General features: G+C 39.5%; 6 protein-coding genes and 2 long non-coding RNA genes across 8 annotated transcripts; 3 read left to right on the top strand and 5 right to left on the bottom strand.

Annotated features, from left to right (window-relative positions):
* Nucleotides 1–28309: 28309 nt before the first annotated feature.
* LOC131308347 (uncharacterized) lies at nt 28310–30637 on the top strand. Its single transcript, XR_009194407.1, has 3 exons — nt 28310–28974; nt 29885–30000; nt 30424–30637. It is a non-coding gene; the product is annotated as an uncharacterized LOC131308347 (long non-coding RNA).
* Nucleotides 30638–32687: 2050 nt separating this feature from the next.
* Nucleotides 32688–37776, top strand: LOC131308346 (GPN-loop GTPase 3-like). Its single transcript, XM_058335263.1, has 10 exons — nt 32688–32830; nt 34011–34091; nt 34298–34406; nt 34512–34593; nt 34753–34838; nt 35355–35462; nt 35581–35713; nt 35802–35895; nt 36581–36636; nt 37310–37776. Exons 2-10 carry the CDS (start codon nt 34047–34049, stop codon nt 37401–37403), a joined length of 807 nt encoding a protein of 268 aa, XP_058191246.1. The 5' UTR covers nt 32688–32830; nt 34011–34046; the 3' UTR covers nt 37404–37776.
* A 599-nt stretch (nt 37777–38375) lies between these two features.
* Nucleotides 38376–39353, bottom strand: LOC131306950 (large ribosomal subunit protein uL18-like). Its single transcript, XM_058333381.1, has 3 exons — nt 39327–39353; nt 38992–39215; nt 38376–38805 (listed from the first exon to the last, which is right to left on the bottom strand). Exons 1-3 carry the CDS (start codon nt 39351–39353, stop codon nt 38682–38684), a joined length of 375 nt encoding a protein of 124 aa, XP_058189364.1. The 3' UTR covers nt 38376–38681.
* Nucleotides 39083–43208, bottom strand: LOC131306949 (uncharacterized). Its single transcript, XM_058333380.1, has 3 exons — nt 43057–43208; nt 39641–39847; nt 39083–39506 (listed from the first exon to the last, which is right to left on the bottom strand). Exons 1-3 carry the CDS (start codon nt 43206–43208, stop codon nt 39497–39499), a joined length of 369 nt encoding a protein of 122 aa, XP_058189363.1. The 3' UTR covers nt 39083–39496.
* On the bottom strand, nt 40167–41706 carry LOC131308464 (uncharacterized). Its single transcript, XR_009194440.1, has 2 exons — nt 41088–41706; nt 40167–40427 (listed from the first exon to the last, which is right to left on the bottom strand). It is a non-coding gene; the product is annotated as an uncharacterized LOC131308464 (long non-coding RNA).
* A 6534-nt stretch (nt 43209–49742) lies between the features above and the next one.
* On the top strand, nt 49743–52893 carry LOC131306948 (protein FAR1-RELATED SEQUENCE 5-like). Its single transcript, XM_058333379.1, has 5 exons — nt 49743–49756; nt 50093–50176; nt 50270–52471; nt 52570–52661; nt 52781–52893. The coding sequence occupies exons 1-5, from the start codon at nt 49743–49745 to the stop codon at nt 52891–52893; spliced, it is 2505 nt and encodes an 834-aa protein (XP_058189362.1).
* Nucleotides 52894–53708: 815 nt separating this feature from the next.
* On the bottom strand, nt 53709–54390 carry LOC131308612 (uncharacterized). The gene is made up of 2 exons (XM_058335570.1): nt 54167–54390; nt 53709–54090 (listed from the first exon to the last, which is right to left on the bottom strand). The coding sequence occupies exons 1-2, from the start codon at nt 54305–54307 to the stop codon at nt 53770–53772; spliced, it is 462 nt and encodes a 153-aa protein (XP_058191553.1). The 5' UTR covers nt 54308–54390; the 3' UTR covers nt 53709–53769.
* A 7304-nt stretch (nt 54391–61694) lies between these two features.
* Nucleotides 61695–62280, bottom strand: LOC131306947 (uncharacterized). Its single transcript, XM_058333377.1, has 2 exons — nt 62056–62280; nt 61695–62000 (listed from the first exon to the last, which is right to left on the bottom strand). The coding sequence occupies exons 1-2, from the start codon at nt 62278–62280 to the stop codon at nt 61695–61697; spliced, it is 531 nt and encodes a 176-aa protein (XP_058189360.1).
* Between the last annotated feature and the right edge of the window lie 8458 nt (nt 62281–70738).

The following is a 70738-nucleotide window of genomic DNA, read 5'->3' as shown; positions in this document are numbered from 1 at the left end:
TAAAAAGTTTCTTGGGATTTGCTGGCTATTACAAAAGGTTCATTCAAAATTTCTCCATCTTGGGTAAACCATTGATGCAACTCTGCCTGGTTTGTGCTTAGAGCCTTATCTTTATTTCTCAGCCGGTCCCAAGCCCGGATAAAAGAGGAGGGTTGTGCATTAGGTAGCTGACAGCCAGCACGTAAAAAACCTGTCAAATCTTTATGACATGAATCTAAATATGATAACGAGATATGCTAGGGTGTTCCCTTTAAGGGACACATTATGCCTGCCTTCGGGTGCTTCGAAAAATGAGCAAGGGGCGCCACATCGGCGCTCAGGTGTGGTGATAAGTGAGCAAGGGTTCCCATGCGTGCCTGGACAAGCACAGGTAAAAAAGCTAGCCCAAGATTAAAGGATTCATTTAGCAACTTGGAATATAGGGACATTAACGGGTAAGACTAGGAAGCTAGTTGACACCATGATTAGGAGGAGGATTAGTATAGCTTGCCTTCAAGAGACTAAGTGGGTAGGGGAGAAAGCTAGGGAGATAGATGACACAGGTTGTAAGCTTTACTACACGGGTAAGGAAGACATAGAAATGAGGTAGGTATCGTAGTAGATAAACACCTGAAAGATTTGGTAGCTACAGTCACGAGGAAAGGAGATCGGATTATTTTAGTTAAGCTTGTGATTGGAGGGAGCATAGTTAATATTATTAATACTTATGCACCCCAAGTAGGCTTGAATGATCTTACTAAAGAGCAATTATGGGAGCAGATGGATGACGTGGTTCAAAGATACCTTTTGAGGAGAAGCTATTTATAGGAGGCGATTTCAATGGTCATGTGGGAGTGCATAAGCAAGGGTATGAGAATGTGCATGGTGGTTTTGGATTTTATGACCTTAACAAAGGTGGTCGGAGGATTTTAGATTTTGCAGTAGCTTTTGACCTTATAGTGGGGAATACTCTCTGTAGGAAGCGAGAAGAGCATTTAATTACCTTCAAGAGCGGAGCCAATAAGAGCCAAATCGACTATTTTCTTGCTAGAGGTGCAGACCGTTTGACATGTAAGGATTGTAAGGTTATTCCCGGAGAGTGTCTAGTGGCACAACATAGACTTTTGGTGTTAGATATTGTCTCAAGGGAAATATTAGAAGGAGAAAGGAAACTAGATGCCCACAGACTAAATGGTGGGGCCTAAGAGGGGAAAAACTAGAGGTATTCAAGGAAAGAATGTCTCAAGAAGTACGGTGTGGAGTGGAAGGCGATAGTGATAATATGTGGAATACCATAGCTGACAGTAGTAGAAGACTATCGAAAAAAGTTCTTGGGGAGTCAAAGGGAAAAGGTCCAATTTCTAAGGAGACATGGTGTTGGAATGACGAGGTTCATACTATGGTAAAAGCCAAGAAGGAGTGCTTTAAAAAGTGGCAAAAGGACCGGAATGAGAAAAATTTTCAGGGTTATAAGCAAGCTAGCAAAGAAGCTAAGAAAGCCGTTAGGGATGCTAAGTTGAAAGCCTATGAGAATTTCTACGCTAGACTCAATAGTAAAGATGGAGAAAAGATTATTTATAAACTTGCCAAGTTGCGAGAAAGCACAGCTAAAGACGTTTCTGAAGTTAAGTGTATAAAAGGTATTGATTCGGTGGTGTTGGTGAAAGATGAGGCTATCAAGGATAGATGGAAGTCGTATTTTGAGAAGTTGTTAAATGAGAAACATGAAGGAGGCTTTGGTGGGGAGGAAGAGTATGTACCTGGCGAGAGCATAGAATATAAATTTTATTTGAGAATATAAAAGTTCGAAGTGGTTAAAGCTTTGAAAAGGATGAAATTGGGTAAGGCCTTAGGGCCAGATGGTCTCCCTATCGAAGTGTGGAAAAGTCTAGGTGACCTGGGGGTGACTTGGTTGACGAAGTTGTTTAACAAGATTATTATGACTAGGAAGATGCCCGACGAATGGAGAAGGAGCACTCTAGTACCTATCTATAAGAATAAATAGGCTATTCAAAGCTGCAACAATTATAGAGGTCTTAAATTGATGAGTCATACGATGAAGTTGTGGGAAAGAGTTATTGAGCATCGCTTGAGGATGGTAACTACGGTGTCAGAGAAACAGTTTGGGTTCATGCCTGGAATATCAACCATGGAAGCTATCTACCTATTAAGGAGAATGGTAGAAAAACAAAGAGCAAAGAAGAAGGATCTCCATATGGTTTTCATAGACTTAGAAAAGGCTTATGATATGGTGCCTAGAGACATCATATGGTGGGTTCTGGAGAGAAAAGGAGTGACCAAAGGGTATATTGAGGTGATTAGAGACATGTATGAAGGTGCTGCCACTACCATTCGATCACCAGTAGGGAAAACGAGTGAATTTCCAATCACTGTAGAATTGCATCAAGGGTCAGCATTGAGCCCATACCTCTTTGCCTTAGTTATGGATGAATTGACTAGACAATTTCAGGAAGATATCCTATGGTGTATGATGTTTGCAGATGGCATTGTCCTCGTAGATGAGACCGCTAGAGGTGTTAATACGAAACTAGAAATTTGGATGGAAGCATTAGAATCAAAGGGTTTTCGGATAAGTAAGAGTAAAATTGAGTATATGGTGTGCAAATTTAGTGGTACTAACAGTGCGCACAAAGAAGAGTGATGATCCAAGATCAGGAGATACCTAAGAGTGACCATTTTAGGTATTTAGGCTCCATTATTAATAGAGATGGAGAGATTGCCGATGATGTGACCCATAGGATCCAAGTGGGGTGGCTCAAGTGGAGGAGCGCTACTGGTGTACTATGTGACAAGAGGGTACCTATAAAATTGAAGGGAAAATTCTATGGAACTGTCATCAAACCAGTGATGCTTTACGGGACAAAATGTTGGCCTATTAAGAAACAACAGGTGAACAAGATGAGTATAGCGAAAATGAGAATGTTGAGGTGGATGTGTGATAAGACTAGACGAGACAAGATTGGAAATGAAATGGTTCGTGGGATGGTAGGTGTAACACCCATAGAAGAGAAGTTGAGGGAAAATAGGCTAAGGTGGTTTGGGCATGTCTACCGTAGACCAGGAGATGCAATAGTTAAGAGAGCAAATATGATAGCTTTAGGTAGCAATGCTATGGGGATAGGTAGACCTAAATTGACATTAAATGCTGTAGTGCGCAACGATATGAACATAGTAGGTTTGTGTGAACAAGTGACCCTTGACAGAGCTCAATGGAGAAAAAGGATTTATGTAGCCTAGCTACCCCAAGTGATTGAGACATAAGGCTCGGTTTGGTTTGGTTTGGGTAAACCATTGACGCAACTGACCCAAAAGGGGGTTAAGTTCGAGTGGAACGAAGCATGTGAGAAATCGTTCCAAGAACTTAAGAAAGGATTAACCAGTGCCCTTATATTAATCATTCCCGAACGAGATATGGGGTATATAGTGTACTGCGACGCATCCAAAGATGGATTGGGAGCTGTACTCATGCAAAATGGAAAGGTCGTCGCTTACAAATCCCGACAATTAAGGCCGCATGAAAGGAACTATCCAACTAACGATTTGGAACTAGCAGCAGTAGTGTTCGGCCTAAAATTTTGGTGGCATTATTTATACAGAGAGCAGTTCGAGGTATTCACTGACCACAAAAGTTTGAAATACTTGTTTACTTAAAATGAGCTAAACATGAGGCAAAGGAGATGGATGGAATACTTGAAGGATTACAATTTCACGATGCCCTATCATCCAGAAAATGCAAACGTGGTCGCTGATGCCCTGAGTTGCAAGAACTGAGGACAAGTGGGTAGTTTAGCTTTAAGAGAATGGAAGATGATGGAAGACATTAGCGGATTCAAGCTATAGCCAATCGTAGAAGGTACCGACGCTTGTCTATTTGCCTTGGTCGCAACCCCTGCCTTACATCGAGAAATTCTTCTAGAATAAACCTTTGACCATGAATGTGACTTCATCAGATATCAACTATCAACTGGAAAAGCAGCAGCCAAGTGGGCAATCCACGTTGATAAGAGCCTTTGCTTCCAAGACAGAATTTTTGTACTAGACATCGGTACCCTTCGGGAAGCTGTACTTAAGGAGTTTCACCATTCCATTTCGCCGTTCCCTGAGGGAGCACCAAGATGTACCAAGACCTCTGCAGACAATAGTGGTGGGGTGGAATCAAGAAGGACATGACCAAATACGTTTCGACATGCCTCACTTGCTAATAAGTAAAAGCGAAACATCAGAAGCCCGGTGGGACCCTACAACCATTGCCTGTACCCGGATGGAAGTGGGAACACATCACCATGGATTTTGTGACAGGACTGCCTAGGTCTCCACAATTGAACACCGTCATTTAGGTGATAGTCAACCGTTTGACTAAATCTGCCCACTTTTTACCAATGCGGATGACGGATTAAATGGACACTCTCAACCAACTCTACATTCGAGAAATCATGCGGTTACACGGTGTACCCGTATTCATTGTATGTGATCAAGATTCATGATTCACGTCGACCTTTTGGGATAGCCTACAAAAAGCATTAGGAACCGATCTTCGTCTCAGCACCGCATTTCACCCACAAATGGACGGACAATCCGAAAGAACGATCCAAATCTTAGAAGATATGCTTTGTGCCTTTGTTCTGGACTTTAAAGGAAGGGAACGTCATCTGCCTCTAGTTAAGTTTGCCAACAACAACAACTATCAATCCAGCATAGAGATGGCACCATACGAAGCCTTGTATGGGCAACCCTGTCGATCGCCGATTTGTTGGACTGAATTGGGAGAAGCAAGCCTACTAGGACCAGAGTTAGTCTGAGAGACAACAGAAAAGATCAAGACCATTTGCCAATGGCTCCTGGCCGCGCAGAGCCAACAAAAGAGCTACGCTGACAAAAGGACCAGATCGCTGACCTTTCAAACTAGAGAACATGTGTTCTTAAAGATCAAACCACGAAGAGGAGTTATTTGATTTGGAAAGAAAAGGAAACTGTCACCACGCTACATTGGACCTTTTAAAATCCTGGAGAAGATTGGAGAAGTGGCATACCGCCTGGCATTGCCGCCATAACTGGATCAAGTTCACAATGTGTTCCATATGTCTATACTCCGAAAATACATGTCGCATCCTTCCCACATCATCAGCTGGGAAAACGTCGAACTTAACGAAAACATCACTTTCGAAGAACAACCAGTAGAAATTCACGATTATAGTGAGAAGTGCATCCGAGGCAAAATCATTCAATTCGTTCGCGTCCTTGACGACATGGAGAAATTGAGGAATCAACTTAGGAACGAGTAGATACTATGTGTGCCAACTACCCGTGTTTGTTTCCACTAGAAGAAACACCCTAATTTCGAGGACAAAATTTTGTTAAGGGGGGTAGGTTGTAACGACCCGAAATTTTGGCCCTAATTTTTTGTTTCTAATAAAAATTCGTATTGTTTTTCTAAATTTTATTAGTTAGTTAAATTAACTAGATTAATTATAATAATTATTAGATTGATTACTATGTTTATATGTGTGTGTGTATTTATACCTTGGTGTGCCATATGCACTGTAACATTTTTCCACTACTCTCATTCTTTCACAATGGTTTCTGCTCTCTCTCTCTCCCTTACTTGTTCCCCACACCAAGCCAAACCCTCCCCCTTACCCTCCTCCTTGCACCCCACACTTCCTCCTCCCACACCCTCTTATAAATACTACTTTCTCACCACCGAATTTTAGAATAAAGCACACCCACTCACCCCTGGAAATCAGTAGAGGAAAACAAGAAAGAAAATAGTCAAAACTCCCATAGAAGTTTAGAGGGAAAAAGAAGTGGGTTTCTTGCTTACACCTCGTGCCGTCCCCAATTCGGCTCACACATCCTACACCACGTTCTCCAGCATCCTAGGATCGTTTCCCAATTGTTTGAAATCAGCCCGATGCCCCCCATTCTCGTAGTCGTCTTCGATAGCCGAAACCTAACGAATCGTCCACCATTTTTTTTTCCCGACCGGATTCGAGGTATTGTAATCCCTTTCCTACCTTCTTCTAAGTATATTAATGTCGTAAGATGTTAATTTTGATGTTTAGAAGTGAAAAGAATTGAACCCGTGCGTCGATTTTTCAAAAACCCCCGCGTGAAATCATTCCCCTGTAAATGCACTGTTCATAGCTGACATTTTTTTTTTGTAAAAAAGATGTAAAAATTACAGTTTTTTCCCTTATCTATTTAAGTGTAGTGTTTAGGCCCAAAACGGAAATTTCCAGTCATTACTAAATTATGATTAAGCCCCTGAATTTACTAAAGTCTATGCCTTAGCAACAAAAACATTTTGTTTTGTTTAATTTGTTTTTTTTTGTATTTTAAATATATTTTATTAAATGTCTTATTTGTATAAAAAACGCTCGATAGTGATAATAGTTTTACTTTTATTTCTGCAACTTAAATTTTAAATGGGAATTGTAACCAAAAAAAAAAATGATAATGTCATTATAATGTAAAGTATTATTTGACCCTTATCTATTATATTAGTATTATAAGAAAGTATTTTACAAAGATACTAATACAAGCCTATACCTATTTTTTGTAATAAATTTCTTTTATCAACATTAACTTCTTGGCCATAAAAGATTAAGGACAACGGCCCATTCGTAAAAAGTTACGTGATTTCTACGCTTATTGTTTATTTAAATTATCATTGTGATTATTTGTATATTGCTCCAACCCTTGATTTATATGCTAGATTGGACCCTAGAGACATGAGGTGGTATGTGAATAGAATTCACCTAGACGGTGCTAGGTAATGGATAAATTGGAAAGTTTTATGATGTTAGAAATTGCCTACAATCAGATTTTGATTTGAGATGGGTTCCAACAAAGCCCCAGTCTCCAAACTGGATGGAGTCTAGTTGTGATTGAGGTAGACGAACCCTAGTATCTCCAGGCATGATAAGTTTTTCCTTTGTTGTAGTTATTAGGATGCACGCTTGGTATATAACTTAGGTGTATCCGTGACAGCAAAAGGAAATGATCTCATAGGACCGGGCATGGCTAGCAGTTAGAAAGGAAGGATTGTGATTAAGATAGGCGAACCCTAGTTATGATCCAGACATGATAAGCTTTCCCTTTGTTTATAGTTATTGGGATGCATGCTTGTATATAACTTAGGTGTATCTGCGACAGCAAAAGAAAGTGATCTCATGGGATCGAGCATAGCTAGCGGTTGGGGAGGAAGGATCTCCCGGTTGAGATCTTAGATCACATGTCAGGCTAATGGATAGTAATAAATGTTATGTGTGAAATTTCTGTTTAATTCTTCCACATCGATATTATTTTGTTTGCTTGCTAGCTATAACTAAGAGGGGTAGTTGGGTTGGATTATTCTACTAGGTGATTTATCACTCACGGATACTATAACGCTCCAAATTTTGAAAACGTTAAATAGACATTTTTATTGAAAACCGAAATAGAGTCTCGCTCATTATTACAGCATAATTCCTCCAAGGGTACATTTATTTAAACAAGGGAGGGGAAAACTAGGATTTCTAACTACTGCTCCGCTTGCTCCTACATCCTAGCCAGTTCCGAAAGTCTCCAAGGTGTACAGCTCACCATGTTCATCTACAAAGTCTGACACATTATACCAGCGTCGCCCCCAGTATAATATGTCAGGGTCACCAAAGGTAACACCATGAGCTACGAAAGCTTAGCAGAATAATCCTATATCCGCTAACCCATAACTTACACACATTAGGTCATAGAAACAGTACACTAACTCATGATTTGCGTATTTAATTAACAATTACACATCCACATTCACTATTCCACTAACGTTGGTGTCTGTGATATATGAGTTTCTCCTTCGCGACTCATCGTAGACCGTGTCACTATTTTCACTTCTTATTCTTGTCCAAATCAACATTTTTAAAATTATTTTTACACACCCAACCTTGGTTCCGCCGCTCTGAGTTCCTGAGTATCCTCACAATGGTTCCGTCGTTCCGGGTTCCCATTGGCACACAAAACATTGAATTTGGCATTGGCTCCTCTCCACGGATAACCAATCCACAATTCTAACCCTCGGTTCTGCCATTCCGGGTTCCCGAGTATACGACAATGGTTCCGCCGCTCTGGGTCCCATTGGGTTTTCGAAAATCATTTAAACAATTGCGTTGGCTCCTCTCCGTGGATAACCAAACCACAATTCATCCCTCGGTTCCGCCGTTCCGGGTTCCCGAGTGTACCACAATGGTTCCGCCGCTCTGGGTTCCCATGCGTTTTCGAAAAATCATTCCTTTACACACACACGCCACACAATGGGCAAGTCCGGCCACATTGTGGTTTCAAAACCACACCTTGTCATTATCACACCCTAGGTGTCATGTTTCTAACTTTCTCAATTTTCGTGTCTCGTTTCATGCATAGGCTCCGCGGTAGGACTTTTCACGTAAGTACACATAAATCATTCATTGTAATCTTGAAACTAAACTAGCTAGATCATCCAATTTTATATTACTTTATCATGCTCACGTTCACGGAATCACATTCAAACAATTACCACACACTTAAAGCATAATATCACATGGACGGACACCTTTGGAGTGGAAAACCACTTATGCTTTATCACACATCAAACAACTAATCACGTACACATGTTCATAGCCATCCTAAGATCAAAATACGAATACTTTTAATCAAGTTTATACTTTCAAAATCCGTTCTTTCTTCCTCTTAGGGAAGTTCAAAACAACATATGTTTTTCCGGAAAATAAAATTGATATATTCAACATAATCATATTTCTTTTCAAGCCTTTAGTAAAACACTTTTCAAGTTCTCATGCATTTCAACATACCAACAATATGCACATTACTATTATACTTAGAATTAGGGAGTAAGGACAATCTACATATAAGTAAACTTTATACTAGAGAAAGTGGTTAGAGATATTCTACGTTCTTCTTGGCGGTAGGGTGGCTACCAAAAAGTAAGTCGACTATCAGACGGAGTGACTTCCTACGGTAAGCTTTCGGTAGTTTCGAAAGAGAAAAGTTTCTCTCGAAACTAGTTCTTGGCTAAACTACTAAACCATTTGGATCGAGAGGGTGGTCGAGTGGTGGTTTAGTGGCAGCCTTGGATGAGTTTCTTGAAGAACTCAAGAACAAAAGGAGAACAATGAAGAACAAAGTAAGAACACAAGGATTTCTACAGAGAGAAGTTGAAGGGTTGGAAGGTGTGAGTTGAATGGCATGAGAAGGGCTCCTATTTATAGCAAAAATCTTGGCTCTCCCTCTCCCCTCCTTGGCCGGCCTCCTCTTTCTCTCTCTCTCTCTCTCCCTCTCATTGTGTTGTCCAATCACACTTTTAAGCATGCTAAATCTCTCCCTCATTTGTCAATCAAATCCTTAGGCATAAGGCTATAAAACCAAGTAGGATCTTAAGGCTTTTTAGGTAAAATCCTAGGTAATCATACCCTAGCTAATCAAGTCTTACAAGTCTAAAGATGTGGTTGATTAGGCTAAAGAATAGTCTTCCATGTTTAGTCAATCCTAGGCTAGGTTGTAAGTAGATTTTCTAGGATGATTAAAGGCTAGATTGTGTGCTTAAAGTAGTCTAGGATTGGGTTGTCATGTGGTATCTAGGCTTAAGGCTAAATGGTAGCTTGTGTAAGTGTACAAACACATGCACACACTTCACCCTCTCTCTCTCTCTCTCTCTCACTCTTGGCCCTTCTCTCTCTCTCTCTCTCTCTCTCTCTCTCTCTCTCTCTCTCTCTCTCTCTCTCTCTCTCTCTCTCGGCATCTCTCTCTCTCTCTCGGCCTCCCCCCTCCCCCCATCTCTCTATATGTGTATGTATGTACATCTATATATATGTATATAAGTATACTTGAGTAGTCCTAAGTAGCCTTATAAGTCTAGGAAAGAGAAATGATTAAAGTTAAGGCTATCAAGTGCTAGATAATACCCAATGGTCTAAACGTCTTCTAGAAAGCATATGTATGTTTCTATATGTATAGCTAAGTATACTTAGGTGCTCAATAGTCTTATTAGGCCTAGGAGGAAAGAGTAATAATTAAATGTGGCTTCCAATGACAAGAACATTGTCCATTGGGTAATATTCTTCCTATAAAGTGCATATATGTATATATAGACATATATAGCTAAATATACTTAGGCCTAAGTAGTCCTATTGGGTCTTAGGAAAGGTAATGATTAAAGGTAAGGCTTCCAATGACAAGACAATATCCAATGGTTAAAACTTTCCTAGAAAGTTTATATATGTCTATAGTCATGATTATGGTAGTCTTATTATGTATATATACTTATATATGTATCTAAGGAAAAATCTAGGAAAGTAGCTTTGGTGGGTAATTAGGTTTAAGACTATAATCCTTAGGCTTGCATGCATGAACACCTACAAAAATCTAGGAAAGTTATCCTTGATGAGTAATTAGGTTCAAGTCTAATATTTCTAGGCTTGCATGCATGACAAGTCTAGGTCATGATGAAAGGTCCTAATGATTTGTCTTGTCAAATCTATGTACTCATTGGATTATGGCAAGTCTTATTTCTATTACTCAAAGGATAAAAATTACCTTATGAACTTTTATTCAAGAGGTAATGATGAGAAGTAAGGTCTTGAAATGACTAGTCATGGAAGTATAATGATTTCCTAGTCTAAGGTTGAAAAGGTTCAGCTAGGGTGTAGAAGGTTTCATAAGGTTCAAGGGTGGATGAAAAGGTTCATCTTGGGTTCAGAATGGTTCATGTGGTTTGGAAGAAATATCTCTTTGAAAGTGACCTTTCAATGGAGAGAAAGAATAATGCACTTTCTAGGAAAGTGATTTGATTAAGAAAGCATAATGATGGGCTTGATTGTCATGAGTGGGGAAAATGACAAGTTAATGGAAAGTAAAATGATTAAAGGATTGGCTTTGGCTTTTGAAAATGACTTGTCAATGCAAAAAGAATGAATAAGGCTTCAAAGTAGCCTTTCTAGGAAATACTAGAGTTTAAAGAGGTTTGGAAGGTTCAAAAATGGTTAGGGAGGTTTAACTAGGCTTAGAATCCAATTGGTTTGGCTAACTAATTGGTTGAAATCAAATTATCCTAGGAAAGGTAGGATTCCTAGCCAAGAAAATGAATTTATGAATTAATTCTAGAAACAAATAAATATGTAAGAGTATAAATAAGTCCTTTTGTCCTTATGGAATGACTAGTTAATTTTTATACAAAGAAAACTTAATTTATAAGTCTAGAATTTAATTATAACAGATTATTAGAAATTAAAAATGAATTTTTAAAAGCAAATTCAAGTAATTAAAATAAAATTTAAATATTTAACGAAATTTTTATTTACCAAAAATCAGGGTTGTTACAGATACGTCAATATCTTAGTAAATCAGTTGCTTCGGCGATCAATTTGCCAGATGGTACAGGATTCGATGGTGGAGCAGTTGGACACAGGAGGAATACAAGGGGCAGAGTTCGAGTTTGCTAGGAATATGTATCAAGACTAGAGTCACTCTAGAGTTATTTCAATAAAATTTTATTATTTAATGCTTCCGAAATCTATTTGAAAAAAATCGAGGCATTACATTCATTGTCTTTTCCATTTCATCAAAATGAATCCTTCATAGTTTAGAATGCTATTTGGTTAACAAATTTGATTCTAGGTCCTGTAGAATAGGTTGGATTAATGTCTTTTGTCTATGGAAATGTATTTGTACTAGTGGTTTAATGGGTTTTTTCATTGCTTAACTTGGATTTGTCAGTTTGATGTTGCACATTTTTATTTTTAAATGATACAAAGGGTGTTAAATCACTTACTAGAACCGATGAAAATACATTTTGATTGAAAATTAATTAGGATCTATTTTTCGTATATCTTTAGATTGGGTTAAACTATTTTGCATAGTACCTTTAGGTATGGGCATTTTGCTAGCTTCAATTTGATATTTGATGGAGTTAAATTGGATTCGTCGAGTAGGACTTGGTAATTGATGTCAATATTGTGTATATGCCTTTGCGTGCTCTTGAACGTGCATTCATTATTGCTTGAAGGCCTTCACGCGATCCTATTATTTTTCGCATAGTTGGATTCGTTGGACAGGAAAATATAAATTACATGTGAATCAAAATTTTATTTGCGTGTGCTAATCGTTTGAACCGTGCTTTCAAGCACAGGCATGCACTAGTATACAAATATAATTTATCACACCTCTAAATTCTCAAATTTTAGAACATTTTTTAAATTTAATTTCTTCAAAAAACCCTTTAGACCTTTTCCCTCTCACTCTTACACTTGTTCCACGAATTTTTTAACTTCCCTATTTTTTCTATCCACTTCCTTCATTTATGTTTTTAAAAAAAGTAATGTTTTTTTTTTGTTGGTAAAGGGGGGGATGTAATTAAACAGAAGTCATTGTTACATGAGTTATTAAATAGCTTTGTACATATTCGATGCATCGGAATTAAAATAAAGATGAATGTGATCTATATTATCACATTAATTACACTAAGTTCCCATGCACTTGTATAGAAATTTAATTTACTCCTTCACTTCAATTATTTGTGACCATCAATACCCATTTGCCCATTTCAATCTCTGCAAATTCAGTTGTGCCCTAAAAAATTGTCAAGTACATATGGAATAATTTCTATGAGGTTAGTTTTTGCCAATTGTTGTTTATGATCCAAGCAAATTAATTATTCATACTTACTGATCATTTGAATCCTAAAGGGTACAAAAAGTTGGGGCCCTCCAGTCATAGTTCTGGGGTCCATGAAGCTCCCCAAATTGCGAGCCGTCTACGACACAATCAACACAATCACGAACCCGACGTTGAGGCTTTAGGGGCATGACTTCACTCTCATGGAGGCCCCTAATGGCATCGTGATTTCCCAACATCAAAGGTACCATTGAGGTCAACCAGGAGTTTGGTTTTTCATGTTTGCTCCGGAATGTATGTACAGTCATTGGTGGTGGCATTATACTCAACAATTGCAGAATGCTCAAAGAGGATGGGCCATAGAGAGAAGGCGTGCGAGGCAATATCTTCACAAAACAATATGGCTACGACTACTAACCTACTACCTCTACTAGAATTGCTGAATGTTATTAGTGGCCTTCTGCTCAGGGCCAGCCCAAGGTATTTGGGTGCCCAAGGCCTATTCTAAGAATGATGTCCTAAATGCTTGATAATTTTTATGGGAAAAAAAAAAGTTAGAGAAAGCCAAAACTATATTATTAAATCCCCTTGACTAATACATATACATATATATATATATTTCAAAATTTGAAATTTCCCTTCAAAACAACTTTAATTCTAATACTTGCTACCCACGTGTTGCTTGCATGTGCAACCACTCTGTGAGCAAGTGGAACAGGAAGAGTAGAGGGCTTTATAGGTGTGGTGGCTGAGTTCAGTTAAAGGGCTAGAGGGTGAGGCCTTCAAATCAACACCAGGGGGCCCACATGTTGATCGTTGACTCATGTGGGTTCTGAATGAAACATCTTTTCGTCAAGCACCTTTTGTTGAGAGGACTGCCGAGCATGTGATGCTCGGCTAGCAAAACCAAAACAGAGGCCAAGGATCCATGGACTCGCCGATGACTGAACGCTCGGCATATCTCCTCTGTACCCTCATTTCCGAGCTGAACGCGTTCGTCTAACAGCAAAAGTCAACTTGAACTTAAATGATTCCGTCCTGCTTGGCTAACATGAGGAAGTTAGAGGATGTTGGACTAAACAATCTCTCGAGAGGCTCGGCGAGCAATCGCCGAGGGCGGTTGTCGAGCACGCTGTGTCCACTGATACAAGGACCGGTGATCCTGGAGCTTTATTGCGTCAATCAGGCTCAGTGTATATCAAAGTTGGTTCAGCGGTTATTGGCACTAGGTTTCTTCTCTTCAACTGCTCAGCGAGATCTTGCCGAGCTAAGGCTACATGATGCATGGTATATCCTAGTGAGAATCTGCCGAGGACTATTGCCCAAATGTATGTGCTGGTGCCAAGCTAACCCCTTGCCCCTTGACTTGTAAAGGAAGACAGGTAGAGATGGGCAAGTGGGAGGGCTAGGAGTCGTGCTAGCTAAGAATTAACAGGTGGTTGGAAAATGGCGTGACACCACCCACCTTGGCAAATGAACGGAGGGCAGAACTCCCTGAAAACTTGGCAGAGGACATCATGCTGGCTCCATCCACCGAGCGCGTGGCGTATATGCATGGGCTGGACTCCAAGTTATCTTTTCCTATAAAAGGAGTATTCCACCTTCAGAATAAGGTAATTGATTCTCTCTCTAAAACCCTAAATACCTCCTAAAAAGCTTCTCTTACCTCTTTCTAATTTGACCGTCGGAGTGCCTATCCCGGACTCCTCACAATCCGGGTTTTGCACTAACACGGGTGCTAAGTGTGTCGGTCTCAATCACGCTCAAGTTACACCAACCTAGCCACCATTCAAGAGGGTTCAACTTGAGAAAGCACAGCACCACAATTAGCGACTCTGATGAGGCCCAAAATCGGTAGTCGTTGAAGTTTACCAAACGGCCATCAAATTCAATTATTTATTAACCGGACTACAACTAAAGATTTGCATAGTATAGTGAGGAAGTCCGAGTCGATCCACAGGGAGTTCGAATATAGCTTGTTTGGATTAGATGTAAGGGTTTGCAGCGTTTAGACGGCCAACTTTTAGTTTTCCTTTGAAAGGTGAGAAATACCCTTATGAAAAAGACTAGAAAATGAGTTTGAACTAAGAATTAAAAGCGGTAAGGCATAGAAGCTCCTAACACCCGTAACTTAAGCCAATTAACTTTTCTCAACGAAAACACGGTTGAATCACACGGCATAGGTTATCAACCGGAAGATTTAGTAATGAAAATGGATAGACTTGAAATAGAGTTTGAATAACAAGCAAGTTCTAAGGTACTCTCAACAAACACGAGGCGTGACATCGCTCCGGAACCATGTGAGCAAGCACATGATCACCGGAGATTAACAACGCCAAGTTTTGCTACATAAAAGGCGAACTACTCGTATTCAAACTAAATATCAAGATTCATGGACTAGAAGAGTAGTTTGGAAAGCAAGCAAGTTCTTTGGTTCTTTTGGCAAACACGAGCCGAGACATAGCTCACGGAACCATATGTGCAAGTATATAATCACCGGAGGTTAACATCGACAAGTTTTGTTACATAAAAAGCAAACCACGCACATTTACAAACCAAACCTCAAGTCTTAAGTTGAGAAGAGCACAATTAACCTAAATCACACGACGTTATTCACCCCATGGCCAAGCCTTATCGACTACTCACACATAGCAGGAAGATGAAGCATGTTAGAAAAATAAGACATAAGATTTAATCGACAAATTCAAAAACAAACTTGATATCATAAAAGATCTAAAGCATACGAACAACTTTAATAAACGAGAAATTAATATAAGACGAATACTTACTTGAGTTCTAAGAAAATTAACTAAGAAAGCTTGAGAGCATCAACAATGGAGAACCTAGAGCAAAAACTAACCTAAGCTAACTACTCTTTTCTAGGAGAGAGAAGAGGGATATTTATACAAAAACCAACTTCCTCTCTCAAAATATCTTAAAAGGTTACTACAAGTAGCAAGTTTCCAAATATGAACGGTTGAAAAACTGTGAAAAGCTGTCAGTAAGCAATCTGTATCCATACAACCAAAACGGTTGTATGGATACCAAGATGTTAAGCCTGTGTTGGGAATTCTCCGTAGAGGAGCTGTATGGATACAACCAAAGCAGTGTATGGATACACTAGAAGCTGTTCAAAAGATAAGGCCACTGTATCGATACAACCAAAACGGTTGTATGGATACAGCCTTGTTAACTGCAGAATTGGCCTCTAGCTTCAAAACTTGGCATCCGACGCTTCCGAACTTCACCCGATGCTTCGTATCTTGCTCATTAGAGAACGGTGGCACTTCGCCACTTGGTCTTGGAAGCTCGGACTCCCTCGAGGCATGTCCATGGTGTTCAAACGCGCCTTATTTATACGAATTACCTGAAATACACAAAAACCTACCTTACGTGCAATATTGCATAAAAACGACAACATATATGTACAAACACAACATACTAGAGGACTTAAGCACCAAGAATATGCATTATTGGGTGCTTATCAGACTCTGCTGGGGAACACTAGCTCAGATATTTTTGTGGTTATCCCTTTCTCCTCACCCCTTTTCTTAGGATGACAGGCACAGACAGACGACTCCTTGGACTCGCACACTTTGGTTCTAGCACCCACGTTCGCCAGACTTCTCCCACCACTCAATAGGTGTGAGATGATTTGGGGCTCGTTGGCACTCCGACCAGAGGGGCTGATGGGTCCGTTGTGGTAGGATCAATCGTCACCAGAACCAGCAACCTCAATGCTGGAACAGCTTTGTTCCATATCGATGGGGCCAACCGCACGGCTGGGAGCCTAGCCTCAACCCCTACTCCACCCTCTCCTCTGCTGAACCTCCTAGTGAGTATGGCGGAGGAGCTACTACCATTGAGGACACAGTTGCAAGCATCCTATGAGCGCTAGGGGGCTCTTTTTGTCTCCAGGTCTAGGGACCGGCGTTGGCGGAAGAATGCGATCCACCAGGCCCAGATAGCTGACATAGCTAGGCCTCAGCATTTACAAGGCTCGACTTATTATGCCACCTCGATGGCTGATAGTGCTAGGGCCTCAGCCTTTACAAGGCTCTTTCGGGTTTCGTGGCTTGTACTTTTATGTTCTGTTGCTCCTTTTCCATTAGGTGCCTTGGCTTCATTCTGGTTTGTTACAAAGATGACATAGGTGCCGTTACTGTGTGGATATGCATTAGGCATGTAGAACAAATGTAGAGCACCATGTAATCACAGAAAGCATGGACCCTTTAGATCTGTAACGCCCCGAATTTAAGGAACGTTAAATAGATAATTTTTATTAAAAATCTAAATAGAGTCTAGCTCATTATTACATCATAACCCCCTTATGAGTACTTTTATTACATAAAGGGAGGGGAAACTAAGGTTCTTAACTACAGCTCCGCCTGCTCCTCCATCCTAGCTAGCTCTTCGGCTCCGAAAGCCTCCAAGGTGTACAGCTCACCCTGGTCATCTACAAAGTCTGACACATTACACCAGCGTTGCCACTAGTATAATATGTTAGGGTCACCAAATGTAACATCATGAGTTATGAGAGCTTAGCAGAATAATCTCATACCCGCTAACCCATAAATTACAAACAATAGGTCATAAAAATAATATGTCACTCAGAAATTTCAAATAGCACATGCATATTCAATAAAGCACTTAACAATGACACATCCACATTCGCTATTCAACTAACGTTGGTGTCTGTGATATCTGTGTTTCTCCTACGCGACTCATCATAGACCAATCTCATTTTCATTTACCAAATCAACATTTCGAAAATTGTTTTTACGTCTCATTTTCATTTACCAAATCAACATTTCAAAACTTATTTTTACACACCCAACCTCGGTTCCGCTGCTCCGGGTTCCCAAGTATCCTCACAATGGTTCCGCCGTTTCGGATTCCCATTGGCACACATACACATAAACATATTATTTTCTAAACATTTCCAAAATTATTTTTTACACACCCAATCTCGGTTCCGCCGCTCCTGGTTCTCAAGTATCTTCACAATGGTTCCGCCGTTCCGGGTTCCCATTGGCACACACACACACAAAAATATTATTTTCAAAACATTTCCAAAATCATTTTTTACACACCTAATCTCGGTTCTGCCCCTCCGGGTTCCCGAGTATCCTTGTAGACACCCCAATCTGGTTTCCCAATTGATTTACTTTCTTTTTCGGTTTCTTGTTTCCCCGATGATGAATCAGGTTAAAAACAGTATTGAGAGTGAAATGGCTTGAGCTTGGAGTGAGAAAATCCATCTTGAACCCTAAAACCCTACGTCAAAGCCCTAACCACAGGGGTTGACCATCGCACGACCCATTGGGTCCCTCGCGCGACTTCTCACTTGCCAGGTGTTGGTCAAGGTCAAAGCTTGACTCTTGACCATCGCGTGGGTGGGTAAAACCAACGCGCGATGAACCCAGTCCCTCGCGTGATGGTCAACTCCTGTTGTTTTCACCTTTTTCCAGCTAGATTTTGTGATGATTAGGGGGCTACTGACCTGGGAACCCCGTTTTCGTCGACTGAACAGCGTTTGCAGGTGCATGGGTTGCACCACCCTCACAACCACTCCTCTCACCTTGTTGGCCACTTCCTCCACCAAGGAGGGCTGGTCAGCCTTTTTGGCTAGCCACTAGGCCAAGTCCTTCACCCACCTCACACCTTCTCTAGTCCTATAAATACCTCTCTTTGGTCACCTTGCAAAGGGTTACAAAAGAAAAATCAAAGAAAGAAAGCTAATACCATTTTCAAGCACTCCTCATACTTCATAACTACAATCACTTCCATACACTCATCTTCCAAGCCACACCACCTAGTTCAATCCATTTCCGTAACACTCAAGCAAAGGTATAACTCCTTTACTGTTTAGTGTTTTGATCCCTGAGGGGGGCTGGCAAAGCCAAGGCTGATAATCAATATCAGTCCTGGTTCTAAAGTCAGCAAGGTTACAAGAGCCGTGTAACAAGCAAACCCACGCGCGATGGACTCACTATATCGCGCGACTATTTGAGTCAGCACGTGACGGTCCTCGTGGGGATGGGATGCTAGTTATTTTTTGTTTCATAGTATTTTAAATCACTATGGAGCATGGTAAAAACCAGATCCACTGTCTTGCATGCTAAAATTTGTAGTTTAACTCATAACTCTTAGTAATTTTGCTTTGGAATGCCCTTGGGTTGCTCTTGAACATGTCTCAAAGCTCAGGCATGCAAAGCAATTCCTGGAAGTCCAGTCATGACACTCGCGCGATGAAGTGACTCCATCGTGCAATGGTCCGTCTGTTTTCAGTGGTTGCCCTTGCATGGGCAGCTTGGTCCATGACCATTGTTTAATACCTCCACTGTTTAGGGGTTTGTACTTGTTTTCTATCCATTCCGTTTGTAATAATTATTTCCTTTCAGTATATATAATCTACTTGGTTTGAATCCTGGGTATGCACTGGTCCTTCCAAAGCCTAAAAGGAGATGAAATTCAACCTGTTGGAGGGATATAACCATCGCGCGATGGTATGAGTTAGTCGCGCGACAGTTGACATGCATGCAAGTTGGCTGCTGCCTGTGCCTAATTCATGTCAACGCACTGTTTTGATGCCCGGTAACAGTGTTAGGTTTTATCTCGTTTATCTTTCAAGCATGACATCCATTCATATTGTCTTTGCTCACATGTTGCAAGATGTTACAGTTTTGAATCCCCGATTAACTGTTTCCCCGTCCTAATTGGCTAAAAATTGATTAGTAAAAGAAGAATCGCAAACTTTTTCACAAAATGTTTAAGTAGAGACTGATCTCCGGATTGGGCGAGAGGGGTGCCTTAAAATCCTTCCCCTCTCGTAACCTGGCTCCCGAACCCAGATATGGTTATGACGAACTGGTTCCACTTTTTCAAATCAAATTAGCGCGGCAGGTGCTTCGAAATACGGTTCCTTGGGTGTCGGACCTTCAAAACCCGAGTGGCGACTCTGTATTTTGCGAGCGCTTGTCGTCCAGCTGAAAGCACTCCCTCGATTCCAGGCGCTCACGTTTGGAAATCCAGAAATTTCCAAAGGGCATGCTGCCCACAATCCTCACAATGGTTCTGCAGTTCCGGGTTCCCATTGGCGCACACACAAAAAAAAAATTATTTTCAAAACATTTCCAAAATCATTTTTACACACTCAACCTCGGTTCCGCCCGCTTCGGATTTCCGAGTATCCTCACAATGGTTCCGCCGTTCCGAATTTTCATTGGCACACAATTTGCATTGGCTCCTCTCCGCGGATAACCAACCTACACACCCAACCTCGGTTTAGCCGTTCCGAATTCCCGAGTATCCTCACAATGGTTCCGCCGCTTCAGGTTTCCATTGGCACACACATAAACACACCACACAATGGGCTACCACGTCCGGCCACATTGTGGTTTCAAAACACGTCTTTTCATTAACCACACCCTAGGTGTTATGTTTCTAATTTTCTCAATTTTTGTGTCTCATTTTCATGCAATGACTCCGCGGCAAGACTTTTCACGTAAGTAATCATAAATCATTCATTGTAATCTTGAAACTAAACTAGCAAGATCATCCAACTCTATATTACTTTATCATGCTCATGTTCACGGAATCATATTCAAACAATTACCACACACTTAAAGCATAGTGTCACATGGACAGACACCTTTGGAGTGGAAACCACTTATGCTTTATAACACATCATAACAAGAAATCCTAGTAAACATGTATACATGCTCATAACCATCCAAAGATCAAAATACGAATACTTTCAATCAAACTGTTATTTCTTATGTTTCAAAGTTCGTTCTTTCTTTCTTTTTGGGAAGTTCAAAACAACATATGTTTTTCCAGTAATTCAAATCGAGATATTCGACATGGTCATATTTCCTTTCGAAATTTTCGTAAAGTAAGTTACTAGCTTTTACTTTCTTTCATGCATTTCAAACATACAAACAATATACACGTTTCTACTTATACTTAGAGATAGTGAGTAAGGATAATTTACATGATCATATTTCATTTCAAAATTTTAGTAAAATAAGTTTGCTAACTATTTTTAGTACCTTAACTTAACATGCATTTTCAAACACAAAATATAAATAAAATTTTCTTTTTATATTTAGAGATAGTGAGTACGGATAATCTACCGTTCTTCTTGGCAGTAGGTACAGCTACGAAAAAAGTAAGTTCGTCGGCTATCGAACGAAGTGACTTCCTACGGTAAGCTTACGGTAGTTTTGAAAGAGAAAAGATAAGACTTTCTTTTTCTCTCGAAACTAATTCTTGACTAAACTACTAAACTTTTTGGATCGAGAGGGCGGTCGAGTGGCGGCCATGGATGAGTTTCTTGAAGAACTCAAGAATACCAAGAGCAAGAAAGAACAAAGAACAAACACAAGGATTTCTAGAGAGAGAAGTTGGAAGGTTTGAAGTTGTGAGTTGAATGGCAAGAGGGGGTTCTATTTATAGCAAAAACTTGGCTCGCTCTCTCTCTCTCTCTCCTCTCATGGCCGGCCCCCTCTCTCTCTCTCTCTCTCTCTTTTCCTCACATTTGTTTGCTCCATTGTGTTGTCAAATCTTGTCTTCAAGCATGCCAAAGCATTGTCAATCCATCCTAGGTGTAAGACTATGTGATCATGGAGGTTTCCTAAGGCTTTTAAGTAAATCCTAGGTGATTATAACCTAGGTTGCAAGTCTTACAAGTCTAAAGATCATGATGGCTAAGCTAAAAGTGTAGTCTTCCATGTTTAGTCAATCCTAAGGCTAGATTGTATGTATAATCTAGGATGATTAAAGTCTAGGTTTTAGGGTTTAAGTGGTCTAAAGATGGGTTGTAAGGTAGTACTAGGTTTGAGTGTAAGGTTGGCCTAAAGAGGTAGCTTGTTGGAGCGTACAAACACATGCACACACTCACTCTCTCTCTCTCTCTCTCTCTCTCTCTCTCTCTCTCTCTCTCTCTCTCTCTCTCTCTCTCTCTCTCTCTCTCTCCGCCCCCCCTCTCTTTCTCCCTCTCTCTCTCGCTCGATTACTTATGAGTTTACACTTATATATATATAACTATGTATACTTAGGACTAAGTAGGCTTACTAAGTATAGAAAAAGGTAATGATGAAAGGTAAGGCTTTCAAGTGGCAATGCATTGACCAATGGGTAATACTTTCCTAGAAAGTCTATGTGTGTGTGTGTGTGTGTGTGTGTGTGTGTGTCTATATATATATAGGTATGATTAAGGTAGGCTATTATGTATATATACCTAGAAGAATCTAGGAAAGACTACTTATAAGTCAATAATAGGTTCAAGGCTATTACTTTTAGGCTTGCATGCATGAACACCTACAAAAATCTATGAAATTTATTCTTATGGGGTAATTAGGTTCAAGTCTATTTTTTCTAGGGTTGCATGCATGACAAGTTTAGGAATACTACTTATGGAAGCAAAATGATGGGATTTGGTTTTGACTTGTTTAGTCAAATTTAGATACTCATTGGATTATGGCAAGTCTTTACTTCTATTACTCAAAGGATAAAAATTACCCTACGAACTATTATTCAATGGGTAGAGAGGTAATGATGAGAAAAGATATACTTGGAAGAAGTAATGATGAGAAATAAAGTCTTGAAATGACTAGTTATGAAAGTGCAATGATTTTCTAGTTTAGGATTGGAAAGGTTTAACTAAGGTGTAGAAAGGTTCACCAAGGGATTAGGAGGGTTCATAAGGGTCATAAGGTTAAAAAATAGTTAGGAGGTTTAACTAAGCTTAGAATCCAATTGATTTGGCTAACTAATTGGTTGGAATAAAATTATCCTAGGAAAGGTAAGATTCCTAGCCAAGAAGATGAATTTATGAATTAATTATAGACACAAATAAATATGCAAGAGTATAAATGAGTCATTTTGTCCTTAGGGAATGACTAGTTAATTTTATACGAAGAAAACTTAATTTATAAGTCTAGAATTTAATTATAACGGATTATTATAAATTAAAAAGGAATTTTAAAAGCAAATCCAAGTAATTAAAATAAAATTTAAATATTTAACAAAATTTTTATTTACCAAAAATCAGGGTCGTTACAGGGTCACTATCGAAAACATGCACATGGAGAGTTAATACCGGCCTGCAAATGCGAACAAAATTTTTGTTTTGGGCTTTTGGAATATTTTCTCAAAATAAAGGTGTCGTATACATTAAAATGTGCCTGCAAAATTATATCTCAAAAAAAAAATCCACAAAAATAAGATAACCTACATAAATTCGACAAAGTCCAAATTTCAAGAAAAGAAGATGAAAGAGCTGAAAAACCATAATCCAAATAAAAATGCTTTTAAATTTGGCAATGATGTGTTCAATGCTAGTAATTTTGCTTTTTAAAGTGTAGTTTATTCTTGTTATGTTTTGTTCGCGACAAAAATAGAGCCTACTGTATTACTTTTCGATTAAAATAAATGAGAATGTTAAGTTTCAGGAGTATTTAAATATTCATCCTCAGATCTCATCCCACGTAAGTATTCATCCCGGTCATTTTAAACTGTTATGTTTTCATCCTTTTCACTTGTGAAATACCTTGCCTACCCTTATTTGGTGATACATATAAATATGCATAAATATTGTTGCGTAATTAGGTGGCATGTAATTAGAACCTAAAATCATGGGTTTTGACCATATGTCATCCCTTTCTTATTTCAAGGGAAAGGAATAAAGGAGACTTTGAATTTTCAAATATTTAAATCATTAAAGGATATGTTCCTAAAATCAAGGGTTTAACTTATTTCCGTACCTTACAACGATTTCATGGCTTCTGTGGCCAAAAAAAAAAAAAAAAAACGATTTCATAGCAAATTTGCAATCATGTTTTATTCATGAAAACATATAAATAAATTACTAAAAAAAGCATGAAAACATGATTACATTAATAATTAAAAAAAACATGAATACACCATGTTTTTAATTGACCACAAAAAAACATGAATAAATTAATCGATCATGTTTTTTCATGAATACACTATAAAAAAACATGAATACACCTTGTTCTATTCATGAAAATAGATAAATAAACATGAAAAAACATGAATATACCATGAAAAAAACATGAATACAAATGACTTCTTCACCGGTGGCCGAAAAACGTATTTATTCATATCGGAATATGTGAAAAACTATGAAAAAAAATGACCAGTTACTACCCAATCAAAATCGGTGGAACATCGCCCACTGCTCATCCCCGTCCAAGTTGCACCTCCTGACAGGCGTAGCAAACACACACCCCTCCGACACCACGGAGCGAACGCACACCCCTACAATGCCATCAAACGGCATTTCGTCGCCGTGATCTCTCCTGAATATCCCGATTTTGATGTCAGCGTGATCTCCCCGGAATATTCCCAATCTTGATGGCGGCGTGATCTCGATCCCCTGAATATTCCGTCGCCGTGATCTCCCCGGAAAATCAGTTATTTTCTGGGTGGCCGTCACCATGATTTACTGACTTTCTCGTTGGGTGGCCGCTGTACGATCTTGTTGGGGGGCCAGAAATGAAAGATCGGAGCAGTGGTCTTGATGTTGGGGCCGGAGAACCAGAATGATTTCCCTTTCCAGCAGACCCTCGGCGGAAGTTGCGTCAAGTGATTGCATGGCTCCATAGGGGTGGGGGGTTTTTAAATGGTTTTGGGAGGATTAGATTCTTTCCCGAAGTTTTTGGGATTTAAATCAACTAATTGGATGGAAATTGCGGGACGGGACGGAGAAGTATGTGTTTTGGTCCCGTATTCCGGTGCTGTATATACATGTACATAATGTATATTAGGGGCATTGTTGGAATTAGAAAAAATACAGGATGCAAACATAAGTGCAAAAAAAGTGCCGGTTGAAAACTTACAAAAAGTTGAACCCGAGGATTATTCTTTAAGTCTCCCTAAGTTTTATGCCTATCTTAAAACATTACTATTTTGTTCTTAGAAGAAACAAGACCTACCATATTATTTTCCCGTTTAAATAAACGAGAATGTTAAGTTTTATCCAAAGTTTTGAATACCGTACCAGCAAGAGTACTGATTTTCTTTCTGGTACGGTACGTATCGGTACAAATACCGGCTACCGTATCAGATTTAGCACAAATACCAATATATATAGTTATAAATTCATTATTTTTCTCATTACATCCAATTCTTTATAACATAAACTTTTTTAGACAATAAAAATTAAATTGTCATTATATAACTCTCATCTAGTAAATCCAAAAAAAAAGGAAGAACACTCCCATGACTATCTAAGTTACTAAAATTTTATTCCTGTAAACAATTTTTGACTCATAAAAATAGAAAAAAAAAACCCTTCTCAATTAATCACTTTTGCCTTTTTGAAGAAGGCCCAGTGGCTCATAGGAGTGTCAAACGGGCCGGGTCGGCATGAGCATGACACGTTTGAAGGTGGCACGGCACGGTATTAGTGGGCACGTGACATGACACGAGCACGAAAGTGAGCGGGAAAGACACGGGTATAACACGGAAGGTGGCCTGGCACGGCACAACACGACACGGTCTTAGATGGGCACGGCACGGGCACGAGTCACGACACAGCATGACACGGTTCTAGCTAGGCACGGCACGGGCATGAGCACGGAAGTAGGACATGCATGGCACGACACAACACGGTTCTAGTCAAGCACAACACATGCACAGGCACAAAACAACACGGTTCTCGTCGGGCACGTCAAGGCACGACGCGAGAGATGGAAAAATCAAAAAATATGTTATTAAATAAACAAGGGATTTCGAATTATACTTTAATTTATTTCTATGTAGTTTTTGATAATTCAATAATTTATTAATCTTCTCCTTTTATTTAACAAAAATAAGCTTTTAAAATATTTTATATGATTAAGGAAATTTGAATCAAAATTCAAACATGATAATAAACCAATTACCACATATATACTGATATGCATTGTGTTTTATCTAATAAAGATTTAAAACAAATACATAGAAAATAAATAAGAAAAAAAAACTAATTTAAAAAAAAAACCTCCATGTGATTCGAATCCAAGTTCTAATGTCCTATGAAACTTGTCACACATCACAAACCACCAAGGCCATTAATCATGTTATGTTTTTAATTGGAATAACTAATAATAAATAAGAAAAAAAATTGGTTTTAAAAAAATAATCCCTATGGGGATCAAACCCAAGTCCTTTAGGACTTGAGATACATCTCAAACCACCAAAGCCAACAATCTTTGTGTGCTTATAATTGGAACAAGTAATATATATTATATAATAATTCTATTGCATAAAAATGGGTCTCTTATACGGTAGCCACACAATTGCGACATAACTATGACGATTCATACCGTTCATTTTGTTGTTCTTGGTGTTTTAATCACTCTCACAAATTTTCGGGTCTGTCGGGTTTTGGAAGTCCTTTCATCAAGACGTAGATTCTTTAATATGAATTTTTTTGATATGTGTGATCAAGTATATAACGATAATCAATTTACTTCATTTTTTGCACGAATGATATAATCACTCCCACATAAAAAAGGTGGACGGGTCTGATTTTCAAAAAACAGTTTGGGCGGCCCTCGGGTGATGCATTATAGGATTTTAACGCCTTTAGAAGCACCGAATGTGTTCCGATCACATGGTTTCCGACATCCAATTATCACCTATTTAGGAGAGAATGATAAATTTGATAAGATCTTAAATCGTAACGGTTTAGATCGAACATTCGAAAAAATGGGTCTGCAACTACCTTTCAAATATATACATTCAACTTATCTGGTTCTAAATCAATGTATTCTGCTATAGTCTAATGTACGCTAGCCACATGATTGTGACACAATTTTGATGATCCATACCGTTCATTTGTTGTTCTTGGTGTTTTAATCACTCTCGCAAATTATCGGGTCTATTGGATTTTGGAAGCCCTTTCATCGGAACATAGATTCATTAATATGAAATTTTTTGTTATGTACGATCAAGTATATAACGATAACCAATTTACTTCATTTTTTGTATGAATGATATAATTACTCTCACATAAAAGATAGACAGTTTCGATTTTCAAAAAGCACCTCGGGCGGCCCTTGAGTGATCCATTATAAGACTTTACAAGAATTTTTATTTATTGAGTGCATATGGATCATGGTGCGACTGTTGCACATGATCACGCACGACACTAATATAAATAGAAAGGGACGAGTAGAGCTAGAGCCCCAACAACCCACTCTCTGACTCGGTCTCTCTCACTCTCAGAGAGATTTGTCGATTTATACATTTCAATGTAACTATTTGTCAAAATTTACGTTTTCTCAAACTATTTTTAAAAATAGTTCAAAACACACAATCTATGTGCGTCACACATATGGGATGCGCATTATCCGCGCTGGCATTTGCGTGCTGGGCCAGCTGGATGTCCAACGTGTATCCCGCATACCAAATATGCATAATGCATATTACATGTGCGTCATGCATATTGAATGTGCGTGATGCGTTATATATATGACCATATCAACAGTCATTGAAGTAACGAAATGGATCGACAATTTCGTTAGTGTAACGAAATGGATCAACGATTTCGTTCAGGAAAAAAACGAGAAAATGGACCAACATAATCTCGTTCTTGAACTACAAACATAATCGAAAGTTACAAACTGGAAAGAAGCCTCTACCTTCCTCCTATAATGTGACCACAATCATAAACTACAAACATAATCGAAAGTTACAAACTACAAATTATGAATTTAAAAACAAAGATTTCAAATTAAAACAAGTACAAGACAACATGGCTCCATACATACGTAAATGCCTTACTACTACCGTTTACAAATTCGTTCTTGAACTTGACGCTTCTGCCTTACTTCCGGAACATTTTCTTCGATTATGTCCTTCTTGTCCGCACAATGTGCATGACTGTCTCTGTGATGGTTGGTGCTCAATCCAGTCCATCTCGTTTCTGAACCGTGTGATTTGGGGTCGCCCTCGCCCGCAGATACGTTCTTGGTTTGGAATGATGGCTGGCCCATTGATTTCAGGCCAATACGCCTTGTCGCGCGGGGGCCTAAATGGTTGAGAGGCATACATTTGTATAATTGATTCGAGCGACCAAGCATCGCTGAAGTATTCGAAAGGGGAAGTTTTCATGAACATGCACACCGCAAGCACATGCGAGCACGGCAGCTTCCATTGTTGAAACTTGTTGCAATTGCACGTACGATTGGTCATGTCAACTGAATGTCTGTGATTTCCTTTATATGGGCTCGTTCGATTCATTGGTGTTTGCACCTCGTAAGTTTGTGCCACGCGGTCAAACTCAATGACCTGGTGTCTCAATGCCTTACCCAAAAGTTTCCAGGTTCAAGATAAATTTCAAGGTCACAAAAAATTTTCAGGTCCTAACAAACCTACCTACGTTAGAACTGTGAAAAGCACTCCAATTTGTGCTGTGAACGCTCTAGACTAGGTGACGTGAAGCAATTAGAATTTTTCAATCCAAGCATAGTTCGATATATACCATGGAATGTACATCTAATATGCCAGCACGGATAATATACATTCGATATGCGTAATGCACATAAAATGTGCGTTTTGAACTATTTTTAAAAATAATTTGAAAAAACGTATATTTTGGCAAATAATTATTTGTAAACGAATAAATCGATAAATCTCTCCTCACTCTCGTCAACAAGCTTTTTCCACTTTCGCGCAAAAAATTGCAAGAACACCAGATTGCAGTTGATGTAAGCTACGTTCGCGGTGACGGAATTACCTTACAGTTGTCGAATCGCCATAATATATACTGGGAAACATCAAATCACAATCCTTCGTGACAAACAACTCTCCTTAGCGATTGAATCCGCCATTGGCCTCAATTCTCAAGTCGCCACCGCTCGTGCGGTCGTCGTCTCGTTTATAGGTGTAGCTCCGTCGAGTGGAAGCCGTCGCCGGTACTAGCCGTGGCCACCATCGTTGACGATTCTCAAGTCGCCGCCGCTCGTGCAGTCACTGGTGTCGTCCTCGGTGAAGGGGAGGAGCTGGCGCTGCTTGATGTAGTGGGCCTCGGCGTCGGTAAGTCTTCCATTTTTTATCTTTGACAAAGAATTTTTTTTTCAATGACGGTCGTTTTGGCATATTCTAAGAAATCTGTAGGGTTACAAAATTAGGGCTTTGGTGTTTACCCTTTAATAACCCCTGTTATGGTGTTTTTCATTTGGCTTTCATATACCTGTTTTCTGCTGCTGCTGGTGCATGCCTGGCATGCTGGTTCTTGTTTTGTAGGATATTGCAGAGGCCAAGGACCAGACCACGTGAAGGCTGAAGCAAATTAATGCCAGCAAAATGTAGGTGGTGGATTTTCTTTCACTTATTTTTGTATCCATGGCCTTTTTATGATTCCCTCAATTAAAGTAAATTTCATGGATAAGCCATTTGCCAAATTGTATAGATTGGGTCACTTGGTTTCTCTATATTTGAATGATCCTGTTAGCTTCCCTCCTAATGGATTTTTCTTCTCGACATGTGTACTGCTTATGAAGGTTCCTAAAAAACACCTAAAAGTATAACCTATGAAACTGCATTTTGTTCAGGAAACAAAGTTACATTCCTTGCAAGTGAAATTTATAGTTCATCAAGAAATGAAATTTATATAACCTAAGGTAGTCATATTGTCACTCCACATTGGACTTGCTAGTTTTTAAAATTCTATGCACTCAAATTGCACAATGCATGAACACAAACTGTAGTGGCATTAGTGTGTTCTTTTTTCTATCGGAATACTGAAAATTAAGTATTTTATCTATCAGAATTCTGAAAATTAAGTATTTTATCTATCAGTTACTGTAAGTATTCCAGTCTTCATGAACAAACTTCCTTTAAATTTGTCTTGAGTCGGTTGTGTGAAGTGCAAGAAGTTTAATCAAATGTCTTTCTTATTAATCCTATTTCTTCCTATACTTCGCTGAATTTGAGAGAGGACTTTGGCGATAGAACAGATACATGATAAGATAGGAAACTTTGTTGTTTTAAAGCTTGATGAAATTTGGAGTACACCCGCAAGAGTCCAGTCAGCAAAATCTAATGAACTATTAAAAGGTCACAACCAGTTAGAACTTGCTGTTCAACTGAAAAAGAAATTGGAATAACTGCTTCTGGAGAAGAAATTGAATCAGGAGAGGATGTTGAATCTACCATTCTAGTCGAGCAATTCCAAAATTACCCCTAAATGGAGTACCAAAGGCTCTGCCCTTTAAAAATGCAGGTAAAGTAAGATGGCGGCAATGTATTTTGTTGACGTTTATTTCTGGCTATGAACAGGCATATTTGGCATATGGAGTCCCAAGAAGTGAATTGAAGCTCTTTTCTTTGATGCAAAAGGTTTGATTTCTACTGCTCCTATTATAAAATGCAGTTATTTACAGTTTGTAAAATACTAACCAATCAGGTTCTTTGTAGCTTGGCACTCTTTTTATGAAAGAAGATTTGTTGAATTGCCATTGGGCATTGGACCTTTCTTCTTTTAAAACCATGAAGATGCTATGCTTACTCTTTGTGCTTATATCTTGAGCAAAAGAACTTGGGCTTTTTCCTTTGTTCCTTTTGTCTGAATTTCGTTAATAGCAACTGAGAGCCTTTAAGAATCTTAACGCTAAGTGCACCTTTTGCACTTTAATCCGCTGTTTAACAAACAGAAAATTGACGAAACATTGATACAAGCAAGGTTGAGTTTTTGTTTGATTTCTTTTTTCTTCTTGAGCAGGAAGGTTCAAGTACTGATATTAACTTATGTTTGTCTTACAGGCAGCATACACCATTGGGGGGCATTCTCTTAGTGCGGCTGCAATCGAGTATGTGATATTATTTTCCTTAGCTAGTATCTTTTTTTAGTCTGGTTCTACTTTGGCAAAGCTTGGTCTAACTGCCTTGCTTGGCTTTCTGCCTCTTGTATTGATGAGCTAGTTTAACACTGCTCATCTACACAGCACAGTACGATTTAAAAAGGCACGGCACGACATGACACGACACAAAAGGCACGGCACGACTTGTCACGATTAATTAATCGGGCACGGCACAACACGACACGATTTTAAAAAGGCACGGCCCAACACGGTACGATAAAGTAAAATGGCACACCACGGCACGGCACGCCATGGCACGATGAAGTAAACGGGCACGGTACGAAGCACGGTTGGCATAGAAGTTGAATGACACGGCACGGCACGGCATGACAGGCACGTTTGACACCCCTAGTGGCTCATGGTCAATATGTCTTCAACCGTTTCAAAAGTAAGGGGTAATTAAGTACTTTTGTAATTCTAGGGCTTCACACATTTATAAGCCTTCTTCCTTCTTTCTATTGCTGCTGCCCCCGAACCAGTTCCAGACTTCCAGTGCTGCATTCACCTCTCTCTCACTCTCACAGCCATGGCAAATAGGTAGGGCTCTCTCTCTTGTCCTCTCCCTCCCTCTCACAGTCATGGCAAAGGTAGGGCTCTCTCTCTCGTCCTCTCCCTCCCTCTCTCGTCCTTTCCCTCTCTCCTCCCTCCCCCCCCCCCCTCTCTCTCATTGCGATCTGATTTTCTTACTGAGATGCACTGCTAAAACCTACTGGTTGTCGTCTAAACTAGTTTAGCAAAATACCGGACGAAATTTCCTGTACCACCATCTTGCCCGGTATTGTCCGGAATCGCCGGTACCGACCGGTAAGCAGGGGCGGAGGCACACTGAGTCAAGGGGAGGCAGCTGACCCCACTGCCTCCCAAATTTTCTTATGGATATGTATAAATTTGACCCCATTTTTACTTATTTGACCCCACTTTAAAATTCATTTTTGCCCCAACCAATACATAAGGGTTTTGTACTTAGAAAAAAAAAAGGAGTCAAAATAGAATTTTCACCCACAAAATCCCCAAAACGTGAACAACATTTCATTCGCTCTTGCTAAAAAAACCTAGGTTTCTTGGAGAGATCTGTTCTTTATTTCCAAACAGGTACTTCTCTAAGTCTTCTTCATCTCTTTCTCATCCCAAATCAATCTCTAATTTTGCCCGGGTTTCGTTCGTTTTTGGGATCAGTGCTCTGTCTTTTGTTATTTCAAAACATTAGTGATTAAAATAGTTTCATCCATCATTTCCGAAATATGAAAAGTCGTCGAGGTCAATTGTGAATCGAAGCTACATTGTTATTAATGGATATCTACTTTTCGATTAACTTGTTAATCTAATTGTTCCTTTCAATTAGCAACTAGAAAAAGTGAATCATATATAGTTCAAATTTTCAACCCCACTTATCCAAAATTCTGGCTCCGCCCCTGCTGGTAAGGGCCGGTATTGAGGCCGGGACGGTATTATAGGGTTGAAGTACCATTTTCTCTCCAAACCAGTACGTATTGGCCGGTATGAAACGGTATTCATAACCTTGGTTTTGTCATTTATGCCTAGCTTTTCCTATCTTTTTTTAGACAAATATTATACTAGTATGGTAAAAATTGTATTTTGGGTCTGTTTGGGTGCCTTATTACTTTTACATTTTACAGTTTGGATCGTGAGTTATTTATTTTGGATTGTGTCCAATATAAATTATGAATCTAGTAAAGTATTTTATTTTTGATCGGTAATCTAGTAAAGTATTTGGGAGATGTGTGAAGAACAGATTTTGTAATAGTGTAGTATTTGGGAGGATAATGCTCAAAATAAATTATGAATGAGTATTTTGATGATAATGCCATAATAGATTATGAATTTGCGAAGATAATCTCAAAAGGAGAATGAAAAAGCACCTCCAGGGTTGATTCTCAAAATTGTGCCTCTTAACTCTAAAGTGTAGTTTTCAAAATGTATTATGAGAGAATTCATTCTCACAATTGAATCCCAAAAAGCTGTTCTAGAGCTGATTTTCAAATTGTGCCTCTAAAACACAGTTTTGAGAATGCATTAGCAGAATTCGACTCGTAAACATGGAAAATCGCAAAATGCAGAATGAGAAGACACAATCTGGCTCCCAAACATCCTTGCAGGCGGCTTAACAAAATGGGTTTTTGCTACTCTAGTTAGCAATGTAGACAGGGATGGCATAACCTTAGAAACAAACACCACAGTAGGAGAGGATTGTAGGTGCCGCGAAGGGAACATCTCTCTCTTTTGTTTTAGCTTTGTCTGTTTCCCTCGCTCTGTACTCATTCGCCACCGCTACCCCTTAACACTTTGATGTACGCCTCTCTCTCATGTTGCAGGAGTATATTGATCCTTTTTGTTTGTCTGCGAGTTTGTTATTACGGTTGCCATAATAATTTCGAGCTCTGGTTTTCTGGTAAATATTTAATAGCTTAGGGTTTTGGCTATGCGAATTGCTTTTTTTTTTTTTTTTGCTTGTCAAATACACTGTATTGAGTATAATGTGTTCTGCACGAGTTTGATTAGAGAAACGATGTATGTATCAGTATCAAGCCGATTACATGATATGCTCTTACTTGTTATAATAGTTAATAGGGAATTGATTTTGGCACTCTAGTTTTAGCTACTGGCACTCCACTTTGTGTCTTAATTATGTGAGGAAACAAAACTAAAAGTGGAGTGCCATTGGCTATGAAGCACCGACACCTTTAAGAGGTCAAAGTATCGTAGTGTCGGGACACGGAGACACAGCGGGGACACGAATCCCATAATTTAATTTAAATTTTTTACGGGGAGAAGGTTGGGGACACGGGAGGGACACTGATGGGGACACTGCAGGGGCTTAATTGTAATGTTCTAAAATTTTGGGGGCCAAATTGTAATTTTTTTAAAATGTCTGGGTGTCAAACTAAAATTATTTATATATTTATATAAATAAATAAATTTTCACGTGGCGTGTCCCTCGCCGTGTCCGTGTCCCCTTTTTTTAGAATTTCCGTGTCCCCCGTGTCGGTATCCGTGTCCGTGTATCATAGGCCATTGGTTAAAAGTGGAGTGCCAAAATCACATCCCTAGTTAATATTGTGGTCTAGGGTTTCGATTGTGACTGCAGTTGGAAGGGATATTTACCAACCTTCCGGTCAGTTGCTTTCTGTCCATATAATGCATATATTATACCTTTTTCCCTAGGTTTTTCTTCTTTCTTTCTTTTTAAACGGTATAGAGGGCTAGTTTGTGGGTGGGGGGTTGTATGTTGATGAATCATGGCATTGAGTAAGAAGTGCTAAGTGAATGATGGGTTTGTGCTGCTTAAACAAATTTTAGTAATGTAATATGATATAGGAATGTACTGTGATACCTTCTTTTTGTTGTGATGGAAATACAACTACTGTTGTGTTCTTGTACCTCTCTTGTCAGTGCTTATGGCTTTCTCTGGTGTACTGAGTTTTTTGTTCGTGGCTGGTATTTGGTGTGCTGTGTATGCTTTTGTTGCAGTTCTTGAGGTTATTAAGATATTCAACCAAGGCCTAAATGGGTTACGCACAGCTAGTTATTGGCCCTGCAGGCAGTGGCAAGGTGATTTCTTGGATTTTACATCTCTTGATTGTTTTATCCGCTTGACTTTTGATTTATTTCTTTGCTATAAGATATTCAGCTTTATTAGACTTGTTTGTCTGGGTTTGCAGATGGCCATTTAACTAGAACGTCCTTTTATCAGTTGTTTCACATGTTATTTCTGCAATTTACTGTACTGACTATCTACATAATTATTGCTTCTCCAGTCTACATACTGCTCTAGTTTGTTTCAACACTGTGAAACGATGAGGCGAACAATCCATATCGTGAACTTAGATCCTGCTGCCGAAAATTTTAATTATCCCGTAGCCATGGGTAAAGAGAGTTCACTCTTTTATCCCCTTATATGATTCCATTGAAAGTTTGATTGTTTCAGCTCCTCCTTTGGTTTTAGACCAATCAAGTGTTGTTTAATTGCAGATATCAGGGAACTCATTTCTTTGGATGATGTTATGGAAGAGCTTGGATTGGGTCCAAACGGTGGCCTTATGTATTGCATGGAGTATCCTTTGTGTTTTGGTTTCCAAATCATTTACCTTTCTCATCTTTCTTTGTGTTGTCTATTGGGAGAGGCATAACTTGTTAGCATACTTTGTAAAATAACTTTTTTCTTGTCCATTCAATAGTGGGAATCCAAGTTGACCTTAAATCTCGACATTAGGCACCTTGAAGAAAATCTGGATGATTGGCTTACAGAGGAATTGGATAACTACTTGGATGATGATTACTTGGTTTTTGACTGCCCAGGTATTTTACCTCTGCTATGTTATTCCTTTTCTATGTCAATGAAATTGGCGATAGTGAGAAGGGAAATTAGTGTCAGTAGTTGTCCATTACAACATGGAAGGCCCTAATTTAGACTCATTTACTGGTTGAGTTACGCTAGTAGGTGAGAGCAAAACAGTTGAAAGCCCATTCAAGGACTTCTACATGTGGACATGAACATGATGGGTTCTGATGCTTTTGTCCTTTTAGTTAATTACTAATGTACAATGAAAGTAATCCCTCTCTCTATGTTGTGGCTAGTTTCTACTGATGACAAAATTAGTTATGTAAGTTTGTGTTGTTTTATTTAGAGTTAACCAGATCATTTCCATCTTCAACCCTATATGTGAAACACTAAGAACATATGTATGCAACATTATTTAAGTTTTAGTGGGTAAGCGGTACTGTGACCATACTGTAAGGATTTGGAAGATACTGTATTTGTTTCTACATTTTGGTGGAGGTTTTTTAATCTTTAGAACATCAATTACTTTGTAGGCCAGATAGAGCTTTTTTCGCATGTTCCCGTACTTAAAAACTTCGTGGAGCATTTGAAGCGTAAGAACTTCAATGTTTGTGTTGTTTACTTGCTTGATTCACAGGTTTGTTTGAATTTTTTTTTTCTCTTCCCTAATTTCTTGTAATTTCAGTTCTAAAATTTGGCCCCTGGCTCTGCGGTCTTTTTACCGAGGCTTAATAATTGTTGTTTCTCTCTTTACGCTAGTTCATGACTCTGACGTCACCAAGTTTATAAGTGGTTGCATGGCTTCACTTTCTGCAATGGTTCAACTTGAACTACCCCATGTTAACATTCTCTCCAAAGTGGATCTTGTGACGAACAAAAGAGAAATTGAAGAGTAGGTCCTTCCACATTTTGCTATCGGCTTCTACTTATTTATCTTCTTTATTTCACCTTTAACCCTTTTGTATGGTTATCTTTTCTAGTTACTTGAATCCAGAACCTCGTGTTTTGCTCTCAGAGTTGAATCAACGCATGGCTCCTCAATTTGGAAAGCTTAACAAAGCTTTGATTGAATTAGTAAGTATTATTCCAAGTCAATTCCTCATGGATTCTTCTAAGGACCTCCCCACTTCATGTTGACTGATGTTGCATCCCACATTGAAGTTGCTTTAAAAGGCTCTTTTGCGGAAAATAGCAGTTTCAAATTCTATTGCTGGAAATAGCCTTGCTGCAATTTCTAGGTCATTGTATATGAACTTGATAACAAGTTGCATGATATGAGTCCCTTTTGACTGTATGGCCGGTTCTGTGTGTTTTCCACCCAAATGTCTTCCAAGAGACCACGTGTATGGAAGGTCGGTGATTCCATGATACAAGGAGACAAGGTTTATCCTTGGATTAGGAGGGGGATATGTATCCCATGGGAACATGGAAGAAGGAAGATAACGGAGGATAATGTGTCCTTTCCCAATCTGTATTTGGTGTGAACTGGAGTGGAGTGACGTTAATTACTCCCTCTGTCCCCTCGTTTCTTCTCTTGCAGCCATACTTGCACACACAGCATAATGATAACACACTTGTGAAGTACGGGGTTTATTTTTGCAGATTCTCCTTTTCAGTGAGGGGTCTATTATGGGTTATATAATATAGGCATGGCTGGCCGCTAGTTCTCATTGTTCTCCTCATCGTAGTTTTTAGCCTTTGTTATAGTTGGGGAGGATAATTTGTGATTGCTTATTAGTGTCATATTTTTTTGTAACAGGTGGATCAGTATAGCATGGTAAGCTTCGTGCCCTTGGACTTAAGGAAAGAGAGCAGGTACTCTATGTGTCTCTTTTCGGCCTTTTGTATTGTTTTTACTTGGGTGGGCGGTGTGGGGGCTGTACTCAAGCAAATGTGCATGCTTTTGCACGCATACATACAAATACACCACTGCATATTTCCCCTTTTTCATGAATCTGAGTTTATGGTCACATGCTTTGCAAATTTTGTAGAAACCTGCCAATTTTTCTAGTGTTTATGATACCTTAACCCTAAACGTTCATGTTTTAGCTTTTAATTTCTGGTTTTTGAGAGTCCTCGTTTATGGCAAATATCAAGTTGAATAGATTGATCAAGTGCCTGTCTTCTTGCGATTAGTCAGATGAGTCAGATCGTGCTCTGTTTGGTGCTTGGATTTATTAGCACAAATAAAAGGAAAGGGAAAATGGATTATAGAAGTTACATTCTTTATTCCTGTTTCGGTTCGGTTGAGATTGATAATAACATTAATGGGTGTCTTTTAAAGATGAATTCAATCTCAGCTCAGTAGTTGGAGCCAGTGAAGAAATTCTATGTTCTCTTTATGTACTCCCCAGAAAAGCCCTCCCTATTGCTCTGTGGGTTCTAGTTTGTCGGAGTTGCAAAAGATGAATGCACAAGTATTATTAGAGTTTCTCTTGTGCTTTTGGTTTTTGACTGTGCCCTTTTCTCTTTGTTTCTCTCTATACAGTGTACGATACGTCTTATCTCAAATTGATAATTGCATTCAGTACGGAGAAGATGCAGATGTCAAGGTTAAGGATTTTGGTCCAGAGGATGATTAGCAGGCTCAAACCCGCGTTTGAGGCCATCTCATGAGGTTATGATGTAAGGGCGTGGAACATGTGTGGATCTTCTGGCAAAATGGCTTAGACCTGATGTAAACTAATTCGGAAGAATCCATTTTGGACATTTAGAGGGTTGTTTCTTTATTGTAAACATGAATCGCAAGACTTAAGTTGTATTTGCCCCTTCACATTCCCCTCGTTTTGCACTAGAGCATGTGAATACGCTTATACGTTCTGCGATCCAGTTTTAGTTACATCTTAGTGTCCATAATAGTAATAGTAGGTGGTTAAGAAAGCACCTTTGGGTTTGTATTTCTCGACACACCATAATAATATGAATTCAAATTGATTTCACCAGCTCAACTTCCCTAATCATCTTTTAAGTAAGGGTTGGTGCTCAAGACCATGACCATTTCTACGTTGTTTGGATGACGCTTTTTTTTTTTTTGCAAAGTTGTCCGATGTTAAAATCGTATTGTTTTTTGTAAATTTTATCTCAAAATTTCAATGTTCTTTTTTGGGACTGCGTGTCATTTCAAATTACTTATATTTTTCAATTTATACAGTTTTACTCCGTACGTGATTTTGAAAATTGTTTAATAAAATTAATTAAAACTTATCAAACAAGATTCATATTTTTCAACATCGACATTGAAAGATATAAGAAATTGAAAATGACACGCTATCCAAAAAAAATTAACATTTTGGAATGGAGGGAGCAATTGAACTCTAACAAAGTTGATTGCACAGGGATATTTCAAGCCAGCTTGCTCCTGTTCGAATGACTTGCATTAACAATATAAATATAAGAAAAAACGATTATTTAAATAAAACAGTAGCATACAGATAAAAATGACACCCAAGTGTGTTCTCAAACACAAACACAGGTCAGACTATTGTTGGGGGCACACCTGAGAGAATAACCAAGGGCAATTACAACTTGGAAAACTTGGAAAAGAGCCAACCACAAGGACGATGCAAACGCTGAAGTTCTGCCAAAACCCAAATTCCTGTTCCTTTAACTCATGCGATAATGCACATATTACCAAGCGATTGGAACAAAACAGCAGACTGGACTTGAGTCATAACAAATAGATTATGAAATCTAATACAGCGAATTTGTAATGTCAAAACATAAAACCAACTACTCCATTTATTTTGTTCTGAAACTGCAGACAAAACAAGCAAAACTGCGATTCTTTAAGTAAAAAGCCGACAAATTGAGAAACACCAAGTGACAGTGCACAAGAAGCACTCAAATTTCTACTGTTGCATTCACTCGTCGTCATCGTCCTCATCATCATCATCATCACCACCACCAGCGGCAGAGTTGAGAGCATTTAACCTCTCTATCAACCTGGCCTTCCTTTCCTCGTAAGTTAGCTTCTTCAGGTTATGCCTGATGCACAAACCAACATAAAAACATACATAAGAAGATAATCATGACAGCCAAATGTGATTCTCCTTGATAAAATCCTTAGATAAATAAGACGCATTAGCACAGGCTTGTAAGAAAATATCCTTAAATAAATTAGACGCATTAGCACAGGCTTGTAAGAAAATATATACATGAATGTCACAGTACCTCTTGTGTTCCTTTGGTGGCTCCTTCTGGGATTTCTTTGGGGTGGGGTCAGCACGTAATGCTGCATGGACTTTGTTGTACATCTCCTCAATTCCATCTGACTCAACACCTTTTTTGATGAACCTGATAAAGTGAGTATGGTACTTCTCTGGCTCATCTTCCACACATATGATTGCGCATACTGCACATATATCTGAAGCATTGTATTGTTTTCCAAAACTCACCTTAGTCAACCAGAAGTATAAGAAGTAGCACTAAGTCATAACCATTCATATACTCTCTTGCTACTCTATATTGCGTCGAACACCACCACACTAACTTTATGATTTGCCAACAGCGCAGCAAAAACATAATCTGTTCATTCCAGCTGCAGAGCTCGAATAAATTGAAGGAACATGGGATAGTTGGGAGACAGGTCGCTAGAAAGAATGGCCCAATTTCGATTGCCCATTTCAATTGAAATCTCATCAAATGTTTAAATGATCAAGAACTGGACACAGTCTGGTCAGAAATTCCTACACAATAAGAAATTGTAGTTTAAATTTATAACCAAAAACGTTGATTAGAAATAAACCAAGGAATATTTATCAATGTCTAATACCTAAGTAAAAAAAAATGAACCAAGGAATTTTAGTAACTAGAGTCATACCTTGGCATTAAAAATTTCCGTTCGACACATGTACACAAATTTGGTCCGAGCAAGTTGATGGTCAAATGTAGAAGGCAAACATGACGTCTGCACACCATAAAATCAATTTGTAACCATTTCCAAGCTGGTGCTCTGCACAGAATTTGCTCCAACCCCACCCCCATTATATTATCGACAACACAAACTGGCCATGATCTTGAGCCAAGCCTTAATACAATCCAAACAGTCAGGTTACAACTCTCGAGAAACCACCTACACCTCGTGGCAAAAGCTATCAAATACATATGGATTGATCTACTGAAAGCAACAATAACCAAACTGAACCTTAAAAATAAGGGGGGAAATAAACCATTAAACCAGTTAAGGTCCAGTTCTGTAACAACTACTAAGTACCAGCAACAACCAACACCTATAAGTGGAAATTTAAGCCAATAACCACTCATACAACTCTATAAGGGTACAATAAAATTCAATTTGTCAAATGAATAAAAGAGTAAAGCAACAAAGTTAAGACTTAAGATATATAAACATTAATATACGCAGATACTAAGCAAATACCTGGAGTGCTGTGCAAATACCCACCAATCCTAACCGCTCACCATAATCATGAATGAATTTGTAATCTGGTTTGTAAACGGTGGTATCATCTTCTTCTCAGTGCGATACAGCAACAACCACTTTTTCAGCCGTAGCAATAAGAGCATAAAAAAAGCCACCCATTCCTTTTCCAGCAGTTGGATGCCTTTCAAAAGTGCAGAAAACAAACGGATTCTCAATAACCATAGTGCTGCAGCAAAGAGCGAGAAATAGGAATCAAAAAAACAAAGCTCCAACTATCATTATTCTAATAAATCAGCTTCGAAAAATACAATTATATCAATTGCAAAACCAACAACGAAAACACAAGTAAAGTCCCCCATGAACTTGCAAATTAAACCACAACCTATTTCTCTGTGCTCCATACTATGCTTGGTTATTGGAATTTCTTAAATGCACACTATAAATTTCTATTAACCGAGTTTAATATAGAAATTTATTTTAAAAAACAATTTATTTCAATATTTGAAGTAATCGATAGCTATATAAATACACAACCAAAACATCCAGCAAACAGAACCAAATAAAGCAAAAATTCCTTCCACGAGAAACTCCGGACACACAGAAACACCCATCTTCTAATGAACGAAATGAACAAACGTACAAACCATTCACACCCAGAACTCATGCAAAAGCAAGATCGATTCAACCCAATGATAGCAAGACTCCATTGAAGACCCAAACTGAACACATTGTACATCAAAACATCCAACTCACTTTAAACATGCAAAGAATTTCTCAGAACCAAAATCCTTTAGCCGAAATTGTACTCATAGGACAACTCAAACAGGCACGACCCACATGCAAACAAGCAAAATATAGCAGCAATTGCATCGCGAATAGTACTCACCGTGAATCGCAGTAGTAACCGCAGCAACACTTGGAGGCAACACCAAACCCTAAACGCTACTCCTATTCGCATAAGCCTTTGGTTCTGTCTGGCCTGAAGTAATTTATGCTGACTTCTCACATTTCTGAAATTTGAGGTGGTACTGTGCTAGTCTCGATTATTATGGATTGCGTTCTTGTGTTTATTTTCTATTCAACTTGTCTGACCAAGGTTTTGTAGAGCTAAAAATTGATTGCTTTGTGTACTCCTTAAAACGTTTAATACCCCAATTTCTGGTAGATATCTGCTCAAATAAGTAGAAAAACAAATAATCTGTGTATATAATAGTAACAGGTTCTAAAGTACTACGATTTTGCCGTACATAGAAATCAAGCACTTTTAGACCTATTCATTAGAGGGAGCGTTCTTCAAATATTGATTTGAACCCCAAAAAATTGATCATCACGGCTATTTTCAACAACAATATATATGTGCAAAATCAATACCCTAAACTATCGACAGAGGGCGAGAGAGCGTCCAACCACTGGAAAAAAAAAAAACCCACCCCAATCACAACGCATTCCACCGAAAATCAAGGAGAACGAAGCACAAAAAACTTCGCCCAGGGAGCCTAAATGCTCGCTCTCCATCACCCAAACTACAATAGAGCTATTGAGAAAGACACAGCGGGAGAGAGAGAGAAGGCAATTCCTAATATGTATTTCCCAGACAAAAATCTATTGCGAGATCGAATTCATCAAGAAGAATGAGAGACAGAAAGAAAGAGGTAGAGCAAAATATGTCTCGCTCCCTACAAGGCCTCATCTGTTCAACGGGATATACGGCTCAGATGAGAACAACATTCATCCATAGCCTTTGACATTAATACCCCTGAAGGCAAAGCTAGAACCCCTCCAACCCAGCGGCTCAATTGGAAAATTTGAACCAAAAATCCCCACCCATCCAATGTTCTTTTATTATAAGGTGAGATATAAGAGCATCTCCAGCCTTGACCCATTTTAAGACTCAAATTTAAAAATGGGACAAAAACCACAAAAATTTCTCTCCAATCTTTGACCCAAACCCTTCCCCATTTTGGGTTTTACCCATTTTTTTGCCCAAATCTGAAACAACTTTTGCCTTGACCCATTTCTCCAACGGCTAGTTAGAGAGAGAAAGAGGGAGATGTGTAAAATTTGGGTTTGATGGTTGGAGATGTGTCTACCCAAAATTTGACTCATATTTGAGAAAAAATATGGGTAAAGGCTGGAGATGCTCTAAGTCCACCGAATAAAAGGAGCATCAATTACCATATTGTCAGACTATAAGATATAAGATAAAATTAAACACAGTTCTAAAAATCCAAAGCTATACAAAGCCATGACTTTGGAAGTTATCAAGGACCCAACAATCTTATACAAAAGAGATATCACAAACTATAAACTTGTGTTCTAGAACTCAGAGACCATACAAAGCCCTGACTTTTGAACTTACGAAACTTATCAATTTGAGGTAAACAAAACTACGAATTAAGAAATAGAATTTCTCTTCAACGGCCCAACAACAATCTCACACAAAAGAAAAGTTATGAATTTTTATGTAAACAAAAAAAATATAACACAACAGCCGTTTAAGAACCAGACCCAATTACAAAATACACAATCCAATCACACAGAAATCTAATCGCAAAGCAAAATCAACCAAACGCAACAACAGTAGAAGAAATAAATTCAACAAAACATCAATGAAAACACCAAAAGCACCAAAGAACATGCAAAGGATCTCCCAAAGGCAGAATCATTCATAAGAAAACAGTACCCTAAACTCATCGAGCAACTCAACAAACTCGAGCTGCACAGAAAAGAAGCAAAATACAGCAGGAAATTGCATCGCGAATAGCAATTAACGGGAAAAATCGATAAAGCATACACATACCAAACCCCAAGCGCACACCGTGAATCGTAGGAATTGCTTCACAAATAGCACTCACCGGGAATCGCGGTCACAGGCACAGGAACGATTTGAGGCAATCCAAACCCTAAGCGTTGTCAACCAAGCGATGGAGTATGCAAACACTCGCACGGCATCAGAAGCATGGCTGAGAGGCCTGGGTTCACAGGCGTAGCGGCGTCCATAGAGCATGTACACCAATGAAAATGTAAAAATGCTGATCAACTAGTGCATTTTTTTTATTTTATCTACTCACATTTCTCTCAACACTACACCAATATTATTTATTTTACCTAACTCTAATTAAAAAATATATTTTTCACTCATTTTTTTATTATCTTTATTATTTAAAGAGAGGAGAAAGAGGGAGGAAAGAGAGAAAAAAATAATAAAGAAAGAAATGAATATGAATAGTGCATAGGTAAAAATAGATAACAACTATTCAAATGTATTTTAACTCTTCTTTTTCGCTCATTTGATGTAGATTATTTTTTATATTTCTCTTAAGTAAAATAGCAAAAAATATATTTTTGCCCGTTTAGTGTACTTGCTTAGAATCCAGATGAATAGCGACGAAGAGGGAGGAAGAGAGAGGGAGAGGAAAAAAACTGGATCGTTCCGATGTTGAAGATGTGAGGCACGTGGCTCCATCTGGTAAAACAGCATTCATTCGTGCCCTTTGACATAAATACCCCCGAGCACAAACCTACAACCTGTCCACTCCGTGGGCCTAATTGGAAAAATCGAACCAAAAATTCCCAAACCATTTAGCTCTCTTTTATTAATAGGGGATATATATATATATATATATATATATATATATATATAATTTTTCGATCGAATTTCGATAATCCGAGCCACTCAAAGTGATCAGAACGTGATTTTAAGGGTACCCGCGAGAAATTAGCAAAAAAATGAACGGGAAGGACTTGATCCGAACAGTTTTTTATTGAACGGTTCAATAAAAAATTGCTCGGATCAAGCCATTTCCGATCATTTTTTTTGCTGATTTCTCGCGTGATCCGGACTATAAGAAAATCCAGACGAGTGGACCTGAAAATTAGTGTGTGTGTGTGTGTGTGTGTGTGTGTATATATATATATATATAGAGAGAGAGAGAGAGAGAGAGAGAGAGAGAGGGGTTCTGGTGAGAGATCCCTCATTTTATTAAAATGCGGAACTCCCCTTCCCGATTGAATTTCGATGATCCGAACCGCTCAAAGTGATCAGAACGTGATTTTAAGAGTCTCCGTGAGAAATCAGCAAAAAAAATGACCGGGAAGAGCTTCATCCGAGCAGTTTTCATTGAACGGTTCAAAAAAAACTGCTCGGATGACGCCCTTCCCGGTCATTTTTTTTGCTGATTTCTCGCGAGGACCCTTAAAATTACGTTCTACACACATTGAACGGTTCGGATTTTCAAAATTTGATCGGAAAATGAAAGTCCCTCATTTTAACAAAATGAGGGATCCCTCACTTGAAAATTCCTCTATATATATATATATATATATATATATATATATATATCTATATAGTCTCCTTCTCCTAAGGACCACCTTAACTTAATAAAATAAGGACCTCAATTTTCCGATAGAATTTCGATGATTCAAGCCGCTCAATGTGTTCAGAACGTTATTTTAAGGGTACTCGTGAGAAATCAGCCAAAAAAATGACCGGAAAGGCTTCATCCGAGCAGTTTTTGTTTGTTTTTTATCGAACGGTTCAAATAAAAACTGCTCGGATGAAGCCCTTCCCGGTCATTTTTTTGCTGATTCCTCGAGGGTACTCTTAAAATCACGTTCTAAACACATTGAGCGGTTCGGATCATCAAAATTCAAACAGGAAATTAGAGAAATGGAGAAGTCCTTATTTTAATTAAAATAAGAACATCCTCATTTGAAAATAATTGTGTATATATATATATATGTGTGTGTGTGTTTGAATTCAAAAGACAACCAACGCTCAGATTTATCCCCTCTATAAATCTAGACCGTTTGTTGTTCAAGGGTTATCATCATCCCATTTTGGTAATCGGCTAATAAAAAAAAAAAGAATCCCTGAGATTGATTCCTACAATTCAAGGATTTAATTTTTTACCATGTTTACCAAATATTGACATTTAAACTTCTATTGATTATCACATTAATTGGGAAATATATAGCAAGTATGTTTGAAAAGAATGAACCCCCAATCACGTAATGAATTGCAAAGAGGAAAAAAATCACGGTTGTTAAGCGGCAATCACAATCACAATCACGGCTGCCAATTACTAAAATTTTTTAATTTCCTTTTTAGTTTAGGTATCACAATCACAACTGTGATTTCGTGGGGTTTATTATAAAATTTTACAATCGCAATTACAGCTGTGGATTTCCCCCCTCTCTCTCTCTATCTCTTTCATACACAGAGACACACATAGATATCTACACCATTTTCCACCGTTGTTAAGCGGTAAGCAAAAAAAGTTACCGTATAGGTAAAGGAAAGACGATATAATGTGTTCTTTTTTAATCGGCACGATACAATGTGTTAATATTAGTTTTTAATTCCAACTTGTAATTTAATGATGATTTTTTATTTCAACTTTTGATGCTGAACCATAAGGACCATTACAGACATCACCAAGACACCAATAGTGAGGTAATCTTTTGTTCTTCTGCTTCAACAGTTTTTCCAGCTCTAATGCACGGAGCTAAATCCCCTTCTCTATAGTTTAAAAAAACAAAGACGTTATGAGAACGGAATTATAGCCCTTCGCTATTATATGAAGATTAAGGCTCTGTACGTGAACGGAATACCATTCTTGATATTTTGATGCCATATATGCTTGAGTTTGCGTCAAACGTATTGAAAAAAGAGGGAAAGTGATGAGTGGTCCTATTAATATTTTTGTGGTTTGGAGTTTTGTTGGTGATTATTATAGATTTTCATGTTTAATCAAATTTTTTAACAATACGTTTGCTAACAATACAGATTTTTTTTATGTTCATAGATATAGATTGATACGGATTTTTTTATATTCATAAATATAGAACGACTTAAGAATTGGTAGACTGTGCTTCTCATTTTGCTAACACCACAGCGTTTTTTAATGTTTATAGACATAGATGCAAAAATAAAGATTTAACATATCCATTCCTTATTTTCAGAATCCTAAATTCTTAAGATTTGTATTACTGTACAAGAGAACAAGAAGATCGGCCATATTTACACCCTAAAATTAAGGAGATAGGAATGGTTTTGAATCCGGCTCTAAATGTCTAGAAAGTCTAAAATCAAAATGACAGAGAAGAGAACGATGAGAGACATGTTTACTAAAAATTGTAAGCAATTGGGGTGTTTACTTGAGGCTGGGGGCATTTTTTTTTAATATCTTTTAATATCTACCGACATAGGAAAAGAAAGAGTGCAAAACTAATTAACGCCTTATTCTTTTTTTCCTTGATAGTTGTCAAAACAACATTTTTTTGCACGATTAATACATAGAGTAATTGTAAACCCATTTTTATAAACTTTGTTTCATTAGAACATGTGTTGTTATTGACACTCTTTTAAACGTTGCCATATATACATCGATGAAAATATTATGATGTTAACCAAACACACCGCAAACTGGAGTTTTGTGTTCTTTTTTTTTTTTTTTTTGTCACTCATTTAATATTATGGAAGTCTATATATATCTTTAAAATGTTTTCTATTGTTATTCCCATGATAACTTTTGACTATCGCTCTCTTTCAAATTTCAGATAACTTTTTGGGATTTTAATTAATCATGGACAATTTAAGCGTCTATGGCCATGTGAGTTGAACCGTTTCATTTTATACCTTGGTCGTAATAATCAAATTAATTGTTTTCTATGCATTCGGTAAATTCTTCATTTTCTTATGCAGCTCGACGGTAACTTGCAGAAAATGTAAGAACTATTTACTCAATTGTATTGCTTAATCTGACTTTATATATTTGATTTATATTTACTTTGTTTTATTTTTTCAGTACAAAGGTTACGTGTCTTCGAGATGTTTTGCAACAACAAAAATATACCATATTTTACTTTTTTCCTATCTATTTTTTTCAACATGCTCTCTTTGCTCATTGCTTGACCCGTAGCTTTAGTTGTCTTCAAAATATGTTATGCCGTGCCTTCAATCACGGGCATTCGCTAGTGTATATATATATATATATATATATATATAGTTCTTTTCAGGTCCGAACGCCTTACGGTCCGGATCGTCCGGATCTCGCATTTCTCGATCGAATTTCGATGATCCGAGCCGCTCAAAGTGATCAGAACGTGATTTTAAGGGTACCCGCGAGAAATCAGCAAAAAAAATGATCAGGAAGGGCTTGATCCAAGCAGTTTTTTACTGAACGGTTCAGTAAAAAACTGCTCGAATCAAGCCCTTTTCGATCATTTTTTTTTGCTGATTTCTCGCGGGTACCCTTAAAATCACGTTCTGAACACATTGAGCGGCTCGAATCATCGCAAATTGATCGAGAAAGGGAAAATCCGGACCATAAGAAAATCCTGGCGAGTGGACCTGAAAATTAGCGTGTGTATATATATATATATATATATATATATATATATACCGGGGCGGTTCTGAGAACACTTAAAAAAACCCTCCAAATCTTAATCTCATAGTTTCCGATCAAATTTTGATAATCCGAGCCGCTCAATGTGTTCAGAACATGATTTTAAGAGTGCCCGCTAGAAACTGGCAAAAAAACTAACCGGGAAGGGCTTGATTTGAGCAGTTTTTTATTGAACCAATCAATAAAGTTCAATAAAAAAATTGTTCAGATGAAGACCTTCCCAGTCATTTTTTTTGCTGATTTCTCGCGGGCACCCTTAAAATTACGTTCTGATTACATTGAGCGGCTCGGATCATCAAAATTCGATTAGGAACTTGGGGTGATTTTTTTAAGTGCCCTCGGAACCGTCCCGTATATATATATTGGGGCAATTCTACAAACAACCAATTAAACACCTAAAAAAATATCCCAAATCTCAATCTCATAGTTTTCGATCAAATTTTTATGATCTGAACCGTTCAATATGTGCAGAATGCGATTTTAAGGGTGCCCGCAAGAAAATAGCAAAAAATATGACTGAAAAGTGCTTGTTTTGAGCAGTTTTTAATTGAACCGTTTATAAATCTAAGCTAAAAATTGCTCAAATTAAGCCCTTCCCGGTCTTTTTATTTTTATTTTTATTTTTTGCGAGTATCCTTAAAATCACATTCTAATCATATTGAGTGACTTGAATCATTAAAATTTGATCGAAAACTATGAGGTGTTTTTTAGGTGTCTATATATATATATATATATATATATATATATATATATATATACACTCAGGTTCATATAAGGGATCCCTTAAATTAGGTTTCGTGCGGGACTTTCATCTCAGCCGTTGGATCTAATCCAACGGCTGGCGTTTTAAAGAAGGGATTCGCGGGTAATAGCCGGGCGGGTCACGGGTAAAGTTAACACGCGGGTCATTCCGCCACTGCATCAGATCCTTCTTTCCCCTTTTTTCATTTTGATACGCAGAAGAGAGAGAGAGAAGCGAGACAGGCGATTTGAAACCAGACGACGACCAGACGATTTCAAAGCCAGACGACGACGAAGAAGAAGAACACCACGCAAGGTCTCTCTCGATCTCTCATTCTCTCTCCCTCTGTCTCTCTCTCGTTCCGTACAGAACCGTAAACCCTAACCCCTTGTGTTCGAACACAGGAGAACGAAGAACGATTTTGATCCAACGACGAAGTCAGACGACGACGAAGAAGAAGAACACCTCAAGGTCTCTCTCTCTCTCTCTCTCTCTCTCTCTCTCTGCTCTAGATTTATGGCTTTTAGGGCTTTGCTTGATTTGAAGGGTTAGGGTTGTTGCTCCAAAAATTGTGCTTTATTTTTAAGCTGGTTTAGTGTTGAATTTTTGTTTTGCTTGATTTGAGTCTTGAATAAATCTTGAGTATGCTGAAAATTTCGTGGGTTATGGTAATCTGTCTTTTGGGAGCCCTTCTGCTAGGAATCAATTTTTGATGTATTCATAAACGTTAAAGTACGTTTCAATACGAAGATTTTGGTACCAAGATCATGAAAAACCGATAATCACACAATTAGTTATGAATTTTTGTATACCGGCTGTTTCCTGAATGTGCGAATCTGTGCGTGGTTGTCTTCTTTTACCTTTCTGGGCATGATGAACATTATGGGTGGCTTTGGGTATGCTGAAAATTTCGTGGGTTATGGTAATCTGTCTTTTGGGAGCCCTTCTGCTAGGAATCAATTTTTGATGTATTCATAAACGTTAAAGTACGTTTCAATACGAACATTTTGGTACCAAGATCATGAAAAACCGATAATCACAGAATTAGTTATGAATTTTTGTATACCGGCTGTTTCCCGGATGTGCAAATCTGTGCGTGGCTGTCTTCTTTTACCTTTCTGGGCATGATGAACATTATGGGTGGATTTGGGTATGCTGAAAATTTCGTGGGTTTTGGTAATCTGTCTTTTGGGAGCCCTTCTACTATGAATCAATTTTTTATGTCTTCATAACAGTTAAAGTACGTTTCAATACGAACATTTTGGTACCAAGATCATGAAAAACCGATAATCACAGAATTAGTTATGAATTTTTGTATACCGGCTGTTTCCTGGATGTGCAAATCTGTGCGTGGCTGTCTTCTTTTACCTTTCTGGGCATGATGAACATTATGGGTGGATTTGGGTATGCTGACAGGAGCTGCATATTTAAGTTAAGAAGGGATTGGCGTTGGAATCAAGTGATTCGGTTCGGTTAAGTATACAATTTTGGTGAATTTCTAAAGCGGGGTTGGTCGACTAGGGCGGAAGAGTTATGCTTTTTCAATCAATTTTACTTGTTTCCATCCTTGAATTCACGTTGTTTAAGTGGATATAGTCTAAGGTAAATGATTAACTTCACCAATTTGACATGTAGGGATGACTAGGCTATTTTTTGTTGCTTATAAATCGTAAACTATGCCCACTAGCTATGGAATAGGCATAGTAGTTTACTGAATATGAATCTTGCACTCTTGTACAGATCTTATATGTTTGAACCAGAAATGGAACATGAAGAAATTTCTAGCGTCAATGAAACCCCTATGTTTCAACCACCACCTCAAAGGTATATCTCTTTCTCTGGTGTAGACAAATAGTGTAGAACGTTGTTTTTCTAGTGTAGTTACCTAAATAGCTATTGTTGTCTTTTGGTGTGTAGAATGCTATCTTTGGATGATATACCACTAGTCTCACCATCACCATCCTCACCGTCACCATCTCAACCGTGTGTGGAGTCTGGTAATTCTACCCAACGACTTTTAACTCCTCAAGTGAAAGCCGAATTGATACCAAAAATTGGACAACAATTTGATAACTTAGACAAGGTTTTCAAGTTTTACAACAATTACGCTAAGGAAGCTGGTTTTAGTTTGCGAATCTTTTCTAGCAAGACGAATAAGAACAAGGAAACCATTAGGAAGGAGTATGTTTGTTTCAAAGAAGGGGTGAGGAAAAATTCTAAAGCCAATAATCGGCGTCGGGGTTTAACTAGAGAGGGTTGTCGTGCAAAACTGTCAGTCGTGAAAAATCGGTTAGGTGAAGGGTTTGTTGTGAAACAATTTGTTGAGGTGCATAACCACGAACTTACGACGCCAAAGAAGGTGCATTTGTTGAAATCTCACCGTCGAGTGTCGGATGCACAAAAATCATTATCACAACAACTTTCAGCTGCAAATGTGCCACCCTGTCAACAAATGAGTTTTTTTGAGGTGCAAGCCGGGGGTTTTGAAAATGTTGGATTTACACGACGAGACCTTTACAACTATGGGAGGGATAAGAAGGCATTTGTTGGTGGACATGACGCCAACATGTTGTACGAGCATTTTGAGAGGAAAAAAGCAAAGAATCCCGGTTTTATGTTTACATTCGAGAGAGATGATGAAGATAGAATGACTCATTGTTTTTGGGCCGATGCAACCTCTAGGAAGTTATACCAATATTTTGGGGACGTGGTGGTGTTCGATACAACATACAACACAAACAAATATTGTTTGATATTTGCACCTCTATTAGGGGTTAATCACCATGGGCAAACAACGCTTTTTGGGTGTGCATTCTTAAGCGACGAATCAAGTGATTCCTTTGAGTGGCTTTTGAAGGAATTCTTGAAAGCGATGCCTGGACCCCCGCCCAAAATCATCATTACTGATCAAGATCTAGCAATGACCAAAGCAATTGCTTGTGTTCTTCCAACTACGTTTCATAGATATTGCATTTGGCACATTGTTAGTAAATTTTCTGAAAAGATAGGTGCATTGGCATATAAACAATATTATGAGGAGTTCAAAAAATGTATTTGGAATTCCGAGAGCCCCGAAGAGTTTGAAGCAATATGGGTAGATCTTGTCGGAAAATCTATGCTGTCCAACAATGAATGGTTGCAGGGCAAGTACGAAATTCGTGAGAGATGGGTGCCAGCATTTACGAAACACATTTTCTCCGCTCACATGACAAGTAGTCAAAGAGCTGAAATTTCTCATTCATTCTTCAAGAGGTATGTGTCTTTGGATAATTCAATGTTGGATTTTGTGACACGGTTCAATAGTGCACTTTCACGTCTACGACATAATGAATTGGATTTGGATCACAAGGATGTAAATGAGAAGCCAATCTTGAAAACCTCGTATTTGATGGAAAAGAGAATGAGTGAAATATACACACTAGCTATATTTAAGAAATTTCAGGAGGAAATATTTCAAATTGGTGCCTATGTGCTTACGCTTACACATGAGGATGAACATCGATGTGTGTGGGAAGTTCAAAGGGAAGAAATGGAAAATTCGAGAGGTCGTAAGGTTTCGGTAGACAAGTTATCGAACCATGTGACTTGCAGTTGTAAGATGTTTGAATTCGATGGAATTCCATGTCGCCACATGTTGGCGTGCTTCTCTAGAATGCAGATTAGGGAACTCCCTACGGAGTACATTTTGCAGAGGTGGACTAAAACAGCAAAAGCGGGCAGAGTTATGGATGACTTGGGCAGTGCTGTGAAACAAATATGTGACCATTCGATTTTCGTGAGGCGAAAAGGTCTGTTTGAACAAGCTCATGATGTGATTGAATACGGTGTAATAGATGAAGAAGGAACTGAAGTGGTATCCAAGCACCTATCACTTGCGAAGAAGGAAATTGCTTTAATGAGGAGTGCTTACAATGGTAGTTCAACGAATCATACCCAAGTGCCTGTTTCTCTCGGCAGCCAATATTGTTTTAAAGAACCACTTAAAGTTAGGGCAAAGGGTTGTGGTAAGCGATTGAAAGGAGGAAAAGAGAAGACCGTGAAGAAAAGTAGAAAATGTAATGGTTGTGGGTTAACGGGACAGTCGCATGACAAAAGAAATTGTCCAAAACTTCTCAACATGTAGGTGGATGCATTTAAATATGTTCATTTATAAATTTAAATCGTTTCATAGTGGCCTTTTAATTTAATTGGTTATTTTTATTTTTTTTTTGCCTTAGCTCTTCGCAAGATGTTAGGTTGGACGACGGCGACGGCGACGGCGACGGCGACGACGACGACGGCGACGACGACGACGACTTTGATGAAGAATGTAAGTGTTTTTTTTTATGTCAAATACGCACTCGAAATAGACATCGACAATGACTATGCATGGTTTGAATGCTAATTTTATTTGTGTTTCAGAAACTACATGGGTTTGTGGTTACGGAGATGGAAATGGCAAGGCAATATGGAGATACAAAGGTTGTGATGACTTGGAAGATCTTGAGTTAACGGGACTTGTGACCTTTTTTTTGTCTTATAATTGGGCTTGGTTAATGTAATGGTGTAGTAGTTTGACGTAGTAGTTTGATTGTGGCCAGCTTGTGTGTTCCAACATTTGTAGTAATTTGAACATTCGAAATCTTATTGACTACGAATTTCTGCTTCTGTTCTAAGTAATGTAGTTGATAATTGGAACTCAGGTGTTCTTTTTTGTAAGGGTTGTCTGGTGTTAATTTGATTTGTATCAGATCTAATTTTGTACGCACTACAACCTGAGTATTCTTTTTTTTTAAATTTCTTTGGTCGTAAGAAGTTTTTAATATGCCTCTTTGGTCATCAGAAATCTTTGCTCCATACTCCCTTGACACAGTGATATTTTATGGCAGCATCCCTCACAATATGGCTCTGTTTGTTTTGACGTAAAATATTTTTGCAGAAAATATTTTAACCATTTTACTTTGTTTGGTTAGATAAATAACAAGTAAAACAATTTTGGGTGTAAAATGATTTCCATCATAAGGCGTAAAATGACTTGCGCTTGTGATAGCCGTAAATCATTTTACGATACTGGATTGAGATGCCCGCTTCACCCAATCACCCATTGCTGACAATTGAGTGCACGAATGCCCACCGGCCCGCCAGGCATCATCTGAGACTTTTGCGTGATTCTACACGGAAGCAAACCAACACACACACACGGAAGCAAACCAACACACACACACTCATGTACCAAACAGCCACAAATAAAAGTTCAACTATCATTTTACTTGTAAATAACACAGTTTACTTTATAATTCCATTACTTATGTCATACTCCTACACTTGGTCACTGAAAGCAAAAGAGTGCTAAATATTTCCTTAAATGCGTTTCATCCATCAAACCGAATCCCAAAATAGTCAGAAGTTACTGGGTTAGGCCAAAAGCAAATCAACAACTAAGGCAAGTATTTCATATTCCTCGTGTTCGGAACAGTTTCAGTGTTCTTCATGAACCACACAACAATGCATAAAACTAATAACATAATAAAACACTTTGTTTTGTAGTCAAACAATTTAGCTTCAGCTTCTTGTAATTTCTTTCCCAGCTTCTCATTCTCTCTTGTAAGTTCATCCACCTCCTTGCTCAAAACTTGATTATCTCGTCTCAAATCCGAAATTTTTCTCTCCATATTCTTGTTGTCAACTTCCAACATTTGTTTTTCCGTGTCTTTTTCAGGGTCAATCCAATAGAAGAAACCACATCCATTATTAGGTAACTGGATAATTTTCAAAAAAAGGCCATCAGTTTCTAATGAACGGAATAAATAATAAATAAGAAAAACAAAATATTACCTTATAGTTTGCACAACCTAGGAATCTTCTTCCCCGATTAGCCTCTGTGTTTGCAGTTCTTATAGGTGATGGTATTCCACATTTGCAAGGAGGGCCTTCACTTATGCTATTGAAATGGGAAGAAGAAGATGAAGTGGACATCTTTGTACTGCAAAAGCAAATATTTGATTTAGTAACCGGTCAGCTACAAGATACCAATCTCTACTGTCGTGCATCTATACACCTGTTTTCTTTTTCTTCCAGACACACAAAATTTATTGAACATGGTAATTACTTCCTCAATTCATCCATGTTGGACAACCATTGAACATGGCCATGAAACAAAGAAATGGGGGTACCCCAGGCCAAATGTATAATCTATCACATTTCTTCTGAAAAGGAAAACACATTATCTACACAAACGATAAAATTACCCATAACTATTCAAGACAAAAGGGGCAAAAGCAGAATACTATACATATGAATATAACAACACACAAACCAAAGCCGATATCTGAAAAGCAGAACCACGTGCAGGGCTAGTTGGGGGTACCCCGGGCCTCCCCAGTTTCACAAGGAGTTTATTTTACTCTACTGGATTAGGCACTTACCAGGCTTAACTTTACACTTAATGTTTCTCTTCATAGTTACACTAAAAATATACAATATTAGAAGTGAACTCCTGTTAAACAACGCCAACTCCGAACCTATATCCTGGCTCTGTGGTTATCGGTTTTTCATGATCTTGGTACCAAAATGTTCGTATTGAAACGTACTTTAACTGTTATGAAGACATAAAAAATTGATTCATAGTAGAAGGGCTCCCAAAAGACAGATTACCAAAACCCACGAAATTTTCAGCATACCCAAATCCACCCATAATGTTCATCATGCCCAGAAAGGTAAAAGAAGACAGCCACGCACAGATTTGCACATCCGGGAAACAGCCGGTATACAAAAATTCATAACTAATTCTGTGATTATCGGTTTTTCATGATCTTGGTACCAAAATGTTCGTATTGAAACGTACTTTAACGTTTATGAATACATCAAAAATTGATTCCTAGCAGAAGGGCTCCCAAAAGACAGATTACCATAACCCACGAAATTTTCAGCATACCCAAAGCCACCCATAATGTTCATCATGCCCAGAAAGGTAAAAGAAGACAACCACGCACAGATTCGCACATTCAGGAAACAGCCGGTATACAAAAATTCATAACTAATTGTGTGATTATCGGTTTTTCATGATCTTGGTACCAAAATCTTCGTATTGAAACGTACTTTAACGTTTATGAATACATCAAAAATTGATTCCTAGCAGAAGGGCTCCCAAAAGACAGATTACCATAACCCACGAAATTTTCAGCATACTCAAGATTTATTCAAGACTCAAATCAAGCAAAACAAAAATTCAACACTAAACCAGCTTAAAAATAAAGCACAATTTTTGGAGCAACAACCCTAACCCTTCAAATCAAGCAAAGCCCTAAAAGCCATAAATCTAGAGCAGAGAGAGAGAGAGAGAGAGAGAGAGAGAGAGAGAGACCTTGAGGTGTTCTTCTTCTTCGTCGTCGTCTGACTTCGTCGTTGGATCAAAATCGTTCTTCGTTCTCCTGTGTTCGAACACAAGGGGTTAGGGTTTACGGTTCTGTACGGAACGAGAGAGAGACAGAGGGAGAGAGAATGAGAGATCGAGAGAGACCTTGCGTGGTGTTCTTCTTCTTCGTCGTCGTCTGGCTTTGAAATCGTCTGGTCGTCGTCTGGTTTCAAATCGCCTGTCTCGCTTCTCTCTCTCTCTTCTGCGTATCAAAATGAAAAAAGGGGAAAGAAGGATCTGATGCAGTGGCGGAATGACCCGCGTGTTAACTTTACCCGTGACCCGCCCGGCTATTACCCGCGAATCCCTTCTTTAAAACGCCAGCCGTTGGATTAGATCCAACGGCTGAGATGAAAGTCCCGCACGAAACCTAATTTAAGGGATCCCTTATATGAACCTGAGTGTATATATATATATATATATACACGGGGCGGTTCTGGAGATACAAAAAAAAAAACACTTAAAAAAATGCCTCATAGTTTCCGATCAAATTTTGATGATCCGAGCCGCTCAATGTGATCAGAACGTGATTTTAAGGGTACCCATGAGAAATCAGCAAAAAAATGATCAGGAAGGGCTTGATCTGAACAGTTTCGAACAGTTTTTTTATTGAATGATTCAAATAAAAACTACTCAAATCAAGCCTTTTTCGGTCATTTTTTTTGCTAATTTCTCGCGAGCACCCTTAAAATCATATTCTGCACACATTGCACGGTTCGGATCATCAAAATTTGATCGGAAACTATGAGATTGAAATTTGGGGTGTTTTTTTGGGTGTTCCTTGAACCGTCCTGTTCGGCTCCGAAATGGCTCAAGAACTAAGCGGGCGTGCCAAGACTTGTCGCGTCTAACGTAAAGGGCTGAGCGTCCATTTTCTGACTTTTTCACCGTGAGGGCGATAGTGCTGCAAACCTAAGGGCTGGATTACAGTGTTGGTTCATGGTTTTGCCTCTACGAGCGATAACTTAATAATTTTCTAACCGTGTAGGAAAAGAAGTAGAACCGTAGAATGACTTTATTATATCGTAATAATAAGGTCGGGGATACAAGAGAGATATGAATAACTTTATTATATCGTAATAATAAAGTTGGGGTACAAGAGAGATAGAAAACTCGAACTACTTGGAGAAGTAGTTGAGTAAATGAGAGGGAAGTGAGATAATTGCTTCACTGGGAAGGCTTTGATTTTTTAAGCGTTGAGCTTGATTGGTGTGGGAACCCTTTTTTCTTCTTATCTTCTAGTATTTATAGGCCAAGAGTCTTCGAATTTTCTGCATGCAATGAGCTTGTTGTCCTTTTCTCGTGATGACACGTGTCCCATGTCTCCCGATTCTCTCTCCATGATGCAACGATTGTGGGATGTATGCACATGTGCTTTTTCCATCGTGGGAGGTTTGCTGGAAGTGAAAAACTAATTACCCACATGTTAATTCTTGATCATGGGTAGTTGAGAGAATAATGGGCCATGTATTTCTCTTGCACTCCCTATTTCCGTGGGTAATGGCCAAGTAGTGGGCCACCTCATCCCTTTTTCCGTAGGTCTCCTGGATAATGGGTCACTTAATCAAATTAAATGGTGTTCTAATGTATTCAACCCATAAAAACACCTATCGAATTTAAATAAGTCATGGGCCGACTGAATTCTTTTTGCAAATAAACCCACGACTCTCAAACTCGAGCCCAAATCAAACTAAAATTAATTAGGCCCAATTATCCTTGGCCCATTAATTCTAACCCAATACATCTTTATTTTTTGGCCCAATTTAATTAAAAGATAATTAAATGGCCTTTCAACTCTTGCCCAGGACTGGGTGCCAAAAACGGATGTAAACAATGCCCCCCAATACCTTGATCTTGTTCAAGATCTAGGCTTGTAAATTAGGACATAGTACAGTTTTTGGTAACCGGACGAGTCCTTATCGCTAGATTTGAAAAAATAATCAGGCTTATTTAGCCTAAGAATTTTTCAAAAATTCAAATGTTTACACTTAAAAAGATAATCAGGCCATAATAAGCCTAACAACTTTTCGAATTCCGAAGTATATCTCTTAATTGGATTTGGACTCCCCACTTAAATTGAACCAAATTCCAACAACTTCCAAGATAGAAACCCCACTGAGGAGTCCTATCGGCAATAGCAATCATCAGCTTTTTAGGCCTAGGAGACACGTGTCGACGCCCCAGGCCTTGCATTGGCTGTCATGCAGTCTTTTGAACCGCCAGGACTTCCTCGGGTCAGTCAAGAGTCCCACGCTTGGGTTAATTCTTCAATCATGATCAAAGAGAAAGAGAGAGAGAAGAGACCGTGGCGCCCCTGAAATCCTGCACCATCTTCCATTTAAAATTCATTCTTAACCTTTCATTCTCTCTCTACTTCTTATTTTCTTGTACAAACTTGACCTAGAAAAAACTCTAGACCTTCATCGCTTTCGCCTGTGTTTCTAATCCTTAACAGAAACGGCCACTCATAAAGCCCACACACTGCCTCCAAACCCTAACAGCCTCGCCGTACAGATTCGAAAGATCTTGGCCGACGAACACATAGCAATCACTAACGACACTTTGGTAATTGCTAACGCTAATCGAGTCGGTCTTGGCGCAGCCTTCCAGCTAGGGTTTCCTTCCCAACTTGCCCCGATGTATCCTCTGGCAGAAGAAACCCTTCCATTCGAGTCTCCATGTCTCGATTGGACTCGCTTTTCTACGGATATTCCCAGTCGACTCTGGCACAGACCTGACGCCAAATACGTGGAGTGGCTTGACCGAATGCTGGAGGTGAAAGGGGATTTGTGGAGACAGATAGGGATCCGGGACGCCATCCTGCTCAGTAGATCCTTGATCGACATGGACAAGAACCTATTTCTTGCTGCTTCTCAATTTTGGTCAGTTACCACCAACTCTTTTCACTTCAAGGTAGGCCTTATGAGTCCCACTCTTTAGGATATTGCTTTTCTAACAGGCCTCCGTCCTCACGGGATTGAAGCCAACTATTTTCTGTCCCAAAAAACCCCCTACTTTGAGTACAAGGAGCCCTTGTCGTTCTCCCCTTTCATCAATCATTATGCCTAAAAGGGTCCTGTTGAGGATGGTGAACACGTCGCTTTCCTTCTTTACTGGTTGAACAAATTTGTGTTTTGTGTCTCTGCCAATAGGGTTACCAAAGACTTCATAGATCTAGCCTATGCCCTAGCTTCGGGGCAGAAGCTACCACTAGGCCCTCTAATCTTGGCACATCTTTATCGTGGAATGAAAGAGTTGATAAGTAACAAGTTTATTTTTGCTCTCGGTCCACTGTGGATCATCACCCTGTGGTTGTGGTCCTATTTCCCCAAACTCGTCCCGCCCATGAACAAGAACTCAGAAAATACCTGTTATGGACTTCACTATGTTGATACTCGTGGCCCTAGACATGCCTTCAGTGTCTACTTTAAGTTTTTCTATCACGAACTCGTGAGTATGGGAAAAAATTGGATGCCCTTTGTGAGAGATACCGTGCCTTGGTGGTTAAAAAGAGGTGCGTCAGACTTTGGAGATGACTATGATGATCACAAGGAGGTCTGGACCAGTTTCTTGATCTCCAGAGACCTTATGTATGGAATGGCTTTTACTCCAACAAATTATAAATGTGGAGTCGAGTATTACAATGCAACCCAATTCGCCAGGCAGTTTGGACTGTGTCAACTCACCCCTGTGCCTCCATACCAGTCCTTAAATGAGGACTTCACTGATAGGCCCGTGATCCAGCCCAGGGACCTGGAAGAAGTTAGAAATGCCCTTCCTGAGCTCAGAAAGACCTTTGCCCTTCAGCCTTATGTTGAGCGTACCGATAAGAGAGCAAAATTTGATAGCTGGTGAGGAGGTTACACTAAGATGCATTTTTCCACTCCCATCTAGATGTTCTCATGAATATTCTGTCGCACCCTACTGGAGTTCCTAAACGCGTTAATTTCTCTAAGCCTCCCAAGATCTAGATTAATTTCTTCCCTTGCTGACAGGTTCAGAAGATGAACCAAAGGATGCCTCTGTGAATCCTCCTGCTCAGAGGTCCAAAAGGGTGAAGACCACAACCAAGAGACAATGGCCAAAAGTATGAACTTTTTGGCCCCTTGCCTGTTCCTTCAGAATAAGGCAATCATGCCTTTATCTCTTTTGTAGGCCTCTGAAACAGTAGTTGTTGGTAGAACAAGAAGTAGTGCTAAGACCAGTTCTCCCGAAACCGATCCTTCGGGCAAGGTCTGAGCTTTCCTTGGCTCTTCCTCTTATCCTCTATTTAAATGTTCTACTAACCTTCTTTCTTACAGGCCACCTCCATTGGTGAAGAAGGGCAAGCAGAATCGGCTCTCTCCAAGAAGAAGTTGAGAAAGAAAGTTTCGACACCAATCGATTCTGAGAACACCGTGTCTGCCACTGAACATAACCCAATCGTAAGGATATACTGTGACATGAAATCCCCAATGTTTATGGCTCCGTATTATCATCAACTCCCCCTTGTTTTCGATCCCTAGGAACTTGATGATTACTTTGAAGAAGAAGTAGAGGTAGAAGAGAAGAAACTCGACCTGTCCGATCAAGAACCTGAGCACGAGGCATCCTCGAGGACTCCAGAGAAACATAGATCTCCAATCACCCAGTCTGTTCCATCAATCAATCCTCCTGTTGAGCCTGAGCTTGTCAATATGGTAGAGGAAGATAAAGATGAAGACCTGGATTCTCTGTTCAAATTTGCCCAAGATCTGTTAAAGGCAGCCACATCCGGTACTTCAGGTAGTGGTCTCGACTCAACTTCTCAGTCTGAGTTTACTCCAGAAGAAGTTAACGAGGCCAAAACAGCCCTCAGGATGGCCCTTCTTCAAAGCTTTAAGGCAGCCGTGCATCCCGCCAAAGCCTCAAACATCAAGAAAGCCATGGACGTGCTGGTGAAGGCTAAAGCCTTGGAAACAGAGGAGACCTCCCTCCAGTACTTTCAAAAGGAATTCCCCAACATGATCAAATCCCACGACTCTTCCACACATGAACTTAGCAAGATAAACGCTAAGTTGGCTGAACTAGACGTGGTTGATATGGAGCTAACTAAGTTCAGCACTGAATGGAACCAACTGAAAGAAGACGTCAAGGCCAATAAAGCTAACATTACTGCAACTTCCAATGAAATCCAGGACCTCAAGACTAAACTGGCAGAAGCTGAAGGTCGACTGGACGGACTTCAGATTGAATCCAAGAAGCTGACCAAGCATCATGATGAGCTGAAGGCTGGGTCAAAAAGTCAGAAGATGAAGTTGAATCTCCTAGTCGAAGAAGTTCCAAGTCTCTGTGGGCAGCGGGAAACACTTGAAGTCCAGCTTCCTAACTTTGATACCTCCTGGGGAAAGCTCAAGAACAGCCTTGAAGGCCTCCTGTAGGTCTTGATCTCAAAACTTACTCCTTCTTTCGATTTGGGCCTGTAATAACTTTAACTTTGTTCCTTTTATGCTTGGCCTGGAACTTTCCTTTAACTGGCTTAGGGTACTGGTTTGATTTGATGATATGTGGCCTGAACTTGAGGCCTTTATGAATTTTGCATGACAGGTATCATGGCCTTCGTTCAGGCCCTGTTGGTAGATCCCTCTATGGTTTATTAACAATATTTTCTCCAAAATCTTTCATTTCCCACATAGTAGGATAATGATGTTTTAAGTACTTTCCATTTGTCAAATGCTTAAATAAACCGCCATTTAGGTCCATAAGAAGATAGACATTACCTCTAAGGACTTGAGCAATCTGGTAAGGTCCTTCCCAGGTTGGAGACCACTTGCCATATCTTGGGTTCTTTTCCCCTAAGGGGAAGACTGCCTTCCAAACTAAGTCACCCTCAGTAAAGCTCTTTCTCCTTACACGTTTGTCATAAGACCTAGCAACTCTTCTCTTCTGGACCAACATGTGGTCAAGGGCTGCGAGTCTAACTTCATCTAATTATTCGAGTTCTACCAACATAGCCTGAGTATAATCTGCAGGAGTGAGGCCATGTTGATATGCTATCCTTGCTGATTTCACCGCCACTTCCATTGGTAGGACTGGATCATGTCCATATACCAACATATAAGGGGTTATATTGGTAGCTTCCTTCTTTGAAGTTCTGTAGGCCCACAAGGCCTCAGAGAGTAACTCGTGCCAAGCCCTTGGATTATTTTCCACCATTTTCTCTATAATATTGACCAAAGTCCTATTAGTGGACTCGGCTTGGCCATTCCCTTTCTCCCATAAATATTGTACCCCTATCTGCAACCAAGTGTTCAGATAGTCCAAACCTATGGATGATTCTTTCCTTGATCACCTTGATTACTTCTTGTTGATCCACAGACTTTAATGGCACTGCTTCTACCCACTTAGTAAAATAGTCTGTGGTTACCAAGATGTAAGTATGATTTCCTGAAGAGGGCGGATAAATTTTTCCAATTACGTCAATGGCCCAACCTCTAAATGGCCAAGGTTTGACCACAGCATGATAATTAGCTGCAGGAACATGCTGGATTGGGCCTGAGCTTGGCATGGTTGACATCCTTTAGAAAAACGAATGCAATCCTCTAAAATGGTTGGCCAATAGTATCCATACCTTCTGATTAGCCATCTCATCTTTATCCTTGATTGATGAGCTCCACAGATTCCTTCATGGACTTCACTCATGACCCTTATGGCCTCGGGGTGCCCTAAACACCTTAAAAGTAAATCATCCTCAAAGCTTTTCTTGTATAATTCATCGCCCACGAGGATATAGCTCATAGCCTTTCTCCTTACCTTCCTAAAGGTTCTATGATGGGGCCTCTTGAGGAAAGAAATAATAGGTGTACGCTAATCGTTCTCTGGTTCATCATCTGATTCCTCACCTGTGAAGTCAGAAGTAAATACCTCCAGTCTTAGACCTCTTCTTCTAACAGAAGGTAACAACCTCTTTTGGACTGTGATGATCTTGTGGATTGTTTCTGGAGTTAGCTTCAGATCTGTTGAGGCCTGAGCCAAACTGTTGGCTTCAGTGTTCATACTCCTTGTAACGTGTTTGACAGTTACATTATCAAAATTTTGAATTAATTGCACTGCTGCCATATAATAAGGAGTCAAGTCCTCACTATAGCATTTGAACGTTCCCGCCAAGTGATTGATTACAAGGTTTGAATCCCCGATAATCTTTACTTCTCTGGCCTCTAGATCTCTTAGGATCTCAAGGCCTATAACAACTGCTTCGTATTCAGCTTGGTTATTTGTACATGAGAAATCAAATTGAAAGGACAATTCAGTCCTCAGGCCTTGAGGAGAAATAATAATTACTCCACAACCTGAGGCTTGCTGAGTCCTTGATTCGTCAAAGAGCAGTGTCCAAGGAGTAAGTGATATCTCAAGGGCGTTCAGACTTATCTCAGACTCATCGCCGATATCCACACATGGATGATCAGCAAGAAAATCCGCTAAGGCCTGGCCCTTTACAGCCTTTTGAGGAACGTATTGAAAACTAAACTCCATTAGAGCTAAAGACCATTTGCCGATTCGGCCTCTCATGATTGGCCGAGAAAGCAAGTATTTAACTAGGTCTGTTTTACTCATAATGTAAACCAAAACAGGAAGCATGTAGTGCCTCAATTTTATTGCTGAAAAGTACAAGGCAAGACAAATCTTTTCAATAGGAGTGTATCTCCTTTCACAAGGAGTCAATAACCTACTCAAATAATAAACTGCATGTTCCTTTCCTTGAGCGTTATCTTGAGCCAAGAGGCCTCCAATAGAGCCTTCAGCTGCTGAGATGTAGAGCTTCAACGGCCTGTTCTTGATGGGCGACATAAGGACTGGAGCCGTTGCTAAATAGCCTTTGATCTCATCAAAGGCCTTTTGATGGTTTGCCTCCCAAACAAAAGCGTCATGGTCCTTCAGCTTCAAGAGTGGAGAAAAGACTTGAACCCTTCCAGCTAGGTTTGAGATAAACCTTCTCAAGAAGTTGAACGAACCCAAGAGCTTCTGCAACTCCTTCTTGGTGGTAGGAGGCTTCGCTTCCATGATTGCTTTGGCCTTGTTCTTGTCAACTTCAATCCCTCTGTTGTGGACCAAGAATCCAAGGAACTTGCCTGCGGAGACTCCGAAGGCACATTTCAAGGGGTTTACTTTCAAATCAAACTGTTGCATTCTCAAGAAAGACTTCCTCAAGTGTTCCAAATGTTCATCATAGGACTGAGACTTGACCACGATATCATCAATGTAGATCTCTATGAAATGGCCAATGAAATCATGAAATATGGCGTTCATCGCTCGCTGGAACGAAGCACCAGTATTCTTTAGGCCGAAGGGCATTACGACCCACTCAAAGGTTCCTAGGGCTCCAGGACACCTAAAAGCAGTCTTAGCCGTATCGGCTTCGTCGATAAAGATCTGATTGTAGCCAGAATGCCCGTCCATGAAGGACAAGACCTTGTGACCAGAAGCTCCATCTACCAACTGATCTACGACTGGCATTGGATACTCGTCCTTTGGGGAAGCCAAGTTCAAGTTTCTGAAGTCTACACACACTCTGACCTTGCCGTTCTTCTCAAGGACTGGCACAATATTAGAGAGCCAAGTAACATACCTTGCTGTGCGTATGAACCCAGCATTGAAAAGGTGTTCGATCTCATCTTTGACCTGTAAGTAAACCTCATTGGACATCCTCCTTGGCGGTTGTTTGAAAGGTCTGAATTTTGGTTGTATTGGCAACTTGTGCTCCATTAGGTCTCTGGACAGACCTGGCAGCTCTTCATAAGTCCAAGCAAAACAGGACTTGAATTCTCTTACGAGCTGGATGAACTTTTCCTTCACGTCCTCTGGCAGAAGTTGACTAATATATACAGGTTTGGGATTCTCTAAATCTCCCAAATTAACTTCTTCTAAAGGATCTTGCACGTCAGCCTTTAAATCATCCAACTTGGCTGGGGCTGCTTCAAGGTCTTCCAGGCGGATTTCATCAAGATCTTCAACCAGGTTTTCGTCTTCGTTGATTACTTCGGCCGTACAGGTCGAAAAATCTTCCTCAGACTCTTGACTTCCCATCAGCCTCTTCTCTAGTAAATAGGCTTCAAACTTTGACAATGTGGTCCAAAGGGCCACATGTTTCTCTGCTTCTGAAGGGTTTACTGACATTGAGAAGGGTGTTTGGATGAAGCTATAATCGACCTGCTTGACTCCGTAATCATTGGACCGATTAATTTTTGAAAAAGTGCCTTCACTTCTTCAGCTGACTTGTTATGAATGGGGGCTATTCTGTGGCGGCCATACTTGTCAAGGCCTGCCACCTTCATTGGACCAACCCCCTCATCATATAGGTGGGCCTCAGCATGGTCAGTAGAGGCCTTGAATGGTCTACGGTCGGCCCATATTACCTCCACGTCGTTTTGATTCCAAAAAAATAAGACATTGGTGAAGGGTTGAGGGGACCGCTAGACAGGAATGAATCCAATCTCTCCCCAGTAGAACATTGAAGGAAGAGTGTGAATTAACAACAAAGAAAGGTGTTGTTAAGGTTTTGGACCCTATCGTTAAATTCATGATCAAAATACCTCGGCATGCTGTCTCCTTCCCAGTGAAGTCAGTCAAGGTGGCGTTGAATGAAACCAGGTCTTGATCAGTCTTCCCAAGCCTCTGCATCATGGCCTTAGGAATGAGATTGGCTGCTGAACCGTTGTCTACCAGGATACGGTTCACTGGCATCCCATCAAGGCAACCAGCAATGTACAAGGGCTTGATGTGTTTGTTCATCGTGGGACTCGGCCTCTCAAAGATCATGCTAGCTGCACGATCTTCATTCTTCTCTTCGGTCTCGTCCTTCAGCACGATCACTAAAGGCCCATTCAGTCCTACAAAGAAGGACTCATTTAAAATCTCCGTTGTCTGCCCCATCTCTACAACATCTCCCTCCATGGCTGTTGGAGTGTTGTCCTTGGCTTTCAGATCTGCTGGTAAGAACACGACCATGTTGCATTGCATGTTATGACCCTGTCCAGGCACAAACACCTTAGCCTGTGGATTCAACTTCGACTTGCTCCTGAGTCTGGCCTCCTTGGTTCAAGGGCTATCTTCTGGGTCAAAGTGACTTGTCTCGGTGAAGGTTGAATCCTAGCTTCTTCAAGAGTTCTTTCCAAGAGAGGTTGTTTCTTGGATACAGCAGCTTGCTTCGCAGGCAGTTAGGTAACAGCCTCTTTGTATGTCTTTCCTGAGGGTGCTTGCTTCTTAGGTAAAGTCTTTGGAGGAGGCTCGATGATAGCCTCTTCCACAGTCCTTTCCAAGGGCTTGTATACTTTTTTGGCCTTAGGTTTTTCAACCACAGGCTCTTCTACCAGGACTTCCACATTCGTTTCTTCTTTGGGGTCATCTTCAATCATTGGGTCGTCCAGTAGATCTGTTTTTTCATCAGCCTTTCTAGCTGCCTGCCTGAATCGTTAGCGGCGCCTTTTCTGAGATCTAGATAAAGGTGGAGGTTAAGAAGGAAACTTGGGATGCTCAACCATGTGCCACTCATCCGGACGAGTGACTGGAGGTCTCACAGCCCTTGGTTTATCCCTGGAAGGAGCAGATATCCTCAAGTTGACGAGCTCATCTTCAACTTCAACTAACCCTGGCTGAATTCGGTTGAACACAGATTCGTGTACAACCCTTCTCCCTTTAGACCTGCGTGGCTCCTTAGGACTTGGTTCAGCCCTTCCCACAATAATGCTTTTCAGGACTGGCTTGCTAGGATTGGCATGATGTCCACACTCTGTGCACACCATGGAACAAGTTGGTTTCTCTGGTTTCTTCACTCCCGAAGGTCTGGACCACCAAGAGTTCAGTTTTTCGAACCTTCTAACCCGCTCAGTCCTGACATCACCCTCATTATAATAAGGATCCCAATACCTGCCTGGGCTGGACTTATAGACTGCTCTGGAAGGGGCTCCCAAACTTATCTTCTGCCTAGGAACAGTCCTAAGCATGTCCCTCATGTTGACGGAGACCATATTTGTACTCAGCCCTAAAGGAAAGGGATTGCCATCCATCCCCATGGGCTGCTTGTCTTTCTCAGGGAATTTGAACTCTCCCCGCTCAATTTTGTCCTGGATATCATTTCTAAATACTATGCAGTTTTTAGTAGTATGACTCCAAGAATTGTGATACTTGCAATACTTTTTGCCCTTCAGTTCTTCCGGAGTTGGAATCTTGTGACCAAAGGGCAGTTTGAGCAGCTTGTCGGCCAGGAGTTGATCAAAGATAGCTTCAGCCCTACCCACGTCGAATGTATAAGTCCTGGTTGACTTATTGAAAGTGCTCTGGGCTGGCTGCTTTGTGGGATCCATCTTGACAAAGACCTTGCAAACGTATGGCTTTTTGTTGATGATTTCAGCCACTGCCATGTTTGGGTCTGCCTCTGCTTCCACTGCAGCAACCTCGTAATTAGGGTTGCGGTAATACGTCCTTTTGGATGCCGTCTTCCTGTCCTGCTCTTCCGCCAAGAACTTTTCATAATGAGAAGCCTTAGAAGATAATTCGAACAAGTCTCTGAACTCCGTTCCATAAAACTTCTTCTTCATTTCAAAGCCCAGGCCGTTTAATGCTATATGCACGTATTCGGTCTCAAGAAGGACAATCTTGCATTTGAATCGAGTAGTTTTGAAACCTAAGAAGTAGGACTCTACAGACTCTAGATGGGTTTGACGATAGCATGACAGGTCCGCCAATGTCACTTCTAGTTCTACCCTGTAGAATTGCTGGTGGAACATCTCCTCCAACTGTGCCCAGGTCTGCACCGAGTTAGGTGGCAAGTTGATGTACCAAGTGAAGGCTATCCCAGTAAGAGAATTGGAAAAAAGCCTCAACTTCAGTGTATTAATGGTTCCAGCCTCTCCACATTGAACTTGAAACCTGGCAATGTGCTCCACCATTGACTGCATGCTCTCACCATTGAAGGTCTGAAATTCTGGGACTCTATAACCCTTTGGGAAAGGTGTATTGTCCACCTCCTCGGTATGAGGCTTCCTATACATTGGCCTTCCCAAAGGTCTGAAACCAGGTCCTAACTGCTCCTGGAGCAGGTTCAAGACTTGATCCCTTCCCATGACTAGGTCTGGCTCAAAAGGCGGCTGTGGGTACGCCTCTTGTGCCTGCTGGTTCTGGGCTGGACTTGCCCCCCGAGTATCAGAGCTTTGAGGAGTACGTGTAACTCCTTTGTCCTTTCCAGAGCCCTGGCCTCCTTGCGAAAGCCTTCCGTCTGTCTTGTCAGACTTGTTTTGGTCCTCGACCAAAATAAACCTTTGATCATTATTCGGAGGCGTCGAAGCTCCTCTAATCATGACTCCCTTCTCTTTTTGCCCCCCGAGTGCAGGGCTATTAGACGAAGTGGCATGGTAAAATGTCTGAGGAGGGGGAAGAACCCCTAATAAGCGAGCTTGGTCTTGACCGTTGCCAAAGACACCAAACTGTGGAAAGCCCTGCTGCTGAGGAGCGAGCGGTAGCCTCTCTGTAAGCGTGGCAACCATTTTGTTGACTGCTATGGTCAGAGGTTCCAAGGACTGAGTGAATGATTACGAGATTGACTGCGTAACGTTGTGGGAGATCTCACGTCCTGCTATGAACATATAATTTTTGACGCTGTCGGTAACGTCGCTAAGATCTTGGGTGCTGATCTGAGCGGGCGTGCCAAGACTTGTTGCGTCTAATGTAAAGGGCTGAGCGTCCATTTTCTGACTTCTTCACCGTGAGGGCAATAGTGCTGCAAACCTAAGGGCTGGATTGTAGTGTTGGTTCATGGTTTTGCCTCTACGAGCGAGGACTTAATAATTTCCTAACCGTGTAGGAAAAGAAGTAGAAATGTAGAATGACTTTATTATATCGTAATAATAAGGTCGGGGATACAAGAGAAATATGAATAACTTTATTATGTCGTAATAATAAAGTTGAGGTACAAGAGAGATAGAAAACTCGAACTACTTGGAGAAGTAATTGAGTAAACGAGAGAGAAGTGAGATAATTGCTTCACTGGGAAGGCTTTGATTTTTTAAGCGTTGAGCTTGATTGGTGTGGGAACCCTTTTTTCTTCTTATCTTCTAGTATTTATAGGCCAAGAGTCTTCGAATTTTCTGCATGCAAGGAGCTTGTTGTCCTCTTCTCGTGATGACACGTGTCCCATGTCTCCCGATTCTCTCTCCATGATGCAACGGTTGTGGGATGTATGCACATGTGCTTTTTCCATCGTGGGAGGTTTGCTGGAAGTGAAAAACTAATTACCCACATGTTAATTCTTGATCAGGGGTAGTTGAGAGAATAATGGGCCATGTATTTCTCCTCCACTCCCTATTTCCGTGGGTAATGGCCAAGTAGTGGGCCACCTCATCCCTTTTTCTGTGGGTCTCTTGGATAATGGGCCACTTAATCAAATTAAATGGTCTTCTAATGTATTCAACCCATAAAAACACCTAGCGAATTTAAATAAGTCATGGGCTGACTGAATTCTTTTTGCAAATAGACCCACGACTCTCAAACTTGAGCCCAAATCGAACTAAAATTAATTAGGCCCAATTATCCCTGTCTTGGCCCATTAATTTTAACCCAATACATCTCTATTTATTGGCCCAATTTAATTAAAAAATAATTAAATGGCCTTTCAACTCTTGCCTAGGACTAGGTGCTAAAAACGGGTGTAAACACGTCCCGATATATATATATATATATATATATATATAGAGAGAGAGAGAGAGAGAGAGAGGCGGGGGGGATATTTTTTACCCTAAACTATTCTTTCTGCTTTGTATTGCTCCTTTATTAACATTTTTTTGGGGTACTTATTAACATTGTTTGGTCTGGAACTGTAATGCAAACCTGCTTTTTCCTCTCCTTTTGTACCTTCGTTGGTAAGCAATCTTCGGGCAACTTCTTTATTCGTTATTTATTTCCCTCTTTTCAGACATTAAAAGGTGAACGAATGATTAATTGCTCCATACAACATGCCTTTCTGTATCTATATATCTCCCCTCACTAGAAGCCGTCTTGTGAATAGAAGAAACAAAAGTATTACACACACAACGGTTGTGTAAAACACAACACAATCAATTTCTAACCGTCCATTGATATAATAAAAAGAAGAGGTTTGGCAGCAGTAGAAAGGGCAATTGGAAAGGGACCACAAAAACATAAAACCCAAAAAGGCAACTATGGGCTTTAAAATCACTCTTAATCGGCTCATATGCCTGCCTGAATTTCAGCTTCAGGCTGGACCATATACTTTACAAAAGACTTAACCCAAAAAGGCAACTATGGGCTTTAAAATCACTCTTAATCGGCTCATATGCCTGCCTGAATTTCAGCGTCAGGCTGGACCATATACTTTACAAAAGACTTAGGCTCCGTTTGTTTCAATGTAAAATGTTTTTTCAAAAAATAAACTTTAAACTTTTATTTTTCGGTTTTTGGTTGACACTTGAAAAATATTTTCAGAAATCGATAAAATAGTGTAGAGGGAGAGAAGAGGGTTTAAACGGTGGAGAGATATGAAAATATTAGAATTGAACGTGGGTCAGGATCGAGAAAACTGGGTAGTGAGAATTGTAATAGAAGGCATCAGGTTTATTTTGGAAAATAACTTACAGAAGATTTAAGGATAAGTTATTTTCATCCAATTAATGAAAAATGTTTTATACTTTCTCATTTTTTACACAACCAAACACCGAGAAATAAGTAAAATATTTTATGTTCAAACAAACGAAGGGTATGGTTTTATTGATCTCAAAAACCGAAAACCCTGAAGCGCAGGGGTGCACTAGTACGTCTGATGTGATTATATATTAATTCATCCACTATTAATCCAGTCGAACAAATTAACATCCTTGTAAAATATAGAAGCATGCAAGAGAGGCACAATGCATCTTGTTTTGGTGCAAAGAATTGCTGATCGAATGGGGTCCAAAACGTCCTTCTCCTCGACTACTAGCAACACTTTGGCGCAACTAAACAATTTTGATGACGTTGAGATTGTGATT

The sequence above is a fragment of the Rhododendron vialii genome, chromosome 11a (assembly GCF_030253575.1).
Source record: "Rhododendron vialii isolate Sample 1 chromosome 11a, ASM3025357v1".
Taxonomy (NCBI): domain Eukaryota; kingdom Viridiplantae; phylum Streptophyta; class Magnoliopsida; order Ericales; family Ericaceae; genus Rhododendron; species Rhododendron vialii.
The sequence above is the reverse complement of the archived record's forward strand: the minus strand, read 5'-3'. Positions and strand labels throughout refer to the sequence as shown.

Excerpts from the sequence above, each read along its gene's own strand:
- LOC131306947 (XM_058333377.1), bottom strand. The coding sequence starts at position 62,280 with ATGTCAACCATGCCAAGCTCAGGCCCAATCCAGCATGTTCCTGCAGCT. Across the intron at positions 62,001-62,055 it reads ATCAACAAGAAGTAATCAAG|ATAGGGGTACAATATTTATG; the intron begins GTGATCAAGGAA and ends ACTTGGTTGCAG.
- LOC131306949 (XM_058333380.1), bottom strand. The coding sequence starts at position 43,208 with ATGCTCTATGGACGCCGCTACGCCTGTGAACCCAGGCCTCTCAGCCAT. Across the intron at positions 39,848-43,056 it reads GCCTGTGACCGCGATTCCCG|GCTTGGCTCAAGATCATGGC; the intron begins GTGAGTGCTATT and ends GATTGTATTAAG.
- LOC131308612 (XM_058335570.1), bottom strand. The coding sequence starts at position 54,307 with ATGTCCACTTCATCTTCTTCTTCCCATTTCAATAGCATAAGTGAAGGC. Across the intron at positions 54,091-54,166 it reads TAGGTTGTGCAAACTATAAG|TTACCTAATAATGGATGTGG; the intron begins GTAATATTTTGT and ends AAAATTATCCAG.
- LOC131308346 (XM_058335263.1), top strand. The coding sequence starts at position 34,047 with ATGGGTTACGCACAGCTAGTTATTGGCCCTGCAGGCAGTGGCAAG. Across the intron at positions 34,594-34,752 it reads GGCCTTATGTATTGCATGGA|GCACCTTGAAGAAAATCTGG; the intron begins GTATCCTTTGTG and ends TCTCGACATTAG. Across the intron at positions 35,714-35,801 it reads AACAAAAGAGAAATTGAAGA|TTACTTGAATCCAGAACCTC; the intron begins GTAGGTCCTTCC and ends TATCTTTTCTAG.
- LOC131306950 (XM_058333381.1), bottom strand. The coding sequence starts at position 39,353 with ATGAACAGATTATGTTTTTGCTGCGCT. Across the intron at positions 39,216-39,326 it reads GATTATGTTTTTGCTGCGCT|GTGAGTTTTGGAAAACAATA; the intron begins GTTGGCAAATCA and ends TGGTTGACTAAG. Across the intron at positions 38,806-38,991 it reads CCACCAAAGGAACACAAGAG|GCATAACCTGAAGAAGCTAA; the intron begins GTACTGTGACAT and ends TTTGTGCATCAG.
- LOC131306948 (XM_058333379.1), top strand. Across the intron at positions 50,177-50,269 it reads TTTCAACCACCACCTCAAAG|AATGCTATCTTTGGATGATA; the intron begins GTATATCTCTTT and ends TTTGGTGTGTAG. Across the intron at positions 52,472-52,569 it reads TGTCCAAAACTTCTCAACAT|CTCTTCGCAAGATGTTAGGT; the intron begins GTAGGTGGATGC and ends TTTTTGCCTTAG.